Source organism: Mytilus edulis, chromosome 7 (assembly GCF_963676685.1).
Source record: "Mytilus edulis chromosome 7, xbMytEdul2.2, whole genome shotgun sequence".
Classification (NCBI taxonomy): Eukaryota; Metazoa; Mollusca; class Bivalvia; order Mytilida; family Mytilidae; genus Mytilus; species Mytilus edulis.
Window position 1 is genome coordinate 11153994 of NC_092350.1, and position 65018 is coordinate 11219011.

At 31.0% G+C, this 65018-nt stretch overlaps 3 protein-coding genes across 4 annotated transcripts; 2 read left to right on the plus strand and 1 right to left on the minus strand.

The window, feature by feature from the left end:
• The first annotated feature begins 3075 nt into the window (after positions 1-3075).
• Positions 3076-7573, plus strand: LOC139529927 (uncharacterized). Its single transcript, XM_071325908.1, has 3 exons — positions 3076-3430; positions 5021-5203; positions 7308-7573. The coding sequence occupies exons 1-3, from the start codon at positions 3121-3123 to the stop codon at positions 7544-7546; spliced, it is 732 nt and encodes a 243-aa protein (XP_071182009.1). The 5' UTR covers positions 3076-3120; the 3' UTR covers positions 7547-7573.
• Positions 7574-10733: 3160 nt separating this feature from the next.
• On the minus strand, positions 10734-30247 carry LOC139529926 (uncharacterized). Its single transcript, XM_071325907.1, has 7 exons — positions 29683-30247; positions 23775-23903; positions 19240-19390; positions 18222-18440; positions 14211-14397; positions 12195-12747; positions 10734-10811 (listed from the first exon to the last, which is right to left on the minus strand). The coding sequence occupies exons 1-5, from the start codon at positions 30141-30143 to the stop codon at positions 14212-14214; spliced, it is 1146 nt and encodes a 381-aa protein (XP_071182008.1). The 5' UTR covers positions 30144-30247; the 3' UTR covers positions 10734-10811; positions 12195-12747; position 14211.
• Positions 30248-33816: 3569 nt separating this feature from the next.
• Positions 33817-50435, plus strand: LOC139529928 (collectin-12-like). 2 transcript variants are annotated; one of them, XM_071325910.1, is made up of 5 exons: positions 33817-33930; positions 42081-43119; positions 45118-45390; positions 47218-47400; positions 48004-50435. In XM_071325910.1, the coding sequence occupies exons 3-5, from the start codon at positions 45171-45173 to the stop codon at positions 48234-48236; spliced, it is 636 nt and encodes a 211-aa protein (XP_071182011.1). In that variant the 5' UTR covers positions 33817-33930; positions 42081-43119; positions 45118-45170; the 3' UTR covers positions 48237-50435. The 2 variants fall into 2 exon arrangements, with proteins under 2 accessions (XP_071182011.1, XP_071182012.1); XM_071325911.1 differs by lacking the exon at positions 33817-33930 and having other exon boundaries at positions 41395-43119.
• Positions 50436-65018: the final 14583 nt, after the last annotated feature.

A 65018-nucleotide genomic window follows, 5' to 3' on the forward strand; every position in this document is an offset into this window, starting at 1 on the left:
ACCCAATGGCAATATGCATACATGGCATAGCAATTCTTTTTAGAAACAGATACATGTATTCCTTTAACACTATAAATACATTTTGTATATAATTTGATTGGTGAAGTTAACAAATCTTAATAACACACTTGCTTTTACTAATGAGATGATCAAAGTCTTCTAATCATTAACAAACATACTTTGTTTTTATTTCAATTATCTTATGTCTAATTAAGAAGGAAATTTACAATATTTAGCCCCAGGTTATTTATAAATTGTACTCCAGTGTCAGTAAAATAATCTGAAATTAGGGTGGTTATCCAAACAAAAGGTTTAAATCATGCATGTTATTATAAAAATGAATTTTGATCTTAAAAATTAGCTGAACTAATTTTAAAATTATTCTACTTTTTAGGTTTCTTTTTTTAAACATTATAATTAACTATGCTAAAAAAAATTAAAAATCAAAGATTAAAAACAATGAAGCTAACGTGAGTCAGTAAGAAAGCTAAATTTTTGAAAAACAATTAGTTATGAATAAGTTATTATTGCAATGCGATGACATCTTTCATTTATGTTGAAAGTCAAAATTTCAAGATTTTTTTAAATATTTCTAATCTTCATCAAGAGACAGCTTTTAACTTATAATTTAGAAACAATGCTTTGAATGATGCATTTTGTAAAGATCTTAATTTTCACTATAATTACAAATGTTGAGCAACATAATTGTGTTTTACTCATGTTATTTTTTGTTGAAATGTTGAAGTATATAATCGACAGTAATCGAAAAGTAATGTAATTACTTTTGATAAAGTAATCGATTGTAATCGATTACATACTAAAATTTGAGTAATCGATTATTAATCGATTGCACAAAAATCCTTCATGTAATCGATTATTAATCGATTACTTTTGTAAGTCATCGTGCCCATCCCTGCTATGCACTCGTAATTACAAATCGGTAATGACCATCGGTATAAAAGAGGGACGAAATATACCAAAGGGACAGTCAAACTGACAAAGCCATGGCTTTATTATAGTTTCGACAGGTAAGTAACATTAACTACTTGAATTTTCGAGATCTAAGTTAAATTTAGCTAATATTTTTATTATATAAATATAATAATAAAACTAACAATATGATAGCGTCTTTTTAATGAACGGTCATACCATATGAAGAGTTTCGAAGTATTCAAAGTAAATCGTAACAGTTTTAGTTACACCCACCATACGTGTACGGTCGGACCATACGCTTATGGTCTGACCATATGAGTATATACCCATATGGTCATGACCATATACACGTATGGTCCAAATACTCATATGGTCCGAAACATATGTATTTCCCATATGGTTTAACTTGGATGATGGATCGGCTACAAAGTAACAACACTTGGTCAGCACCTCATAAGGAACATTCATGCCATGCTTGGTTTCATTCCATTCAATGGTTCTTTAGGAGAAGTTCAAAATATAAATGATTAACGACGACGATGGACGACGCCGGACGTCGACGGACGACGCCGGACGACGGACGCCAAATGATGAGAAAAGCTCACTTGGCCTTTCGGGCCAGGTAAGCTAAATAAGAAGTATTTGTCTATTTTTTTTAAACACAAACAATTTGTTATGTATTTTAACCTTTTTGTTAGTCGAATCAACGTTTTAAATTCAAAAGCAGTAAACACAATAGCAGATTGTTTTATGAAATATTTATCAGTTTATTTCTAAAAGGTATTGATGTAGATTTTTTACAATGAATAAAAGAGAAGAATTGCGGAGGTAACATATATAAATGAAAATCTTGTTCAATCGTTGACTACAGACACCATTACTGGTGTGCTTCATTAAATGCAACTAAAATACTAGATGTTTAACAATGTCTTACATCTTATGAAGATATTGCACTTAGGGTTTCTAGTAGCAAAAAATAAGTCTTCATTAATGACATCTTCAAAATGCAATAAGAAAATGGATAATGGATGTCCATCTATGTCACAAAATCAACATGGGTATAGCAAAAAAGACAACAACAAAAGATTGAATAAAATTGAAAAGCCTGACTTTCATCTTAACAACAGAACGCGTTATTTCTCTAAATTATATTGCTTCACACGCTAGTGGTAAAGATCTGTCAGATGATATGTAGCTTCAACTACTTTAAAGCCGAAATTTTCGTGGATTTAATTTCAGTTATTTCGTGGGAAGAATATATCCACGAAATTAAAACCTCCACGAAAATTTAACCTATATCTTATATCACTTCTAATTACTGGAAACCTCACTTAGAAACAGAACCACGAAAAGCTAACCAAACAAACATTAATGTTTCTACAGTATATAACGTATTCCAGTCATATGTATTAGGACGGACATTTACCTATAATGCTATAATGTACACGAGCCCTAATTTCTGTGTTATTTGGTTGGTTTCATGAGGGGAGATGTCTCATTGAAAAACATACCTTATTTTCTTATTCTTTTATTGGTAATACGTACATTTGCAGACATGACAATATGACCAACATTTCCTATGACTGTAGCATTCAACAGTATTGTGTATTCAAAACATTTAAAAAGGGGGTTGTTTTTAGGGACTAAATACCTATGAAAGAGTTCAGAAATAATTTCACCTCTTCAAGAATTACATCTCATGTATGTGTCTAGAGTTATAACGTTAGGCATGACGTTAATCATCAAATTAGAGGCAAATCCATTCTGATAAAAGTAACCTTGGAATTGTTTGAACAAACAGGTAGAGAATCTTATTATTAAATTTAAAATGTTTACATGACCAGTTATGTTCCTTTGTTGCAATTGTTGACAGAAGATTGACCGACAATAAAGGCGTAAACCCAAAATTGTACGGAATGCCCCTTTGTATGCTTCAAAATATATAAACTTTAAGTATGCTTCTTGTTTAGATATGTAATATGCAGACGTACATTGGGGATTATAGTTAAAGGGATAACAATCATTGAGAACTGAGGTATGAATAATATATTTACAATCACTTTGCTTAAAAGTTTGTAATTGGAAAATACACAATACATTTGCAAATCAGTCTTATCAAGTTACGACCGTGTCAGTGTCAGTATCATTAGTCGAGTAAAATAGTTTCAATGGAAACACCACATTAACATGGAAGCTGGGTTCTTAAAATGTGTCTGTTTTATAGTTACTAGTTACATGACTTTAATTTCAAAACCTATTGTTGGCGATTGTTTTAAAATGACAGAAAGAAACGAATTGAGAAATAAACATATCAAAGGAAATCTAGTTAAATCTGTGACGACGGAGACTAGTATTGCGTGCTTTAGACAATGTAATAAACTAATTAGATGTTCATCAATATCTTACAACCCACAAAATAAGATCTGTTATATGTACTCGAGGTTAAATACATATTCAGATGGAACCATGGAAGATGGAAGGATGTACTATTTGAAAGGTTAGTTTGTCGATAAAAAATTTTAAATTTTAAAATTTGAAGTTATATATTGTGCCAAAAGTTCTTATTGGTAAAATTAAAGTAATGATAAATTGGACGGACGCCATTCTGATTTGATTGACTTGTACGGTATATCAGTGTCTCAAGCGCATTTGGTGACCTATAGTGGCTTACAACATTTTGACACTTTATGGTTAATATCTCAATTATATCACAGATCAATGTTTTTTTTTATTATTAAAATCGCATTTAATTAATTTTTTAGAGAATTTACACTCCCTAGGGACTGGTTCCTGTAAATACTGAAACTATCCGCTAAGCTTGAATAATAACTTCACATCTAAGTGAGTTAGTGAAGGGAATTGAAGAAGTTTATTGTACGGTTTTCCTGTATATCATTAATTTTGATGTTGTATTGAATTCATGAACATGAAACATACTTTAGTATTTGTACATCAGGATTTAACAATATACATAAATATTAATAAGTGTTATTTACATAAATTAATATGATGGCGATTAATTAACACTTATTTATTTTATTTTCTGCGTCCGATATTTATTTTTGCATTTATCTTCATCAAACACGCTCATATAATAGACATTGATGTATGAGATCTAAACATGAGAACACCTATGTGACCAAAAGAGACCTAAACATGAGAATACCTATGTGACCAAAAGAGACCTAAACATGAGAATACCTATGTGACCAAAAGAGACCTAAACATGAGAATACCTATGTGACTAAAAAAGACCTAAACATGAGAATACCTTTGTGACCAAAAGAGACCTAAACATGAGAATACCTATGTGACCAAAAGAGATCTAAACATGAGAATACCTATGTGACCATAAGAGACTTAAACACATTTCCAATTTATATAAGGCCAACTTTGGCCGAGGGAGTTGGAACCTTATTTTTTTCAATAGTTTATTGATTAAATGGGGAAAAGTTAGAATAACAAAAACACCGAGTAAACACCATTTGTATAGCAGGAGGTAAAGTTTAAGGATAATTCCAAAATATTTTAATTCCTCCTGAGAAGCTCTGTGTGAATGTTGCTGTATATCAATAAAGTTACAAGTCGTCAAGAAGAGAACAGTTTGATCCTATTGGAATACCAATTGTTTGTTGAAATGCACGTCCTCTAAAGGTTATAGATGTGTAGTCGATCAAAGATCTTTAGGATGTCTGTTTCGGAGATCGTTCATTATCAGAGTGTTTATTCTTTTTTTCTTTCTTTTTTTTTATATATATACAGCATGAGAGAGTCAACGCATTATTTCGTAATTATTATGTACATTGAAAGGTTTTAAAATTTATCAGTTTAAATTTTTATCCGAAATACGTTGTAAGAATCATGATATGTCAATGTTTTATACATATATTTGATGAGTCACTTTATAAAACAGACGTAGCTTAGTTGTGGGTCAACAATGGTTATCAACTTAGCAATGTATTTGCCCTTCTTTTTTTTTTTTATTCGAGCGTCGTTGATGTATCTATGAGGAGGTTTTTTTAATTGTATTTTTTACATCATTTTACAGAACAGAATTAAAAAAAATTGGTATATCTAAATATTACAGGTGTTAAAAACTGTCCCACAGAAGAAGGATATACATATAAATCGAGTCTCATGCTGTGCATCAAGTTTTATGATGTTGAAGTAACGTACCAGAATGCTGTTTCTACGTGTCATTCAGAAAATTCATCACTGGTGAGAATAGATAGTCCTGAAGTTCAAAAAGTTGTGTATTCATATTTAACATGTGAGTATTTTTATCATTTTCATGTAAGATAAAGTTTATCTTTTTGTGAATAGTTCAGTAGCAGTAAAATTTATGAAATATAACGGTGATTTGATTTATATCTAAAAAAATATGCTGATTTACACATGTTTTTGTACCAACAATATTCAGCACTGAAACTCGAGAAAAAAGTATGGAAAGGTAAAATTCAAAATAAAGTGGGAGCAATTAAATCAAAAGAACTTACACCGACCAGTTACAATCAAAATAAAACCAATGTTGATAATTTAGCTTATTTCATGAAGTCCACTACTACTAGTACTAAATATGGCGTGTTGGTTTTCTTGTAAGCTTAGTAAGCATTCTATTTAGAATAACTACCCTAAAATTGCATGGCACGTTCATGAACTAGTGACATCGGGCTCATAACGGTCATAACATATTTCTCAATTATAAACGTTTGATTTATATAAATCAATTTACTAGGTTTAGTAAGCAGCTACATCAAAAGCACCTTTTTTGTCAGACAAAGGCGACTTTATCATACTTTCTTCGTGGGCAAAAGTGTAAGCTTTAAATGTAAACATCAAAGTAATTATAAGTTATTAATCAATAATTTCATTTTTATACATGTAAATCAAACATCTAAAAATATGTGATATGCTTATTACCAACTGATAGGGCGGTGCTTACGTTTTACTTTGCATATGGACAGTATATTTAAAGATGTGTGTGATAAAGATGATTGCCGTTATAATTATTACTGATTTCTTATCACCCATCGGTGTCATCTAAGAAATTTACAAAAGAATGACTGGACACCTATAAGTTTATAGATGGACTGGTTTATTATGAGCGAACCGGTTAAACTCCGCTCAGTCAAGTGAAATAAATCGAGTAACACTTATGATGCAACTTTCGACAAGAGAGCATATGATAGTGACGTTATCAACTAAATGTCAACATACAGCCTGTAACAATGAGCAACATGAATTCCAACAGCCATTCACGACCCTAACATGACAAATGTTAAGCAGTTAAAACAAGAAATTAAAATCCTGATAAAACAAACAACAACTTACTATACATATAAAGATAACCACTAAACTCACTTAAAGAAGTATATTTGGAGTCTTGGTGTCATATTTTTGTTATACTGTAAACAATAGAATTTTGGAAATACAGTCATCATAGATACCAGGATTGAAATTTTATATATTTACGCCAGTCGCGTGTTTCGTCTACAAGACTAATCAGTAACGCTTGAAGGAAAGAAAGTGTTATACACTTGAGAAAAATTAGTATTTAATAACCGATGTTTGTGCTGACAAAATATATAGATTATAACATGGCATGTTTCATATCAGACCCATTATCAACTCGATGTCATGGTATCAGCGTCAGAGCCGACAACCTCGAGGTAAGAGTTTGACCATGGGCTGATAAAAAACATGTTAAAAGGTCAAATAAAGTACAAACTTGAACAGCATTGAGGACCAAAAATTCCTAAAAGTTTTGCCAAATACAGCTAAGGTAATATATTCCTGTGGTTTGTTAACAGCTTATTTACAATTATGAACATACCACTGATAACTCAAGTCAACACATAATTGCTGACTACTGGGCTGGCGATACCATCGGGGAATTAAAACTCCACCAGCAGTGGCATCAACCCAGTAGTTATAAATAAACTCATCATAGATACCAGGATTGAAGATTTATATTTACGTCAGACGCGCGGTTCGCCCTCAAAAGACTCATTAGTGACGCTCGAATTGAGTACTACAAAATTCCACCATTTAATTCAGGACAATATTTGAACAGAGAATCCCCCAAAAATTTTTAAGAGCAATGATACGGGGAAAGTTTCAAGTTTTTGGTGGGGTTCGTGTTGCTTAGTCTTAATTGTATATGTTGCGTCTTGTGTACTACTGTTTGTCTTTTTTCTTTTTTTTTAGCCATGGCGTTGTTTATTTTCGAGCTTTATGAGTTTTACTGTGCCTCTGGTATCTTTCGCCCCTCTCCTTGACATTAATTTGCGAAAACTAGAACAACTGTTTAACATATTCCAAAAATTCTTACCCTTGTCAACAAAATAAACTGTATAGACTTTTTGTATGTGCAGATGATGAAAAGTTTACCAACAGTAAAGCCTATATACAAGGCAACAGAAAACAGAACACACCAGAATGGGAATTCGATGATGGAACCCTCATATCATACATGCCATGGAATCTGAACCAAAAACAACCAGAAGCGTACGATCAAATATTCTTATGTTTCAATGTTGTAGACCAGGGCATGTGGCATGACTGCATTGGAACACAATTATTTAGATTTGTTTGTGAAAGGTATTTGTTTTAGTTTGAATATAATAAAGATATCTTGTAACTAGTGTTTAAATATATTCCGCAAAATGTTATACACTTGAGGAAAATTAATATTTAATAACCGATATTTGTGCTGAAAAAATATATAGATTATAACATGGCATTTTTCATATCAGACCCAGGTCATGATATTAGCCTGAGAGCCGACAAGCTCGAGGTATGAGTTTGACCATGGGCTGATAAGAAGTCTGAAACAAAATATAAGGAATTAGAAAAATATATTATCAAAAAATACAAATCAAATAACAAAAGCTATGTTCTTTTGATCATATACTTCAGCAGAACACATGAAGACAAAAAACTTCAAATCTTTGAAAACATGAATTTGTTGTTATTTGATTTGTATTTTTTGATAATTTAATTTACTGATTCCCTATATATTTTTTTATCCAATTTCATGTGATTTTATCTATGTTTAGATAAAACCCTTTTGTGTAAATGAACACATAGATATGTTTAACAATTAAAATCTGGAAAAGTGTAATTATGTAGTTGTTTCTTTCTTCCATTGATAATGACCTTTTGAACGACCATTTAGAATATAATATCACTGCAAGATATATTTTGTCTAAGTGGTACTGACCAAGTGTAAACTTGTATGTGTCTCCATGTATTTGTGAAATTATATGAAAGTTAAGTTTGTTCTATAATAGAATTTGTGGCGTAAAAACATGTATTAATTCAATACATATTTTGGCTTTTATTTTGTTCTTGGAATGGGAAAATTTGCACACAAATGCTGCAGTTACTGGAGAATTTGGTATAACACTTATTTTTCATAAGCAGTGGAAAAGCAGTTTTCGTTTGTGTTTTATATTAAATAACATGAGCTCAAGTCAGTTTAATGCAAAACTTCATAAGCGATAATACTATTATAAAAGATAAGTGTGTTAAAATCGGGAACATTTAGTGAGTTACCTTCTGTGAACTAAATTTAAGTCATTTATAGTGTCCTATGAACAAAGAAACATTGCAAAATAACTTAACCTTTCAGTCACAGAAGTGCTTTCGCCAAATTCGGATGTGGTGTTGCTCCAATAAGGATTGAAACCCAGAGATATGAAAATATCGAATTAGAAAACAGAGCGTGCAATATTTGTACCGGTTTTCTTGAAGACGAAGCGCATGTTTATAAAGTTGTTCCCATTATGACGATTTACAAACCATTTATATTATGTTGCTGAAACTGCTAAAGAAACTTTCAATACTTTGATAACCAAAAGTTAGTGTTTTTATTCTAAGATGAAAATATGATATGTGTGAGTGCCAAATATATAAAAAAGAAGATGTGGTATGATTGCCAATGAGACAACTATCCACAAAAGACCAAAATGACACTGACATTAACAACTATAGGTCACCGTTCGGCCTTCAACAATGAGCAAAGCCCATACCGCATAGTCAGCTATAAAAGGCCCCGATAAGACAATGTAAAACAATTCAAACAAGAAAACTAACGGCCGAATTTATGTAAAAAAATTTAACGAAAAACAAATGTGTAACACACAAACAAACGACAAGCACTGAATTACAGGCTCCTGAACCTGTTATTTAATCTAAAAAGGCGTAGAATTTTTTTATATTGTAAATAGTATTTTATTTATACTGTGTAATGTATTATATCTATGCATTTTAATAGTCTCCTATAATTGAAATTTTGTATAGAATGGCTCTCATATTATATAGTATTGTTTTACAATGTACTAATATTGATTGTAATTGTTGAGACTTTGGTTGTATTGATTATTAAACACAAGTCAATAAAAAATAAACCAATAAATAGGTAAAAAATTTAATTAACTCTACTAAAGAATTGATGTACCACATGCATGGATATGATTCCGATAGTAGATAATGTAGAAACTCCCATTAGTTTCAATTCAAACAATACAATCAAGGTGATTAAAAGCACTGAACGGTAAAGATTGCTTCAAATTATTAGTGGGAAGTAAAATCAAATATTTCATTGGTTGTAGTTGATTAAACAGCTATCCTACACAAAGGAAGATAACTCCATTTTTTTGAGATGAGGTTAACAATGACATAATTTATGTTTTTTAGAACATTTATTAGATTCATGCACCTTGCAAAAGTTGTGTAGTTTTTTGACAAGTGTAACATCATTTTGTTCCTTGAATATTTGAGCATATATTACATCGATAAATTTCTGAAAACGTTCATGGATAGGATGTATAGAATATTATGATCGATGCACTATATGTTGTGTATCAAAAAAAGGTAATGATAAGTCTTGGAATATTTAGATATCAAGTCACACCAAGGATTTGATTTGATTGCATTCCATGCAATCTTTACCTAAAAACAGTTTGTAGAATGAAATCATTAATTTATATTTCAATTAAAATGTCATTTGTTGATTGTAAATTCAAATATTGTTGATCAAATAAAAGGATGAAAACAAACAGGAACTAAAGAAAGCAATTACCTATACCTTGAAAAGATAACAGGATTTTGAAGTTATTTGCCTTTATAGAATAATTCAGAAAATGTTAAATATTGTAAAACATCACAGACTATTGGTGTAGTCTTTGAAAAAAGACATAAAACAATATATAACTGTGTATGACTAAGTTATTATAAAACATATCATCATGTGTACCATTTTATAAAAGTTATATTTACACATGTACATTAACTGAGATGCTGTAAATTGACTTATTTAAATTAAACCTCTTAATGAAGGAGAAATTCCACAGGGATAATCAGAGTTAAGAAATAGAAGAAATATTGACATCACCATAACAAAAACACTCATAAGAAACTACAAAAATAACAATTTTCAAAATACTATGTTAAGAAGAAAAATCTTAGCAACACAGACCACCTCTAGAGACAATAACCATCAAAACCAAGGAGTAAACAAAGACTCATTAAACCAGAGGACCTTTACATCAACAGTTATAAATAATAAACAAGAAGTAATCGTAACAGGATGCTGTTACGAAGTCTCCCAAACAAAGCTCCCATAACTCACAATTCCTATGGTCCCATACTCATCTGATTTGAATTGTTGTCCCATACAAAAATATATATGGTTGAGGGGTGGGGATCTCCACCATTTACAAGTATTCAAATAGGAGGGGTGGTGGTGACCCCAAGGACTTTACCTACATTTCATTTGATTTGTTTTATTGCATACATGACGGAAATTGCATACATGGCCATTGTGTTTAGAAACTATAAATTTTCTGTAAACAGAAAATTGAAAAGCAATGAATCTGAAACATGTCACATGAAGCCTGATAATGTTCAGAAACTTCTGAATTGTAGTTTGAAAAGATTTATTTGTAATATATATGTATAAGTATTTGGTAAACAGTAAGTTAATGAGTAAACAAGAATGTGTCTACAGAACATGGTTGCCCCATCCCCACTATCAAGGATCCGGAAATTTTTTCACCTAATTTCGGTCATTTTCATATAATTTAAATGCTGGTGCCCTTTTCAAAAAAGGATTGTCAAAATCTCATAACTGCAAGAGTATGCTCATACTGGTAGCATAATCAAACTTGTTTCACTGTTGCATCTATAGCATTTACTTCACGATTTATCCTTCCATTTTCCTAAAATCGATCAAGAGCATTTAAGGAAAGGCAACAGCTTAAAAATATTAATAATATGATTTTAATGACTCAAAATGATAATTTTCCCAGTCATTGCTTACGTTTCTTTTGATTCTGAAGTCGAAATTCAAACCGGATGTAATGCGACAATACTAATACGAACAATTCCGGACTCATTTCTGGGATTAGTTTTGTTTATCAAATTCACAGATGATCGGCTTTTTAATATTTTACCTTTAATATTGTGAAAATAGTTGCACTTGCTTTATTTAGCATGAAATCATTTTAAATTTACGATTTAGTGTCTAATCTGAGAAGAGAATTTCAGGCATGCGTATTACATAGTAAACAAAGCACGTGTATTGGTAGTGAAAAAAATACTTTTTTCTACGTAAATTAAATCAAGTTTTAATTTAATCTTAAATCATAATTGACAATTGTCTTAGCTGAAAAGTAATTAAATTATGAAGACAGTTGGTATGGAATTTTAATTTCTTTATTATTAGTTCGGAGCTTGTGATCATTAGCCAATAGCTCCCCGAGGCATTAATATAGTTATTAGGAGGGCCCTCAGGATTATAACACTTTACTGAAGTGACAGTTTAATTACATAAAATCGATAACAAAACAAAAATATGTTCAAAATGGCGATTTTGAAACTCGATCTTAAAGAAATGACTGAAATTATTTCTGTTGAAAAATAAAAGTTGACCTAAATCCCAATGAATCATTTAGGACTTTTGAGTTTCCAAGTCGGTCATGTTTGGCATATATGACCGTTTCCGGTCACTATCATTTTCTATGTTCAATGGATCGTGGAAATAGGGTAAAATCTCGAATTTGGTATTGAAATTAGAAAGATTATGTAATAGGGAACATGTGTGCTAAGTTTCAAGTTGATGGGACTTCAATTTAATCAAAATAACATACCTTGACCAAAAACTATAGCCTGAAGCAGGACAGATGGACAGACGGACTGACGATTGGAAGCACAGACCAGAAAACATAATGTCCATAAATTGGGCATAATAAATGGGCATAAAAATGTTTTGTCGTTCCTGAGAAAAATTCCAAGAAATACCATGGGATGGACAGAGAGGGGCAGATGTAAAGACAGGGATAAAACAGTACACCATTTTTTCTTTAGAGAAAAAATATAATTGAATACAAATATTAAGTATGCCGAGTCTGATGAAGATAAACCATGTGGTTAGATCCTAGTAAACGGTTTTAACCTTCAACCTCTGCCTGACTTTGAATCTCCTCCAGTTAAAAATGTCAACAAAATATTGAGACATGAACAATATGTGCATCCAGCCACACATAAACACAAATGCAAAGAGATGCACAGTTCCATAACAGTATCTCCTGGTGCAACTTTCTTTGGAGCAGATATTCTATTTGAAATTGTTAATTATGAAAGCTGTGTTTTTGAACAGCTAACACATAGAATTTATCTCTGTCTTCATTATGTCATATAATTTCCTATACTTAAAACATGTCCCATGATGTATTGTACTAAACACATGTTGTCTGTTCAGATATAGATCTTTGCGTTCTGTCATTGCTTTTAACTTTTCTTGGTTCAATTCTAAAAACAAACAAAAAAGAACAATCATATGTCAAATACAATAATCTATATCAGATTTTGTTTGTAATTGTTAAACAATGGACAATTAATGCTTTTCCAGGAAATCTACACATATTAAACTAGCCATTACACGTCAAATAGACCATCACACATCAGTGAACGGACCATTGCACTTCAGGGAGACAACAGCACTTCAACATCCCCTTTGTACTTCAGGATACTATATATAAATGTGATTTAAATGTCTTCACTCGATGGCAATGAAGGCACTGCCATTTGAAAAAGTGCTTATTCAAGAGTTTAATGACTATCTTCTTAAAGGTGCAGTATGCTTTGAAATAATAAACAATAATTGCAAGACTGGTTTTGAGGTGAACAGCCATTTTTTAAAACTGATTACCAATATGTTACTTTAGGCTAACTAACCTTGACAACAGGTAGACTTGGGGGTAAAACAAATTAGTTATTGCTGTAGAACCCAGTATAATATTGTTATAATGCTGCTACAATAAAACCATCAGATTAACCAAACCTCTGTGGTCAACATGTGGTCAACAGTCCGGTGGCCATTGACAAGTTACATTAAATTTCGAAAACAATTAAACTCCTTCATAGCTGACCCTTTTTCATTATGTAGGAATATCTTATGAAGGTAGGATAGTTTTTCATTATCAGGTTTAAAGAAAGGAACAATAACCGAATATATGCATGCAGTATACGTAGCTGAATCAATTTAAAGTCAACTAGATCACTGTTGTCAGAATTGCAAAACTAGTATTAGTTTACCCAAGAAAACTATATAACATATTTATCCGTTTCATATACGAAATTTGGAACCTTTAATGACTCAAGCTGCCCTAAAACCCTTATAGATATAGGAAGATGTGGTATGAGTGCCAATGAATCAACTCTTCATCCAAATAACAATTTATAAAAGTTAACCATTATAAGTCAAGGTATGGCCTTCAATATCATGGAAATAGTAACAGTTGGGTAAACCCTGTCTGAAAAATAATGGCAGGAAATCCCTAAGGAATTCAAATTTAACTCTTTTCATTTCAAAATAGCTTATCAAATATTGTTCACTGTATACAACAGCATTGAACATGTAAAACCTGAATTTTAAAGAACAAACTATGAAAAAAATAAGCGTCGCTTCAATAAGTGCATTCAAATTTTCAGAATGTACTTTTAAAATCCTTTTTTAAATCAAGGGCAGATAATTAAACTGAATTTGATGGAACAATTTGTGCTTTTTGGATTTATCTAGAAAATAAGGCATGTGACCCCCAATTTCTATTTGGCATTTCAGAAGTATTTTTTAAAAGGAATAACCTCATTGAATGTTAACCCATTCTATTGTTTAATGTTTCCTAAATAAGCCAAAATTAAGTTTCCCCAATGAAACACATATTTAATAACTGTGACTTTCAATTTTATAAAACCAATAACTTATTTATTACCTCAAACAGTCTGAATCAGTAATTTTTCTATGCCTAACAAAACAGGGATAAGATCATTCCTTCCTTCCTTTGTTAACAAGTTACATTCTTTACTGTATCTCACATCCGCCCACACATTTTTTGTTTTGTCCTTTTCAAGAAGATTGTTAAAGTACTTCTTACTGCTTTGAAGTAATACAAATGTTACCTAAAGACAAAAAGAAATGAATTTAAAATCAACTGCTCCAAAAACTAAAACAGCATTAAACAGATAGCATAAAACAAGGAGATGTGTTATTGCCAATGAAGTGGATGTAAGAAACTATATGCAACAATGCAGCCTTCAACAATGAGAAAATACTCAGAAAAAAACCATATATATCCTATAATCTGCTATGCAATGCCCTAACTATAAAAATTTGAAAGAATTCAATTTATAAAACTAACAGATCAATTTATAACAAATTAATTTAGAAATAACAATTATGACCGACATTATTCTACGACAACCACTGAACTTCAGGCTCCTGACTTGGAACAATGTGAGTGCTCACAAGACTAACATGGTTAGCATTTTTCAATGTTTTGTGGTTAACTTTCACCTTATACACCACTTTGCTTGATGTGTACTGTAAATACCAAATCTGTGACCCTATTATTATTTTATATCAATTGATATAAAAAATTTAAAGCATGATCTGTGGTATACATGGAATAAGAGATTGGATAACTTTAAGACACAATTGATTGTATGTGCTTTCTATACAATTCTTCAACTATTTTATAAGTATTCAATCAGAATATTTCAGAAAATAAAAATGATCAATGCATTATTTTTTCAATTTTCAGTTCAATTCAACAAGCGAAACTGAAAGTTGCATGCCAAATTTTACAACTAGAGGCTCTAAAGAGCCTGTGTCGCTCACCTTGGTCTATGTGAATATTAAACAATGGACACAGATGAATTCATGACAAAATTGTGTTTTGGTGATGGTGATGTGTTTGTAGATCTTACTTTACTAAAAATTCTTGCTGCTTACAATTATCTCTATCTATAACAGTACTTTCTGTGGAAAATGTTATTGAAAATCTTCAAATTTTAAGAAAATTGTTAAAAATTGACTATGAAGGGCAATAACTCCTTAGGGGGTCAATTGACTATTTTGGTCATACTGACTTATTTTTAGTTCTTACTTTGCTGTACATTATTGTTGTTTACAGTTTATCTCTATCTATAATAATATTCAAGATAATAACAAAAAAACAGCAAAATTTCCTCAAAATTACCAATTCAGGGGCAGCAACCTAACAACTGATTATCCGATTCATCTGAAAATTCCAGGGCAGATAGATCGTGACCTGATCAACAATTTAACTTCCTGTCAGATTTGCTATTAATGCTTTGGTTTTTGAGTTATAAGCCAAAAACTGCATTTTACCCCCATGTTCTATTTTTAGCCATGGTGGCCATCTTGGTTTGTTGGCCGAGTTACTGGACACATTTTTTTAACTAGATACCCCAATGATGATTATGGCTAAGTTTGGTTAAATTTGGCCCAATAGTTTCAGAGGAGAAGATTTTTCTAAAAGATTACTAAGATTTACGAAAAATGGTTAAAAATTGACTATAAAGGGCAATAACTCCTAAAGTGGTCAACTGACCATTTTGGTCATGTTGACTTATTTGAAGATCTTACTTTGCTGAACATTATTGCTGTTTACAGTTTATCTGTATCTATAATAATATTCAAGATAATAACCAAAAACAGCAAAATTTCCTTAAAATTACCATTTCAGGGGCAGCAACCCAACAATGAAATGTCCGATTCATCTGAAAATTTCAGGGCAGATAGAACTTGACCTGATGAACAATTTTACCCCATGTCAGATTGCTCTAAATGCCATGTCAGATTGCTCTAAATGCTTTGGTTTTTGAGTTATAAGCCAAAAACTGCATTTTACCCCTATGTTCTACTTTTAGCCATGGCGGCCATCTTGGTTGGTTGGGCGGGTCACCGGACACATTTTTTAAACTAGATACCCCAATGATGATTATGGCCAAGTTTGGTTAAATTTGGCCCAGTAGTTTCAGAGGAGAAGATTTTTCTAAAAGATTACTAAGATTTACGAAAAATGGTTAAAAATTGACTATAAAGGGCAATAACTCCTAAAGTGGTCAACTGACCATTTTGGTCATGTTGACTTATTTGAAGATCTTACTTTGCTGAACATTATTGCTGTTTACAGTTTATCTGTATCTATAATAATATTCAAGATAATAACCAAAAACAGCAAAATTTCCTTAAAATTACCATTTCAGGGGCAGCAACCCAACAATGAAATGTCCGATTCATCTGAAAATTTCAGGGCAGATAGAACTTGACCTGATGAACAATTTTACCCCATGTCAGATTGCTCTAAATGCCATGTCAGATTGCACTAAATGCTTTGGTTTTTGAGTTATAAGCCAAAAACTGCATTTTACCCCTATGTTCTACTTTTAGCCATGGCGGCCATCTTGGTTGGTTGGGCGGGTCACCGGACACATTTTTTAAACTAGATACCCCAATGATGATTATGGCCAAGTTTGGTTAAATTTGGCCCAGTAGTTTCAGAGGAGAAGATTTTTCTAAAAGATTACTAAGATTTACGAAAAATGGTTAAAAATTGACTATAAAGGGCAATAACTCCTAAAGTGGTCAACTGACCATTTTGGTCATGTTGACTTATTTGAAGATCTTACTTTGCTGAACATTATTGCTGTTTACAGTTTATCTGTATCTATAATAATATTCAAGATAATAACCAAAAACAGCAAAATTTCCTTAAAATTACCATTTCAGGGGCAGCAACCCAACAATGAAATGTCCGATTCATCTGAAAATTTCAGGGCAGATAGAACTTGACCTGATGAACAATTTTACCCCATGTCAGATTGCTCTTAATGCCATGTCAGATTGCTCTAAATGCTTTGGTTTTTGAGTTATAAGCCAAAAACTGCATTTTACCCCTATGTTCTACTTTTAGCCATGGCGGCCATCTTGGTTGGTTGGGCGGGTCACCGGACACATTTTTTAAACTAGATACCCCAATGATGATTATGGCCAAGTTTGGTTAAATTTGGCCCAGTAGTTTCAGAGGAGAAGATTTTTCTAAAAGATTACTAAGATTTACGAAAAATGGTTAAAAATTGACTATAAAGGGCAATAACTCCTAAAGTGGTCAACTGACCATTTTGGTCATGTTGACTTATTTGTAGATCTTACTTTGCTGAACATTATTGCTGTTTACAGTTTATCTTTATCTATAATAATATTCAAGATAATTACCAAAAACAGCAAAATTTCCTTAAAATTACCATTTCAGGGGCAGCAACCCAACAACGAAATGTCCGATTCATCTGAAAATTTCAGGGCAGATAGATCTTGACCTGATGAACAATATTACCCCCATGTCAGATTTGCTCTAAATGCTTTGGTGTTTGAGTTATAAGCCAAAAACTGCATTTTACCCCTATGTTCTATTTTTAGCCATGGCGGCCATCTTGGTTGGTTGGCCGGGTCACCGGACACATTTTTTAAACTAGATACCCCAATGATGATTGTGGCCAAGTTTGGTTAAATTTGGCCCAGTAGTTTCAGAGGAGAAGATTTTTGTAAAAGTTAACGACGACGGACGACGGATGACGCCGGACGCCGGACGCCGCCGGACGCCGGACGCCAAGTGATGAGAAAAGCTCACTTGGCCCTTCGGGCCAGGTGAGCTAAAAATCTATGACATAGCCCAGTTCTTGTAACTTGACAAGAACTGTTTAATTGTTTTGTTTTTGGCTTACTATATGGGATTGGTTCTTGTTCATTACTGACCTGCAATGTTTTATTACTTTGTTCTTTGGTCTTGGCTATGGGTAGTTTGCTCATTTGAAATCATACCACATCTGCTTATTTTTATATGTACATGATGTAACACGTGTGTAACTAATTTGGATTTATGACAATTTTCATAAATATATTGATAATGATCAGAACAAACCTTTGTTCCCTGGACAATAAATCCAAATACTCCATTGTAGTCAAAGACAGATGCTTCAGACTGAGTAACAGCTAGCATATCTCCAATATGTTGTCCTTTCAATCTTGTATGTACATGTTCAGCAATACTGTTTGTTTGTCTGCTTTCTAGTCTTATTTTCTTGGCTTCTGATGATGATTCAGAATCCTGGTCTGGTGAATGACTGTACTCCTTTCTTACCTAAAAGTATATTGAAACATGCCACATATAATTAAATCTAAGGTGGCTATATAGACAGCTGTGACAAAAGCCATTAGTATCTTATATTCAATGGATATATTTTTTTCAATTCCATTTAAAGTTTTATTGCACATCTGACTGGCTATATTTTTTAAAAATTTTGATAATCCATGGAAAAATTGTGGTGTAATGTGATCTTAAATCATTCTTAAGAGACTCAGCCGAGCCATAAAAGATTAAAAACATTTCTTTCTTAAATGCAAGACTTCATTCAACTTTTCGAAAACAGGGACTTTTAATTATTTTATAATGGCTATCAAATTGGTTTGCTCTGAATTTTTTTCGTCTACTGAATTATTAAATTTCTAATATAATTACTTTCTGTTTTTAATAAAACAAAATTTATTACATTTATAAAATCGATTATATTCCATATTTTCAGATTTCCAGGAGCTTTTTGAAATAATTTTCAAATACATGTATAAAAACAAGTCCAAAATATATGTTCTATTGTTTATAAGCCTCCACACTAAACACTGCACTTATTTGAATCTTTCACTTTTAGTTTAAAGAGAAATTCCTCATGTATTTTATTCAATAAAATTATTCTTGGAATTAAAAAAAAAGGTTATTACATATGTATAGGAATTTATTTCCAATTTTTTGTTTGCATTGAGAATTATGGACCATTGAGATATAATTAAAATTGAAAGGACTTAACATGTAGAATCAACCAAACACTTTCATCTTTTATTACATGTATTAGATCAGAAAGCTGGATTGTGTAGATAAACCTCACCTCCACAACAGCAATGACTCTTGACACAAGTTTTTGTGTAATAGAACCTGTCCTAGCTGTGTAGTTACTCATTACAGCACCTGGTATTGATGTCACAGTCTGCTCTCCATGATGTAAATAATACCTGCAGCCTGGAGTGTTTGTTGTGTCACTAAAAAATACAAGGTGGTAAATGACATGTACATGTATATTTTTGGATATCAGACCGAAGAACAGATATGATAACAATGATAAATAATTGCTGAAAGAATTTTTTAAATCTTGACCCTACCAAAAGACTGATATGGTTAATGAATAATGAAGATGAGAATTTGTTATCAGAATTGTGCATGTTCATTAAGAAATGTAAAAAGTTTTAATGTGACAGTGGCGGATCCAGAACTTTTCCTAAGGGGGGGCCCGCTGACTGACCTAAGGGGGGCCCGCTCCAGTAATGTTTCAATGATTCCCTATATAATCAACCAAATTTTTCCCACGAAACAGGGCCCACCTGGATCCGCCTAAATGTGATTTATCTCCTTTTACTACTTGTAATTTGAACTCTAATTTTCTCTATAGTGAGTTCTAGAGCACCATCCCTTGATGAATCTTGCACAGTAGCAATGTCAACACTTGCTGATGTGCATTACTCCTAAGGAGAATCACTATTGAAGTATTTCATAATATCTGTTGGTAGTTCTGAAAAAAACTCCCCTTGCTGACCTCTGCATTGTTGTGATGTAAAAGTCGCTCCCTGCTGTGCACTATATATAGTCATGAGGAGAACTACTACAAAATGAGAAACTATATTTCTGGTTCTATTTTTATTTTTTTTATTAAATTGGCATCATTACACTCAATGCTTCATACTGTTATTATATCCTACATTGCTCATATTATCACTTTATTACTTTGTGTTTTATGTTGTGTGAAATTTACTAAAACCTTGTTTAAAAATAATCATTGTATTATGATCAATGTTTATGCATCTTGTCCAAAAAGGGCCCATGATTAATAAAATAAAATAATGTCTAACGTCTAATGTCTATATAAAACTTTCTTGCTACTGAGAAGAAAATTACTACTAGTATGATGTGGCCATATGGTCTATCGGTATACACTGCTACCTATTAGCAGGAACATATATATTAACGTTACTGTTCCCAGCTGCTATTAGTAAAATCTAACATGAAAATAGATAAACTAAATAAGCTATTGGAAAGTACTGAAAAAAATCAGTTTTGTAGGCCCTAAAAAAAGATGTTAAAACCCTTTTTGGGAAGAAGTTTTTAAAGCTTGGACAGGTTTACAAAATAAATTCATACCAAACCAGATGCTACCCAGGGCGCATTTTTATACGAACACAGTGGTCCAACCCAACAGTTGGGGTAAGTATGGACCCAACATTCAAGCTTGATACAGCTCTGAATTTGGATTGTGATTAAGTAGTTAACACATCATAGGTTTCTGACACAGAATGAATGTGGTCTAATGAACTTAAAAAATACACTTTGCTGTTGAATATAAATCCCCTCAAAAAAAATATTTGTAGAATTCTTTTTAATTTCTGAAATCTGAAATGAGAAAAATTTTGCTTATTTTGGCCCCTTTTTGTCCCCAAATTCTTCACATTTGGGACCATAACCCCCAAAATCAATCCAAACCTTCTATCTGTGGTATTAAAGATTGATGGAACAATTTCAGAGCAATTGAAATACTTATACGCAAGTTGATATTCTGAAAGTAGAAAAATGCTTGCTTTGGGCCCCTTTTGGGCCCCTAATTCAAACACAGTAGGGACCATCATCCCCAAAATTAATCCCAACCATCCTTTTGAGGTATTGAACCTTTTTATAAAATTTCATAGAGATCCATTCACTTAAACTTAAGTTATTGTCTGGACACCAAATGTGTCTTCAGACGAAGATGCAGACGACGACGCAGACAACATCATACCGTTATACAAATTTTGCGGTCATATAAAAATGAAGACGACTTTGTATCAGATTCGCTCTGGAATAATGAAAACATAAAAATCAGAACAACATCTATTTTCTATAAAGACTGGATAGATAAAGAGATCTTTTTGATAAATGATTTATTAAACAATGAGGGAAAACTAATGACTTTTTAACAATTCCAAAACATTTATAAAATTAAGTCAAACTTTTTTACTTATAATGGGGTCATTTCATCAATAAAATCACATAAAAAGAATGTAAAGAACTATACATCCATTAACAATCGTAAAAGACAAGGACCAATTATGCCGATTAATATAAGAATTTTTTTTTATCTAGAAAAGACTCGAAAGATATGTATAATGCTTAATTTGAAAAAGCAGTACTAAACTTAGATGTGAAGAAAAATTGTCTTTAACTCTCAACAAAAATTTTGATTGGAAAACTGTGCATAATATGTCTTTTTACACTACAAAAAGCTCAAAACTTTGCTTGTTCCAATATAGAATAATACACAGAATATAGGGCACAAATAAATTTTTATTTAAAATTAAAATAAAACAAAGCGATAAATGTACTTTCTGCAATGAAGAAACCGAAGATATTAAACACATATTTTGGTCATGCCATAAAATAGTAGATCTCTGGATAAGACTCATGGACTTGATTTATAACCAAACACAGATAATTATTCCATTTAACATAGATATAATTTTATTCGGAAACTAATAAATAATAAAATAAAAAATAAAAAATTTAACTCTACTTTTAACAAAATTCTTCATTTATAGAACAAAACTGTGTGAAAATCAAGTAAATTTTTCAGGGCTGAAAAACTATCTAAAAGAAAATCTTATACTAGAAAAGAATATATTTTTTAAAACAAAACCTCTTCACATAGCCAACCTCTACTAAGACCCCTGGCTTCCATTACTAGAATAATGTACATTTAAAAAACTTAGCATTACCCTATGTAATGTTATTGTGTATATTGTTTTAGCTTTCTCCACACCACCATATATATGTTTTATATAATATACTGTTATATGTTGTTTATTGTTTTTTGTTCTTGTTTTGTGCCAAAAATAGCACGTACATTGTTTAATATCTGTTTTGTGTTTGTATGTATTATTTACAATGGAAAACCAACTTTGCCAAATTTATTTAATGTTGTATCTTAAGAAAAAAACACTGCTGCCAATTTCCAAATTTCAAGTATTTTCTTTTTGTCTTTTTTCTTATAGTTTTTGTTTTTTGTTTTTGTTTTGCAACTGTTTTTTATTGCTTTATTATTTTCTCTTCTCTTCCCACTTTCTCTCTTAAATAAAATTCTCTCTTTATTGATCAATATTGAAATAATGGATACACAAAATATATTGTATACATATTATAATTTCGAATACTAACAATTACTAACAAATTTTCTAAATAAACAATCTCATGTTTAACAAGGCCGGGATAAGGTACCGTTACTTTTTGTATCAAACTAACAAATGTAAAAAAAAAATCAAAAATGTATATATAATACCTTAACAAAAAAAAGAAAATAGGTGTCCTACAAATAATTACTTCTGAAAGTATGTGATCATGAGGTTATTTATGCAATTACACATTTGGCAAATACAAAAGGTGCATTACTCATAGTAGAAGCACCAAATTCATATTGTTCAATAAAATGAGGCATAAGATACATGTTAATACCATTGGTAAATTAAAACTCACAATTGAGGGTGGAAATGGTAAATGTGAGATGCCAATCAATTTAAACATCTCTCAGTAGTTCATCCAATTAACTCCCATAGCATAATCAGATTGACCAGCAAAATATGTGTTGAATCTTTTTTAATGTTATATATTAATGACACCCATTGACATTATATAAAAAGAAAATATTGTTCATATTCCCCAATATTAAACATTTTAGAAAACCCCGTATTTTTCTGATGTAGTCTGTATAGTTTCGGTTTGTGCCCTTTGAACTTAAGGGCGCTTAACTATGGCAACAGAATACGCATGCTCAAAAATCCTTTCTGTGATTGGACAAAATGTTGTCATGGTGGGTGATTTGGTTGTGTTTGAAAAAACGTCTCGTTAATTATATCGTGATGGAGAGCAAGTGAAAAACTATAAATATTTGAACTAGATCTTACAAAGATTTATATTTTTATTAAAATAATTGTTTCTCCAATAGCTCTTTGCATCCGTGACAGCTGTTTATTCGGGACAATTATATGATTTTTAATGTAAACTTTGTTGTACCAACATACATGACTTTTAGAACACACCTATGCATGTGAGATCTCCGCGGGGTTTTGGTGAATGTAAACAGAAAGATATGAGGACCGAGAATACTGAGCACAAACAGAGAAAACGTTATTTAAATGGTATCTTTGTGCTTCTGAAGGTTATCAAAATGATAGTTTTAAACATATACGTCGGATATCTTTTTTAAAGATAGTTCTTGTTTCATATATCTTTCACTCTCCTTAAAACCTTGCAATTTTACATGCTCTGGAATTTTTTTTTTAACAGCTTACATGTACATTGTACATGCGAATGGTATAAATAATACAAAAATTAATCCATTGTACTTACAAAATTTTGAGATCAAATATCCTTACAAATGCCATGAACAGATCTTTGAACATTCTCTCTGATGGATTGCCTAAATTGTCCATTACAAACAGCAACTGATCGGAAAAAACTTTCAGTTTTGCAAAAATTCTGTAAGGAAATTGAATGAAAGTAATTATTGGTGTACACTATATTAAATAATTTGCTTATAATCAAACATATGATGTGGTTCATACGGTTTCTCATTTTATATATAGATTAAACATTTTCATGTTTGAATGGTTTTACAGTAAGTCATATTTGGGACCTTTTATAGCTTTCTGTTCTTTGTGAGCCAAGGCTCCCTGTTAAAGACAATACTTTGACCTATAATGGTTTTTCTTTTATAAATTGTGACTTGGATTGAGAGTTGTCTCATTGGCACTCATACCACATCTTCTTAAACATTGTATATTTATACATTTTAGTGTTTCATAAGTATATTCATGTATGCATGAATATTCACATCCAATCTTTTATGGTAATATTCTTCATACAGTATTCACCTCAAAAGCTAACAAAACCTTTAAACAGACTTGTTAAGAAGGGATATAGTTACAATATATATGTTAGCGGCAATAAGTGAAATTAGGCATTAAGCTTAAATCCTAGGCAATAAGCTAACGCCTAGGCAGTAAGTCTTTTGCCTAAATGATGTTAGGCATTAGTCTTAAATCCTAGGATTTAAGCTTAAATCCTGAAAAATGTGAGCAGGCATTAAGCTTAATGCCTAAAATGTAAATGCGAGTAAATAAAAGACATTTATTCATTTAAATTAAAATATTTTTGTTACATAATAATATTATGATAACTGTGGCCTGTTTATCGACACTGTCCTAAGATTAGTCCTATAAGATATTCTTAGGACAGAAAATATGATATAGTTAGGATCGACTTACGACATTTCTTAGCATTCTGCACATCGAAAGCTATCTGAGGATTTCATTAGCTGGGATGTCCTAAGTATTGGCGTAAAAGAAAATAGCAAATGAAAAAAATGAAATATTGTATCAAATTCAACCAAAAACATTACTTCACACACCGATTATATATATAATTAATTATTAGAAAATAATTACTAGTTTTAAATGAAAGGTTATAAATATTTTTTATATTATAATTGTAGATCTAAACTCTTTGAAACAAAATATAAGTAAAAAATATAACTACGTTTTATATTAGAATTGAACAAAATAATTGTAAATAGTAAAAATTAAATATATAATCGGTAAAATCATGTTATGCTTTGAGGGACCTGAATTCGAAGCGTCATGGTTTCATACTTAAAAGTTCATAGGAAAATCTCGTGCATCTTCATATAAATACTGAATACTTCAACTATTTTATTTTATTACTGCAAATAACATACGTTTGAGAATGAAAAGAAGAAAAAAAATCAAATTTCACCGATTTTAACAATGCAAAAGTACAGGACCCAGTGTCATCCTAAATATAAAAAAGAAGATGTGGCATGATTACCAATATGACAAATATCCACAGGAGACCAGAAATAAATTAACAAATAAAATATGTTATTTATATTAAAATGCATCAAATAATAATTTAGAAATATAAAAACTTGATAGAAATTTGTGTTAAAAAATCATTTTGTTATCACAAATTGTCGAACTATTAACAAAGACAATTTACTTATCCAATAAAAAAAAATAGAAAATGGTGTGATAAAAAAAAATCCAATCTTAATTTGGTCTACTTTTGACAAGTTCAAACCAGCTCGACTAATGAAGTGTACAAATTTTCAAATAAATATAATTATAATTATTCTATAGAATCTCCCCCCTTTTTCAATTGGATAAAATTACTTTTTTTTAAGTCTTTTTGATACTTATTTATACCACACAAACACGAATGTATGAGTTTATTCTGTTTTTCAAAATAACTAAATAAACTTACTAATTTTGAAGATCTGTCAAATGAATGTATATTTATAAATGTAGAATTAGAAATATAATAAAAAAACGACTCTTTATCAAGAATAAATCACCCAATATGCATAAATTCCAGAGTTTACTTATTGCCTAAAATTATCTTCGGCAATAGGATGAATAATCATCATCAGATTTCAGGCAATAAGCTTAATGCCTGAAAATTTCAGGCAATAACTTAATGCCTAGGCGTTAGCTTATTGCCTAGTATTTAAGCTTAATGCCTAATTTTACTTATTGCCGCTAACATATATATACTGTTGTAAGGTCATTAAAGATTGTATATTTTGGCTTTAATATTGATTCACTTATAGCTTATAGGGTTTTTGCATTAGAATTAAACACATTTATTCTTTTAAAAATCAGCTGTTGGCACGGGTTATGTTCCTCTTTTTTTGAGTAAATAAAAATTACTTGTACAAGTAGTACATGTACCCCTGACTGATAATTGGGAGTTTAGTATGAATGGTATGATGTCCATTATAGCTGAACTAGTATACATGTTTGTTAAGGGCCAGTTGAAGGACAGCTGGGTGGGGGAGTTTCTTGCTGCATTGAAGACCAATTGGTGGCCTTCGGTAGTCGTCTGCTGTATGGTCGGGTTGTTGTCTCTTTGACACATTCCCCATTTTTCGTTCTCAATTTTATGAATCTTTTGTTTTGGAAAAGTATTGTTTAAACAATTTTGGTGAAATGCAAGAACAGATTTTTTTATCTGTGGTGTTTTGCTTTTGTATATTCTTCAAATGTAGACAATTTTTATACTTAGATCTTTCATTATTTCAAAAGAGAAAAATATTTTTCTCCTGCCAAAAAAGTTGTTCATTCATTCAGCCACACATGTGCATACACAATGCAGGATTCAACATATTGGCTATGGAACAACATTGTCCATACTTTGTGAAAACATGTGGTCTGTGGCATATTTCCAGAAATATATTTTATTTATAAAGTTTTGTGAAAAATCCATGTTATTTGTAGATGGTAAATTATATATATACTTGTAAATTATGTATTATTCTGTTGTGTATTTATGTTATTTTTGTTTACTAAATGGGTCTATAATAGCAACAAACAAACTGAAAAAATAAAAGGAATAAAAACAATTATCCAAAATGGGAGATTAATTGCTGTCTAGTTAAAACAATTGGTTTATTCTTTAAATATAAAACTACATGTAAGTAATCATGGTAATCAGATAATCATGATAATGGTTAATTTTGAAATTCAATAAGATTGTGAATTGTTTATAATCATTTCTTTGATGAAGTGTATTGAACACAAATATTTTAAAATTATGCCTTTGTCAAGAAATTGTATATACATTGTACACATACATGTAATATTATACATTTTTTTGTAAATACAACAAAATCATACTTATGTAATAACTATATGAAATACTGCTTTTTGTAATTATTACAAGATTACATTGGATAACCATGAGGGCCTTCTGGTGTATTGTTGCCTAGATTTGCATTACCTAACATTCATGTTGGAATTGTGACCGATCTATAAACTATGATAAATACATGGACATTATCAAGTGCAAAATAACATAAGATACTCCTAAAAAAAAAATGTTTTTCTTGCACTGCACTATAATTAATATATAAGTAGAATAAAATGAAAAGCAAATGGATGAAAATTATATATATGTCGTGTACAAATTGCGATTTTGTACAGGTTATAACATGTACAAAAAAATTGTATATGTTATAATTTGTACAATGCAAAAATACAAGTTATAACATGTACAAAAGTACCTCATACATGTTTTAACATGTACAAAATATTGCTTAAAAATTGTTTTAACTTGTACAAAATTTGAAAATAAAAAATATGTTTCTATTATTACATTAACCTTAATAATATTTTCATCATTTTTTTTGTTATTGTTAATTTATATTAGTTTGATACCTTTTTGATACCGTTAATGACCAGTTTTAAAAATAGTTTTAATAATTGCTTAATGGTTTAAAAAAGGTCTGTGAACTTAATACCGACACTCAATTTGAAACTGACAAAACAATGTTAGAGACTGATATTATTACTGACAAACACTGAAACTGATGTTGAATTGAATGGTCATGATTAAGCCGACAAGACGAACAAACCATTGTGTTAGAAACAGAAACAATGGTAAAATGTACTTGAATTAATTTAAGTGATGTTAACATGGCTAATGAAGAAAGTTTCAGCATGACCACTGTGTATCATCGCCACCGGTATTGGGTACTAACGAAGCTGAGAGAAAAGAAGAACTAAATTAACAAGTCTAAAATTCCTTTAATTTAGGTCATTTCTAGCGAATTGGTGAGGGTATCGCTTCTTGTACGGAGACCATACTGAACTAGCATAGTCCAAATGAGTTTTGACCATGGTTTTATACAATGGTATGAATGTCTCAGTACCCAAGTATTTAAAAGGTCTTCTGCGAACTTCAAAAATGGAATTGGCCTTATTCACTTGTTCACTTTTTAACCTTTGCTATTACTTCATTTTTCAGGGTGAAAGGAGAAGGTTCACGAAGGGTTAAAATTGGCCCTGATCTTTTTATGTTTTTTAAATTGGGGCAAAAAATTACTAATGTCACATAGAAATACTTGTGATAATACTACTAAGACAAACATATTTTTTCTGGCACTTTCCTTTACTATTTATGGAGCAATGACCCCTTAAATGAGCATAATTTGTATTAAAAGGTCAATTTTGGTACTTTTTGTCCATAATTTTAATTGTTTTTGGCATAATTAACCTTGGCCTCCATCTATGATCCAAAAAGTTTTTATATTGATGAAATCTATATCAAAATTGGAATCTTTTGGTTACAACACATTCTGGATCGTAGGTGGTGGCCAAGGTGTTTCAAAAGCTTTTAGGTCTGAAAAATGCACAAAATCATCATATTTTGACAAAATGTCCAAAATGGGCTTACTTTGGCGAATATCATGTAGTCTTTTGAAAAGAACTGATACATTTAGCATTTATACTTTTGAAATAGACCCATTTACGAACCAAATTGAGACCTTTTTGGTGTTTTATTATAAAGTTGATATTTTAGGCCATTTTGTGCCATTAGTGAACCTTGTCCTTTCAGTACCGTTACTCAAAAAATTTCATTGTATATTCTGCCTACATGTAATTATTTTTTTCAAATTTTGTACAGGTTATAAAACAATTTTTAAGCAATATTTTGTACATGTTATAACATGTACGAGGTACTTTTGTACATGTTATAACTTGTATTTTAGCATTGTACAATATTTTTGTACATGTTATAACCTGTACAAAATTGCAACTTGTACATGACATATACTGACATGTAACTGTGATATACAAATATTAATATAATGTATAACAACAAACCAGAGTATACTTATTTGTATCACTACATTGTACAATATAATACTGTAGCTATAATGATGAGGTTGAATTCCCAGTCATTCATTTATTATCCACGTAAGAACTTGCCTCAGAGTTTTGTTTATATCTGTAAATTAACCTCACTTTTAGGTAAAGAGATAGTGTATGATTTTTTTTCTGAGACAAGTGCTTGTGATCACCATCCACAAGAACTTGCAGTCATCCAATGTTCAGTACTTTAGTACTTTGATTATTTTTTATTTCATAACGACAATGGAATAAATACTTAAAGTATGGCCGACTAATCCTATAGACAACGTGGAAGTATATGTATGACCGTCACCCCTTGAAAGCTTGCATACACATACATTTTACCTAGATCATAAAGATTGGATTTCTAGACACTCTGCTTTGGTTCAAATGAAGAGCAGAATGTCCTGCAGTCCAATCTTTAATTATTATCTAAGTATTGTATGTGGCTGAATGAATACACAACATTTTTTTTAAAATAAACAAAACCATGGACTTCACATACATATGTACATGTATGCAGAGTTGATGTAGAGACTACAACTTACTTCTGACAGGTACTCCTAAGTAATACCAATTGTTCTCCATTGTCTGCCTCTTGTTTCTTCTCCTTTGGCTCTACAAAGTCATGATACAAAGAAGATGTTTCAAATGGTTTGTCTAATACATTGTTCATTTTTAAGGCACCTGAAACCTCAATATCATTAATAAATTCGCTATCTATCACCATGTCTTTCCATGTGTTTAATGCAAACTGAAAACATTTGTGTTTTGTTTTATATTCTTGATCCGGAGATTCAAAATGGTTTTTCATATATTCGATAAGTTTGAAATTTTGCTCCATTAATTCGAGATATCCGATAATGAAAACAGAACGTGGATCGTCATTATATTTCAGTGTAACGCTGAGTTTGTTACACACTTCATATGCTGACCAAGCACTTGTTGTTTCAGGTATATTTTCAGGATTTTCGCATGAGGATCTCACTCGAGAAAGTTCGGATGACATATCTCCGTATTTTAAATGTTTCCCCCCCTCCAGACCGTAAAAGGGGGTTGAACAAAAATTTCTTCGCTAAGCTGTCAGGGAAATTTGAGTAGAAGGGAAAGAAACTAACGTATCCTTATGAATATTTTTCCTGTATATGCATCCTGTTTAGGAGCACCATTATTAGATATGACTTATTAGTGGACATTTGTCACACTGTTTAACAGATTTGAAAATTGATTCTAACTACATACTATTGAATTTTTTTTGTGAGTCAGTTTTTTTTTTGCGCACATTTGTATAATTTAGTTTTTCGACGCTATCAATTATCATCGTGTAATGTGTTTTCGTACTAATAACAATTTTCACTGCTTACGGTTTTTACTGTTGAGTTTTTAATTAGGTGTTTACTCAGATTTAAAAAGCATGTCCTGTAGATTGATTTTAGCGGCGTTTTGCATTTGCGCCGATCTGCATTTCATTTGCGCCGATTTTTTCTTTCATTTGCGCCGATTTTTTCTTTCATTTGCGCCGATTTCTGTTTTCATTTGCGCCGATTTTTTTACAGGTAAATTACAGGTTAATTACAGGTGAATAGATATAAGAAGATGTGGTATGAGTGCAAATGAGACAACTCTCCATCCAAGTCAGGTTTTTTGTTATATTTATCATTATAGACCTCTTCCGTCATCCAGTTGTACACTATATTTACATACTTTAAAATCAAGAAGTAAAACCCTTAGATAAAAACACTCTGGTGTATACTAAAATGACTTTTTAAAATCTATTTACAGCATTCAAATCCATAAAAACGGAAGACATTAAAATCATAAATCTGTTCTTGCTGAGTATTTATAGGCAACATATCTAATATGTTCCTTTCATGTGATTTCGTCTCTTCTATATTTGTTGTAATTGTCAATAACGTAATCCATCTTTTCTTTGTCTTGCTAACGTACTTATGTGTGTGGCCGTCGATGGTTAAAAAAATTGACTCCTCGGCTCGTTGCAGTGTGCAATATGTCCATCAATTACAGCAAAGTTCAGAACAATATGAATCAAAATTAACTAAAACCTATGTTTATAAACAGATTTTACCAATACACCTACACGGTATAGTACATGTACAAGTATTAACTTACCTGTTAATCCAATTAGGAGCAAATAAAAAATCGGCGCAAATGAAAAAATTAAATCGGCGCAAATGAAAGAATGAAAATTTAAAAAATCGGCGCAAATGTCATACGCCCGATTTTAGGTATCTAGTTTTTTTGTCAATGATTTCTACGATTTTTTACTGTTTCCGATTACTTTGCGATTTTTGTATGTCAAAAAAACGGCGTCATATGTTTTCGTATGAAATAAAAATTGGATCAGTACACGGACAGGAAATGACTACAAAATATACATCTTTTCCTTCTAAATTTGACACTAGCCTATTGGGAAAAACTGGATTCAGAATAATTTAGTTTGCCGCATCTGCTTGGTCATTGTGATTATGTTTTCAAAATATTGTGTGAATTGATCTTGTATATATTATGTAAATATTATGTGAGTATTAATAGTATGTATGATTTGCGAAAAAAAAAAGATTTGCTAAATTTGAAAAAATAATTCAAATTCTTTAAAAAGAGTAAGTAAATTTAACTAATGGAAAATTATTATATAATATGTGAGTTTACGTAAAGAAAAGTAATTTTGTTTTAATTAATGAATTATTATAGGTCTGTAAGATAGGACACAAATGCTTTTTAAACAACTTTTGAGATTAGTTAGAGCAATAATAATCAACAAAGTAAATTAAATGAGTAAATTATAAGGTGAAGTTCAAATTCCTTTTACTTAATGGGCAAACGTTGATTTGCAAAATCCTTTTGTATAAGTGAATACTGAGCAGAGGTTAGAAAAACGCCATATAAAAAAATAAGGAATGATTGAAAATATAAGTAAATAAAAAATTATAAAATGAATAAATGTATTGAGAAGAAAGAAAAACAAGGAAGACAAATAATGTTACAGTAATGGTCGTTGATAAATAATGAATTCGAAAGTACAAAGATTCGTACATGAAAATATGAAATAGAACATTGAAGAATTTAAAATGTAATATTATTTGGAAGTTAACGTTCAGGCGGTTAATATTCATTAAACTGTGAAGGATAAAAAGAAATGCCTCTGTTTAGATGAAAACCATAAAATAATGCCTCAAATCTTAACTTACAAAAGATATAAATACATAAATTAAACATCCGTATAAAAAAGTTAAATAAATGTGAAAGTTTGGCATTGTGTTTTGCAGCGATTATTTTAATTTTAAGTTGAAATTAATATGTAAATTTCCCTTTAAGAGAAATAAAGGTTGTTAGAGTCGTAAGAATTTTTGGGTATTCATGACACCATAAAAATTAGTGCTATGTATGGATTCGCCAGTGTGTATAAATGCGTTTTGAGACAAAATTCTGTACATTTTCACGAAGCATGCTGCTTTGGTTTATTACCACGTGTTCAGATATATTGTCAACTTTTGCTACTCAAATTTTATACATGAAAATATATTATATCTAGCTATTCATAATCATATGTATCTTTTTACATCATTTAAAAATTTGCTGTTTTTAGCATTAATATATTTGTTAATTTCGTATGTGTTTTTAAAAAATTCATTTCTAAAAACTGCATAAGCGTCTATGCCTTTTTGTTTATAATTTGATATATGAGTACTTTTATGAACTGAATATATTAAGACAGTTAGGAAGAGATTTATATCATTATACATAGGATCATGTATTTTATAGCCCAGTACTAGTCCAAATAATTATGACGTCTGGCAAGGCTATTTTATTTTTTTTCTGGGACGCCTTCGTCCCAGAAAAAAAAATAAAATAGCCTTGCCCTCGTCCCAGAAAAAAAAAATAAAATAGCCTTGCCAGACGTCATCATTATTTGGACTAGCCCAGTACTAAAGTTTTCATGAATAATTTTGGACAACACTAGCTTTAATCGCTGCGCTAAGGCATAGGCCATAAGCTTAATATCTACATTTAATAAAGTGATTGGCCTATAGTTATCTAATGATAATGGATCATTTTTTTTTATATAATAAGGAAATAACACCTATTTTTTGGAGTGTTGTCATTTCTTCTTTTTCATAGCATGTATTAAATACTTTTACTGCGGATTCTTTTATGTATGACCAAAAGGTACGATAAAATTCTACACTTAAACCATCTAGTCCAGGGGATTTATTTAGTTTCATATTAAATATAGCATTTGTACATTCTTCTACTGTTAGGTTGCCCCCCAATAGTTCACTCTCAGTATTGGATAGTGAGTGATCTATCTTTGTTTCACTTATATAATTTTTTATTTCATGAGGATCTGGTTCAGTACTTTAATATAAATTTTGGTAATAGTTTTTCCCAAGAATAAGAATATCGGATGCATCTGTAACTATGTTACCTTGATCATTTTTGAGGGCAGAAATAGTTTTCTTAGTTTGTCTTGATTTTTCAAGACCCAAAAAATATTTTGTGTTTTTTCCCCTTCTTCTGCCCATCTGACTCGGGATCTGATTTGTGCACCTCTAGTTTCTTTTATATATAAATTTTGTAAATTGTTTTCTACATTATTTATTTCTATTTTAAAATGTTCAGAATTACTTGATTTTTCGTATAAGAATTTTAACTTATTTTCTAAATGTTTAATTTCATTTTTACTTTCAGCAGCCTTTTGTTTGCAGTATGTAATGGTTGCCTCCCTTACTTCAGTTTTGAGAATGTCCCAAGTAACTCGAGGATCGTTATTTTTGGTGAGTATTATTTCTTTATGGGTGTCAATTAATTTAATTATTATTTCTTTGTATTTTGTACCATTCAGTATGCTGTTATTTATCTTAAAGAATCCTTGCCTTTATTTTGAGCTTTAAGTCTTATTTGTAAAGAAATCGCTTGATGATCTGTATGAGATATAAGTGCAGGTCTTATGTCTGCAGATATTATGTGAGGTCTTTTATCTGGGCTTATTAGAAAGAAAAAAATCAATTCTGCTTGCAACACTTTTATTGTTTTTTCTTCTCCATGTAAACTGGCTGGTGTTTTGATTTAGTTCTCTCCAAATATCAATAAGTTTATTTTTTTTATTAGTTGCTTTAAACTGTTGACAGGTTTATTTTGATTATTAGAGCTAATACTTTTTCTATCATATGAAGTTAAACTTTCATTCATGTCACCGCCCATTGTTAATATTCCTAAGCGGTTATTATTAATGATATTGTTTACTTTTTTGAAAAATGTGTTTCTCATTCGACGAATGTTAGGAGCATACACATTCAGTAGTGTAAAGATATTACCATCAAGTTCTATATTAATGAGTATTATTCTTCCATCATTATCTCTAATTTCATTTATAGTTTTATGTTTTATGTTCTCTTTGATAAGAATTGATACACCTCTCGATTGTGAATTTCCGAAACTATGGTACAGTTTGCCTTTTATCTCATTGTTTATAACATTTTCGTTTTTTTTTTAATAAAATGTGATTCTTGTATAAATAAAATATTAAACTTTTGATTTTTGCACCATAGGTTTAATCTTTCTCTGTTTTCTTTTTGCCCTAAGCCTTGACAGTTTAGGGAACATATATTTAGTTTTTCACTCATAATAGACATAATTCATTTCTATATTACACATGTTCTCAGAATTTACAATAGAGACAAAAGGCTGAGCTTAAATTGTAACACAACACATGGTTATTTGGAATAGCGGTTTATTAAAGCCCGTCTGGACCAGTGTCCATAACGGACGGTCTCCTCTATACAGTCAAATACATAAGTATATATACAGAATATAAACAGTGTCAAGGTTTCTATTAATTGGGAGAGATCCGTTTGCGCCAAAAATGCGTCCTTTTGCGCCACAACTTTTTTACTCCAATGCTACGTTTGCGCCACCTCTTTTAAAATTACATGGTATCATTTGCGCCAAAAATAAAACATACGATTGCGCCAATTAGAAGAAAAATGACTTCACCCCTCCTTTATTCAGACATGGAACCGGTAGTTTACACGTCAAATGTTTCCTTTTCTGAAACATACTTTCTTCTTACTACTGCTGCATGGGTTCTTCTTAATTTAATGTATGTAGACTAGTAGCTTGTAACTTCACTTTATTGTCCAAAAAGACAAACATTGAAGGATAAAATGCATAAAACAGTTCATGATAATTCCTGTGGAATGCTTCTGCTCCATTACTGGTACGTCTTGTGGAAGATCGAGTTTCAGCCCATACGGATGGTTGGAACAAAGCACTGGGTCATCAACATATGTAGCTAAAACATAATCAGCAAAATCTTCTATTTTCTTCTCTTTTTGCATATCTTGTGTTAAATATTCAGCAAAGCAATAAGATTTCTTTTCTCTTTGTACATGGACTGTCTGATGAATTTAAAGTAATTTCTTTCAAGATGCTCATGTTCATGGTGAAATATCTCCGAACATATGATACTTTTAAGACAAAAAATAAGAACATATAATATTTATGATAGATATGTGTACAGGTAAATTGGCGCAAATGAGTTACGAATATTGGCGCAATTGATACATTTGGAAAACAAAATTTGGCGCAAATGATACCCCTGAAAAACAGTAATTGGCGCAAAAGGATTGTTGCCTATTAATTTGACCATTATAGTCTTAAATCAAAAGATACAGGGATGAATATCTATTAAGTTGACTCTAATTGACATGTTTTGACCAACCTGGAAATTGATGTTTGAAGAATACATGTATGTCCAGTGTCAATAACTAATTGTAATGGCTATATGTAACCACCTGGTCTGCATGTAAACATGTTATATGCAACCCTGAGGTCAATTGAACAACCTTTTACAAGGTCATGTTTTTCTTAATAGACATGATAGATATTCCCCTGTATTTATTTTATTCAATTTAATAAACATTTTGAGAATATATAATCATAAATATAAATATAACTATATATAATATATATTTATATATATATTTTAAGCCCATCATATTGTCACAAAATAATAGATAAGTTGATGTCATATTGTTAATACACAAACTTATAATTTTTACATACACATATAAATTATACACATATAAATTATACAAATTGGGGTATATTTCTAAATAACATAGTGTCATGCGTTTAAAACCAACATTAATAACAATCAATAGTATGTTGTATGAGATAGTCATACATGTATACTTTATATTCCAATAAGGAAGAAAATTCAATCTTATCATTGTTACATTTATTTTTATTTTCAGGTTGAGTCTATTGCATAGAAGAGATTTTTGCAACAATTGTAATTTGTTTTTAAATATCATGTGAAAAACAAGGAAGAAGAGCTCAAGAAGATGAAATGATTGTGCAATGCATATGTGTGACGTACATTTGTTGGAATTTAACAGACATAATAGTCTTGGATTTGTGATAGTGATTGGATTATGTCTGCGTGAAAATGTGATTCTAGAATTTTTCTGATCTAATCTGAATGTCTTTTCATAAAGAACTGCTTATGTATCATAACATTTTTTTGGCATAAGAAAATTGTTACAGATTTCGTTAACAAAACATTTGATAGCTTTGATCCAGTTTTTGATATGACATATAATTGGTGGATGATGTATGGAAATTTGTTTGTCATAAAGTGAATCGTGGATTTTTAAAAAGATAATGCTATTCAGTATCAAAAATAAATTATATTTATATCTATAATTTTGTATTACTCTTTCATGGGAATATGTATAATCTACTATTATACCATAACTGTTTTTTTGTTTATTTTTTATAATATAGATAAAAACAACAAAAGTGACAAAAATAACATACATAAATTTACATACGCACATAATTAATTAAAAGATGTTTGGGTGTTATTTACACAACATAAGGGGGGATATAAAAAACAGTTTATGTTTCTTTAATTTAAACTACATGTACATTGCCTGAATTTGTATCGTCATCAATTGAGTTAATGCCCTTTTGGTTTTTGAATAGGGACAGATCGTTCATGTACTTCATCAGTTGGTGTTGTTGCTGGACGCTTTTCATTACGAAAATCTGGTGTACCTGCGCTAAATTGAAACATCGTTGTCTGTATGTTTGACTGTTTACCTTTAGCGTCTCCTGTTTTTTTCCTTTGTTTTGTTGACTTCTTTTTTTTTCTTTCTGGGGTTTTCGACTTCCTCCAAAATATCATTGACTTTGATATCAAAGGAAAAAGTAGATTTGGTTTTTTTCTTTGAGGCCTTTCCAAGCACACTTGATACCTCTTGTGTATTGGCATTTGTTGATGTTGATCGGGGAGTTGCTACATTTATACTTTCTTCTGGTTGATCATCAATTGACTCTGTATTTGATTCATCACTTTCAGTGTCACTTTCGGAAGAGCAGCTGCTTTTTTATCATTATCGTGAGGCATGCTTTTAGCATCAAAACTAGGACAGTCTGCCTGCTTATGACCAGGAAGCTTGCATTGCTGACAGACCCAATCGTTCTTACAGTTGCGAAATCTGTGACCATTTTGTAAGTATTTGTTACATACTAGAGTGTCATTTGAAGATGGTATTTGGTCTTTGTGAAAGACCATAGCTCTGTATTTTCCTATTTTGATTATTCTTGGTAGGGGTTTTTCTAAAGGATCACAAAAAAGAATGCGATCTCCAGTTTGACAGTTTGTCAGTAACCCGTCTACACGAAGTCGTTCTCTATTTAGTTTATGAACACTACATTTGCCTTCACTTTCGATAGCTCTCAAGATCTGACCGTTGTCAGCAGAGCAAGGTACATCCTTTACTCTGACACGTAGGTAGAGGTGTGTTGAGTATTCGCTTGATTTTGGGTTGGCACTATAAACATTAATGAGCTTGTGTCTATATCAGAGTCTGGATAGATACGCCACATACCCCTAACTCGCTGTAGACCTTTTAGATGGCTTTTTGGTATACACGAGTCAATGGAATTGAAAGCTCAAGGTGTGTAAGATATTGATCTGGACTTGGTTTCACGTCGCCAAAGAGGTTAGTTTCCAGAATAAATACTGGTTTTACAGAACTGAGTGTTTCGTGAGAATTGACATGAGGTCCACCAGTCAGATAGTCTTTTGGTATAATACCTGCTTTGACTGCATCGGTGTAAGCTTTGGATTGGTTTGTGTTATGACTGATGTCATTGTCATTTTGTTGACTTGCGGTAGCCATGTTGAATTTGTTGTAAAAGATTTTACAACGTTTTTTGTTTGTCTAGATTACAAATTAAATTTGAATATTCACACAGTATACGTACATCACTACACTTTCATAAGTTTGGTTTGTCGAAAAAAGTCTTTAGAAATCTTGTAATTACGATTATATCGAAGTTTTTGTAAGAGCTTAACATTTTCCGTGGATTAGCTTGAGGCCGCTTACGTTTTTTACGCTTTGGAAAAATCTAAAAGTATGACATCTATTTGGTTACCATATCCCAATGATTTTGCAAGATCTTGTATGCTGATAATAAGTTGGGTCTCACAAGACCTTTTACTTCTAAACCCATGTTGACTATCATTTAATATGTTATTAATTGTAAGATGTTTCCTTATGTTGCTTGTTAAAATGTGTTCTAGAATTTTCTTTTTTAAATATTGGTACAACATTAGCCTGCTTCTAATTATTTGGGATTTTACCAGTATCAATAGATTTTTGGAAAAAGAATGTCAAAAATGGAGACAATTTTTCTGCAAAATTATGTAAAAAGTATGCTGGCAGATTATCAGGCCCAGTGGCTTTGTGTGGATTAAAGTTTTGAAGTAACTTTAATAAGCCATTATTACTAATAAATATGTCTGGCATAGTGGGGTGGGGACTTGTACCTTTATTTGGCATAGAGGATGTATCTTCGGTAGTAAAAGCCTTTTTAAATTGGGCAGCAGTCCTTTTGCGCCAATTACTGTTTTTTCAGGGGTATCATTTGCGCCAAATTTTGTTTTCCAAATGTATCAATTGCGCCAATATTCAGAACTCATATGCGCCAATATACCTGTACACATATCTATCACAAATATTAATGATTGGTATATATTTATTCTTATGTTTGGCTTAAAAAGAATCATATGTTCAGAAAATAAAAATTATTACTTTGCTGAATATTTAAAATAAAGATATGCCAATGCATTTCATCCTTCAATGTTTGTTTTATAAATTGAAGTTACAAGCTTACACTACATTACATTAAATTGGGAAGTAATCATGTAGCAGCAGTAAGAAGAAGATATGTTTCAGTAAAGGAAACATTTTCCGTGTAAACTGCCGGTTCCAAGTCCGAAAAAAAGGAGTAGGGAAGACATTTTCTGCTAAGTGGCACAATCATATGTTTTATTTTTGGCGCAAATGATACCATGTAATTTTAAAACATGTGGCGCAAACGTAGCATTGGAGGAAAAAAGTTGTGGCGCAAAAGGACGCACTTTCGGCGCAAACGGATCTCGCCCTTAAATTGTTCATTTAGGATATTAGCTTGTGTATTCGGTTCACTATATAATAAACCATTCTTTCCTCTTAATGGTGACACTCCAGATGTTTCTGTTTTTTTTTGCTTTTTATAAATTGCCAGAAAGATTTAGGTTTTTCTTCTAACTGGGGGATAATTATTTCTTGCATGTACGTGCTCTGGGCTCTTCTTATTTCTCTTTGAGCGGTAGCTTTTAACTTTTTGTATTTATCTTTATGTTCTTGTTTACCAGTTTTTTTTAGCTTTGTTGTAAGCTTTACGTTGTTTTTTTTTACATAAATTGTCTATATCCCTATTTGCCCAAGGGTTGGTGTACTTAGATTTAGTTATTTTTCGTGGTACATTATCATCTGTCAATATTTAAATTTTCATTAGCCTGAGATATAAGTTCAGATATAAAATGATATGTTATGTCTTTTATCTTTTTAATATCAACCTTTTTCCATAAATAAATTTTATGTTGTGATTGTTTAGATCTTTGGGGCTTGCAGATTGCATCCACTAATACAATATCATGGTCAGATATATCTGGTATAGATTTTATTTTTGTTATCAATGCAGGTTGGTTTGTGCAGAAAAGGTCAAGGATATTATCTTTCCTAGTTGGAAAATCAACCATTTGTTCAATGCCTAAGTTGTTCAGCTTATCTATAAACGCTTCATTCAGCTCCTTAGTGTACATTGAGCTGATATATTTTGCTCCGGCCATTTTATGTCAGGAAGGTTAAAGTCACAACCAAGCCAGAAGGTGGAATTTTTAAATTTTAGCTTAAGTTCATTAATTTCAATGATCATTTGTTTAAAATAGTCTATATCATTTTTATTTGGTGGTCTGTATGCAGAAATAATAACTAAGGATTTGGTATCAGTTATATTAATTTGGGCAGCAGTAAGTTCTACATTTTTTGCTTTTATATACTTCTTGTACAGCAAAGTGCTGATGAATTTCCAAACTTTTCGTACATAGATGGACTTATATTTACACATCCAATATGACACCATTTATCGCAATTATCAAAAACAATAGTATCACTGTCTCAGAACGTCATTATACCTGTTAAGGGGGTTCGCGGGTCTAAATCATTTATATAGGATTTTTCTATATTTTTCTATAATTGAACTTTATCTTATAGTTAATAGAAAAATAAAATAAAAAAGTGGGGTCACCGTTCATTTGCGCTCACAATCTGCCTTCGAAAGAAGCATAGATTTTTGTAAAGGCGTTTTTTTCTGTTGAGGTAATAGGAGAAATAAAGGTAATATCGAAATAAAAAAAAAGAAATTTATTACAGAAATCGATAAAATTTTACAATAATTTAGTTTAAGTACAGCTTATATGGAAATTATATTAAAAAAGATAGGTCACCGATGAGTTGAAAAAGATATTTCAATTTTAGAGCAAAAAAATGGCATTTTTCCACCAAAGGGAGATAATTTGGAACTTTTTCAATGATGTATACATTTTGAAAGTCATCTGGGGCCAACACGAATTGATTGTTTTTAATGATTTTGTACCATATGATAAAGTAACAACTACAAAAGGAAATAAATAAAATTTGTAATGAAAAACAAATGTTTGATTTTTTTCTGAAATTGTTGTACCCTCGAGCCTCCTTAAACAAATTAACACCATTGAAAGAAAATTAAATAGAATCTATCTTTAAAATAAAAGCTTTAAAAAAATCTTGACCTATGAATAGCGCTTTGAAATATAAGTATTTAAATCATTTTACTTAAAACAATAAAATGAATGAAAAATTGATAATGCTTAATAAACTAATAAATAAAATTGCGGGAGCAATTGTTTTCGAACAACAGGGATATATAATGATGGAAAATTGTATGTTGGAAAAGGAAAATAAAATAAAGTAAACTTAGATAAATAAACTAACAAATAAATAAAATTGGATTAAATCGCATTGTTAAAGCTCCAAGACAAAGTAGGTGACGTAAGATTAAGTTAGAAATAGTTTCGTCCTTTTATAAATAATATAGTTTATCTCATTTCTAGAGTTCTTTTGATCATAGCTATTAATCTGACGTTGAGAAATAAATTAAATAAACTGTCATCTTTTAAAAGAATAAAAATGTTTGTAATTCGCCATAGGAAAATAACCCTTAAGTGTTTCCAATGTCCACTTAATAATTCTACAAGTAAGTAAAGATTTTGATCATCCTTTACTTGCTTTTACGTAACTGAATAAAATATATGTCAATCATGTAAATCTATAACATAAAAAGAGAATAGTTGACCAATAAAAAGTAACTTTATAAAATTCAAAATTGACGGTTAAATTTCATGATAAGTGAATAAAATAATTCCAATCAGCATGTGATGTTGGGGTTAAAAGGGAAAGACCGCAACCTCCCAACATCACATATCACACTTCAATGTAGATTGCTGTTTGGAATAAATAATTAAAATACATTGTATTTTATTCACCAGCGCCAGGTCTCGAAAGAACAAGTGTCCGAGATGAGGGACACGCCAGACGAAGGCATAACATAGACCTGAACATGAGCGAGATAGTATTCCCGAGATTCTTAAGAAGATGTTAGAATCCCCAATGCGAACATTTGATTTAAAATCCGTAATGGAGTGAAAGCGAAATTAGTCCCCAGTGAAAGATGACAGTTCCCCGATATTTAAAAATGATATTACCGTTTTGGAGGGAAAGGGGAGACAACCTGACAGAGCAGCGATTCTTCCCCATTTTCCTGCATTACATGAGTACAATAACAGATTGACCAGTATAGCGATGCACAATTTTTACCCAGTGGAATACCGACTCTGCAAAAAACTATTTCTCTATCAAGTGACACTTATCATGATGCTCCTAGTACGGGGAGCGCCGAATGGGACTCTTGTGGTTTTGTACTCGAAATTCAATTTTGTACGGACAAAAATGAGTTTTGTTCAACAAAAATGAGTTCAGTTTAACAAAATTTGTAGCATACTACAAATTTAAACTTTGTCATACAAAATTATCTTTGAGTTGACAAAAGTTAGTTTTGTCGTGACGAAATTCATTTTTGTAACACAGACTTTACTTTTGTTACCTAATTTGAAAATAGGGCGACAAAAGTCAATTTTGTATGCAAATTAGTTTAGTTTGAATTCTGTGAACTAATTTGCATAAAAAACTGAGATTTTGTCACAAAGTTCAATTTTGTGTTTATTTTTGTTTAGAAGTTCAGAAGTGAAAATTGAACACAAAAGTGAATTTTGTGTCACTAGAGTCAATTTTGTATTTGCATACCTATTTGTCATGAAAAAAAAAAATGAATCACCGTGAAAATTGAAGTTCTCATAAAACAAGTCTGTATCTCATAGTTTTGTAAGACAAAAATTATTTTGTTATGACAGAATTGAATTTTGTACAAAACCACAAGAGTCCCATTCGGCGCCCCGTACCTAGCTAGTACATGTCTATAGTTTGATGATATCACAATCCAGGAAAACAGGAAGAGAATAAAGCTAAAAGGTAATTTTAAGACGGATATTTCATAAAGTCCAACAAACTCGTGATGGCTCCTGTAAAACGTTCGAAGAATGAACACTTTGAATTTCTTTTTTTTTGTATTGCCGTATGATTCTTACAACTTCCTTCGTTACCTCATTTTTGCGAGCCAAGGGTTTCATGACGAACTGGTCCATGAGAGGAGTCAAATCGTGATCGTATGTACTAATCTGTGTCTTTACTGCTTAAATGTACACATTGTTACGATCCTGATGAACTTTATAGATATTTGTTCAGTCATTCAGACATGTATATTAATAATGTAATCTGTGAAATTATCGTCAAGAACAAAAAAAATGCACTTGCGGTCTTAGTGCGAGATGCCGTTTAACAGTTTCTATTATACAAAGGTTTGAATCACGCTTTTCTACGTATATTCACTTTTGACCTAAGTATGATTCACATGTTGTAAAGACGCACATTGGCATTTAAAAGTAAGATCAAAATTTGGTCGACCGGAAACAGAATAATTTATACGGTCAAGGTGACATGTGATGCTGCGAACAGGTTAATTTCTGAATTAGCTCGTTCAAAACTCAATTCATCTTGTCGTTCTATAGCTAGTACACATCAAGGTTCATATTAATATAACATTAACATGTTTTCGTTCTTAATATCCATTTTAATTTGCCTTTGGACGTTAAACATTCATCCTTTAATCACATTGTATTGTTTTTTTAGCATATTCAGTAAAGTTTGTCACAAAGTAAAATTGTTAGTGCTTTTACACAAAACATATGTTTATATAAGATTCGTGTGTATGTAAAATGACGGTTTAATAACTGTTTAATGGTTTATAAAAATAAGAAGATGTGGTATAATTGCCAATCATCAGACATTTTTCCACCAGCAACAAAAAGACATCTATAGACGTTACAATTTTATGCCACCGTACGACCTTTAATAATAAGCAAAACCCGTACATCATAGTCGGGTATAAAATGCTAAATGTAAAACAATTCAAGCAGCTTGATTTGTGTAAACAAACACTAAACAAAAAAATTTCAAATATGATATACCCCAGCAAACAACAACCACTGACTTACAGGATCATGGCTTGGGACAGAATCATACATAATGAAGTGGGATGAAACTAATTTGTTGGTGCCATAGACTTCCCATAAACTTGGACCTAGGTGTAACAAAACAACATAAGATAAACTTATACTAGTAGTACCAGTTGGAAAGGGCTTAACTCATCAAATCGATACAAGAAACCTAACAGACACACATGCCCGATGTGCAAGGGCATTTATACATCCCCACAGCATAAAAGACACTGTAGTGGCGGATCCCGGGGAGGGGGAGGGGGGTCAGTGCATTTAAATGGGGACATATGATTGCAGATCTGAGAGTACTCGAAGTTACTGACAGATAGCTATATATAGTGCAAAGCCAATCACAACTAATAAAACATTTGAACAGCTAAAATATCATTTAGTACACAACCAATCTCCAATCGATTCAGTTTAAAGACGTCATTAACAGTCATAAACAACCATGCCAATGTGCAGATACATTATAGAGCCATGAATGAGCATATGTATATGTAAAAGTAATGTTTAATTTAAAATTTGATATACTTTGATTTTTCTTGTTGTTCAAATATTGGAAAGGAAGTAAATATTGAAATTAGAGACCATTTTTTGCAGTAATATTTAGTTTGATTTTTTTCTTTGTTAGAATATTGAAAAAAAATAGATTTTGAGCTTGGAGACCTTTTTTTTTATTGTGCATACAGGATTACAGTGTAAATAACAATCAATGATAAATGCTGCCAATATTAAATTAACAATCAAACTACATTAACCCTTGTTTAGACAATAGAAAATTCAATACAAGAACAAATCATTACAATTAACTCCATTATGATAAAGTCGTCATATATTTCGAATCAAATAATTATATTCAAAGCAAAAGTAAAGATGAAACGAATTTCCACGAAATATTTTTGTTTTATAGTGACTATTTTCATTACTTTAATTCCTAAAAGTATAAATGGAGATTTTAAGAAAATGACCGAAAGAAAAGAACTACGGAATCAACATTTACAAGGCAATCTAGTTAAATCTATGACGACAGAGACCAGTATAGATTGCTTTCGACAATGTAATAATCTTACACCATGTTCCTCAATGTCGTACAACCAACACAATAAGATTTGTTATATGTACTCTAGGTTTAATACATATTCAGATGGTACTTTGGACAATGGAAGGATGTATTATTTGAAAGGTTAGTAGAAAACGTACCGATATGTTTGGTAATATATTAAGAACTCTGTTAACATTTTGGATATCGTGTCTAATATAGAAAAAAAAGATGTGGTATAATTGCCAATGAAACAACTCTCCACAACAGACCAAAATGACACATAAATTAACAATTATAGGTCACCATACGACCTTCAACAATGAACAAAGTCCATACCGCATAGTCAGCTATAAAAGGCCCCGAAATAAAACTGTTTCATAAAAACATTTTATTGAAATCAAATATGTTAATAAAGGTTTTGAATTTGCCGGTACTTTCAAGGACCATTCTGTTAAAGAACAAATTTGATCCTGGCTATTTTGATAATACTGAACTCCTTCTTACTTGTTATGTTTACAAACTACTCACCAAAGAAGCTCGAATAAAACAAAAACTAATAATGTCATACAAAGTAAGTAGTTGAAGAACATTGAATGTCATCTTTCGTTTAAAATAAGATTAAAGTATTCAATATCTATCGTTCAATCTCCTTTCAAGTGATAGTTTATTATGATAATATCAAAAATAATGATGTATGACTTTTAAGCATCGATGATGCACAGCAGCTCATTTATAGATATAATACATTATGGAGAGGGCTTATCTATGCTTTGTCTGTTACCTAATCAACTTAATGTATATGAATAAAATACTGTTTAAACTAAAAATAAAATTAAAAAATGCTGAACTCCGAGGAAAAATAAAAAAGGAAAATCCTTAATCAAATGGCAATCTCAAAAGCTCAATCACATCAAACGAACGAACAACTGTCATATTCTGATTTGGCAAAGACCTATCTTATGTAGAAAATGGTCGATTTGAACCTGGTTTTATAGCTAGCCAAACCTCTCACCTGTATGACAGTCGCATTAAATTCCATCATATTGACAACGATGCGTGAACAAAACAAACAGACACAATAGGTAAAAATGTCAAAAATAGGGGAACATCTGTCAACCTTATGTTCACATCTTTTAAAATCACTATAAAAAAATACAAATGTAACAAAGAAGCATAAAAAGGCAAACATCAAATTAACTACAATCCCCTTCCCTTTCATGAATGTGACCTACCGGATTTATTATCACATAAGCAACACGACGGGTGCCACATGTGGAGCAGGATCTGCTTACCCTTTCGGAGCTATTGAGATCACCCCTAGTTTTTTGTGGGGTTCCTGTTGCTTATTCTTTAGTTTTCTATGTTGTGTTATATGTACTATTGTTTGTCTGTTTGTCTTTTTTCATTTTTAGCCATGGGATGGTCAGTTTATTTTTGATTTATGAGATTGACTGTCCCTATGGTATCTTTCGTTCCTCTTTTAAACTACCTCGTTGGTTTTTTTTTTATAAATTTTTCGATTTTATTTACATACGTAATATACATTGAATGATACTTCGACAAAACGGAGATTTAGTAAACAAACTTCAAATTGAAAATGTGACTACATTATAAGTCATCTACATATTTTACCCCCCAAAAAAGAAGCGATACGTGATGTTAACAGGCATTTAAATAATCAATACGTTGATGAATTTAGCAAATATTGTGACACACTAATATTCTTTCTCAAGAAGGCAAACCTGATCTAAAACGGATTTTGCATGGTTCTTTTTTGGTAAAGAGCTCGTCACCTGCCCTGACGGAATTGTTTTCTCCAAAACGATTTGTAAAATTTGAACACCGGTATACTTCTGTTGCTTTTATTTGATACTTCCAAATTTTGTAGCTTTGGAAGTTGCTATTGCAGTCAACTCAAGAAAATTAATTCGGACGCATTCATTTGATAGCGTTTTTATTTATTTACAGATGTAAACAACTGTCTGACAGAAGAAGGATATTCATACAAATCGAGTGTCATGCTGTGTATTAAGTTGTATGATGTTAAGGTAACATACCATAAGGCTGTTTCAACATGTCATTCAGAAAATGCATCACTGGTCAGAATAGACAGTCAGGAAAAACAAAATGTTTTGTATTCTTTTTTAGTAGGTACGTATTGTGTTTCTGGAATATATAATATGCAGTGTTGGGTAATCAGTTCAGAAAGTTTTCATAGTTTCATATGATTTATCAAAGGTATGACGTTTATCAAAATGGATAATACTTATTTTTGTTAGCATGCGAATGTTCCCTACATAACCTACATTAGGTATGCTTTAGAAAAAATTTCGGAGAGAGAAAAAATAAAACAAAAAAATATATTTTGATAGAATGTCAAACCAAAATATGAACTACGTTATCTCGTTGACGAACCGCGCGCCTTGGGAAACTGATTATTTAGATGGGTATTTACATCAAAGTCGATGCAACAATTATAAGGCGATTCGTCTATTAAATAAGGGGGAGAACGTCAAGTGAAGGAAGAACACGACATATGCTGCTTAAATATTAAAGTCTGATGTTTGTCGTTTTGTTTTATGATGTACAACTTTTATTTTGTTATTACATTTAAATATAACTCAGTAAACCAAATTTTGAAATAAGTTTATATTTTAGGATAATGATTTGGTACATATGATGCGTTTCTACATATTTAAGACTAAATTACTCTTAGTCAATATCATACCTGTAATAGGTTGTATGTATTTGTAGTTGATGAACATTTCACCGCAGGTCATATATACTTGCAAGGGAACAGAATCCCGAATACATCAGAATGGGAATTTGATGATGGAACCCCTATAACATACCTACCGTGGAATCGAGGACAACCAGATTCCAATCATCAAATGTATTTATGCTCATTTGCTCAAGACCAGGGAATGTGGCATGACTGCATCGGGACACAGTTATTCGGATTTGTTTGTGAACGTAATTTGTTCTAGTTCGACATTTAACTTTAACTGATCATAGTAAGGACCTTCTAACTTTATAAAAGCGTGATAAAAAATAAACTTGAATCAATAAATTCCATCAAATTACAAAATCAAAGACAATAACAGTACCTATCAATTCTCAATATACAGGTGTTTGCATGTACATACTTTATGTAAATATTTGAAGTAACTTTCAATCGAAGATGACAAAACTACACCTATACGATCATTTTTTTCCCATCAATTATATTAATCTTTTTAACTTTATGAAAAATACATTTTGAGATACTGTTTTGTTCTCATTCATAAACCTTCGTAAATCCTTTATAAATATAGCACACACATCTAAAAACTTCAGTTTTTGCTCGGATACATAGTACGACTTGTAAATACAAAAATCTATAATTGTCAAGAAATAATTAAAACCGTTATACCCTTGATCTGATATTTTGTATCCAAATACTATATGTTTTGCTAATATCTTGTTTTGAAAATTCATTTTTGCTAGAGGATAATGTACTTTCTCCCAAAAATCTTTCAAAAATGAACATGTAATAAAGAAATGCAAATAATCTTCTTCTTTTGTTTTACAAAAATTGCATTTATCGTTCTCAGATATTTTCCACTTTAATAGTAGCTGCTTTGTAGAAATAATATATTGAAGCAGTTTCCATCTGAAAATATTTAACTTATTTTCCTTTAAAATTTTAAATATAAAATCATTATTATCATACGATCTTTATTGAATAAAGACAACAGCCTAATTTTATATTCTGGATATTTCATAAAACTTTTGTACCACATTTATATCATATCATAATTCAAAGTGTATTCTTAATTTTGGAAAAGTGAAATATTATTTTGGAACTGTTACAATAAATCGCATTCGTGATTAATAGTGTATGTTTAGAAATAGAAATTATTATCCCCTTCGAATATAGTTGTGATTTCTAACATTGTGATTTTTTCTGTCATGTGACAGTTTTTCAAATTCGCCCTTGTGTGTTTTTTTATAATAAAGATTTCAATTAACCAGGATCGTGAAATTATTGATGTGTCAGGTTTTGTTCATGTTATCTTTAATGTTAAATATTCAATATTTTTATTTACTTCCAAATAGAGTCGGTCAATAAATTATTATAATTGTGCACTTTTTATAAAAAACAAACTCTATGACTTGCAATGACGTAGAATTACGAAGACCACATACCAAGAGGATATTATATATGGATTTGTCTGAAAAGCAAAACAAATTGAGCCAGGTCATGAAAACAGACAATACATTACTTGATTACGTAACATAATTAATATGTACAAATTGATTATTAAGTAGAAACAGACAAAACTTACTATCATCATGTCAGACTGAATCAAGATTTGTATAATGTGGTCAATAAATCTACAAACGCTACAGAAACATGCAGTATGGCACGTAATGATAAATCAGGAAACAATTAGTCTATTGCCAGTACTTGACAGGAACAGTGTTTCTCAAAGCTCTTCTATATATCAAGTGGGCATTGGAAGTTGTGCACTGCTGTCGTTTTATTAGTCAAATTAAATTTAAATGTATATTTTCTTCCTAAATAATGTCAGTACGTATGCTCTATGATGTGATATACCGTTCTTTAAAACATAGTAAATATGTAAATTGTTTTCGTTCTATCTGTTGTACTAATGTTCTAATGACAATGAAATACATGTTGTGACTGTAACACAATTTCTGACGTTAACACATGAGCGATATTTTGTAAGTACAGTGACCCATCTATGTATTTAAGATCAGACTTTATACGAGCATTTATGCATTTGTTTTTTATCGAATTAGTCCTCATACAGACAAATAAACATGTTCAATACTCATAGAGTGGTCATGTTGATATGTACAGTTTTTCTGCCATATTAAATAATTAACTAATATATGATATTCAATTTCGGTTACAAATGTTTCACACCTTACCGAACTTTGTATGTACCTTGATGTATAATAAATTGTGTAATAATATTTTGAAACTTAAAATGACATTAACTTTTTTTTTTTTTTTTTTTTTTTATTCAACAATACATTGCTTGCTGTTAACAATTTACTTCACTAGTCCAGCATTCTACTGAAGGGTATCTTTATTTTAACAAGAAATCCAGGATTTCTCTCTGTTTAACAATAAAACATTACAATTTATCTAATCTATATTATAAATATTTCATTTTCAACCGTAAATAAATAAGTATATATGAAATTTTAATTTATCAAATGACATTAACTTGATTAAAAAGTCAAAACTATGGTTCGTGTTTTATTGCAATTCAAAACGGAAATATTTCACATCCTTTTTAATTTAAAACCCTTTTCCATTTCCTCCGTTATTAAATAGCAGTTCGCTAACGATAAGACTAATATTGATAAAAGTCTGATTATTCTTCCCTTGTTCTTTATATTTGCTAGATAAATGGTAGCCATGAGCATTGCTTAAGTGCTTGGAATCGTAAACAGAAATATTGCCGAAAAGTGTATTTAGCCATAGAACAAACAGTTCAAATACAACTTCGGGTACCTGCATAAGGAAAAATGTCTAGATTGAATCAAATAACACGAATAGTTTAATAAGTGGTATAGACGGGCTGTTTCTGTTTTACTCTGGTATAAATCATCGATCAGCTATATTCGACCCTTCAAGTTTTGGACCAATACAGCCTAAATCAAATTTTAACCAAGGACAATACAGAAACAGCCAGTGCATTACACTTTAATACAGTACTTTGTTTATTTCTACAGTTATAGCAATAGAAAATGGTTGAGTTATTTGCGTGTGTTATAATTAGAACGAAAATAAGGGACATTAGGAATGCGTTAATAAGACAGAAAGGAATGATAACACAGAGACAATGATCAAAGGACATTCCAACAACAGGCAAAACCAGATATACATTATGAGGAACAGTACCGGCCGTATATCACGTATAAGCGAGTTTGATGAATATCAGTTAAATGTTTAAAGACATGAAGTTTTTCACTTTGAAAACATAATTTGTACTTCAAACTTTCAAAAGAGGGTTTACCCTTCTATAAAATCGCAAGCTGATGCCCTAGAATAACTATAGAATTGAAATTCCTGACAGCATTTTGCCATCCACAATTGATAATTCTGTTGTTTTGTAAGTAACAATCTTCATTGAATTATAAATACAAATTCCTAAAACATCTGTGAGAGCTTCGTAAAAATACTTTCTAATGCTATAATAATTTTGACTGTTTAAAAACAATGAGGAATGCTAAATTAAAAAAATAGTATAGTACCATATATATATCTATAAACTGTTAAGTTTCAGTCTCATTCCTCCTGCAATAGTTGTAGAATGCTTTACTGTTCGACTATACCCTTTACAGAAGTGTTCCTCATTTCAAAAGTCAGAAGCGGTTTTCTGGTTTTAAATTCATTAAGAACACTCAACAAAATGCTTGAAAGTCAACGATGCATAAAGTCCGTTGAAGAGGTATAGAACCAGAAAAGAAGCTATAAAATATAAGCGGACAATTTTTTGGTAACAAAAACCCTCTCGGATTCAATCAAAATGTTCTTTGAAACTGACTTATTGATATATCTTTTTCTATGCTTCTTTGTTAAATATTTGTTTGTTTTTGTTCTGATTGAGATTGCTAGACGGTGATGATTGCTGTATCCCACATTTGACTATTGTACCTATTATGTCTGTTTTGTTTCACGCATCGTCATGAATATAATAGAATACAAGTGAGAGGTTTAGCGCAATAAAACCAGGTTAAAACTACCATTTTCTACATTTGAAAATGCCTGTTCCAAGACAGGAATATGACAGTTGTCCATTCATTTGATGTGTTTTATCATTTGATTTAGCCATTTGATTAGGGACTTTCCGTTTTGAACTTTCCTCTGAGTTCAGTATTTTTGTAAATTCACTTTTTAAGATGTTTGTATTTAATATTTTTGGTACGTTTGGAGGACATGTACATGTGTATTTCAAAATAAAAATCGTCATTCCCATTGATGCCAACACTGCTCACCTTTTTGCCGGGCTGTTTCGTTATTCATACAATGCATGATGCTTTAGAAGAATAACAAGCAGCTAGTATTAATCGTCAACTGCACGTTCTGCTACGTACAGTGTATAGATGTTGTTATCTGCCTAAAAATATCTAAGTTTGGTGACTACGTTGATATATATCATATATCCCATATCGCTTTCAATAAAGGATACCAGATACAATAAAACCTACTTCATATCTTGACTACCATCTTGCAAATAACAAAATCCACCATCTTATACATAAGAAAAACGGATGTACCAAGTTGTGAATATAACGGTTGTTATTAATTCTTTCGATGTGTTTTAAGCTTTTGATTTTGCTATTGGCTTAGAGGCTTTCCTGATATAATTTTCCTCCGAGTTCGTCATTTTTGTTCATTCACATATTTTTGAGAGTCGGTTCAAAACAAAACAAAGAGATGATGTCAGATCATTTCGTTGTGTGAATGTATACATTTGTTTTGAAATACATGGGATATTGTCCACAAAGACAACTCTTAATTTAAAAAAAACAACAAATGGCGTGTACTTTAACGGTTGCCGTGAAAAGTTCGAACAAGCTCTCTTATAAGATAGTCATGCAGCCGTTGGAATTTTGAAACAGAATAAACGAATACTAATATCGCGCATAACTGTTTGCCCTGGTAATATTATAATAAGTGACCTATTAACAAAAACCTAAGTATTATCTCCTTTTGAGGAAAATATCTCTACAGTACCGTTTCCTGTAAAGACTTACTTTATAATTAACGTTTAACAAAATTACACTTAAAAATGTCGTCCAGATAGAAATTATCTAGATATAATTGCATGTAAACATTTATTGGCATTTAAACAAATACCTCCGATTATCACCGCATTCAAATCTAACATTCAATGATACACACATTACACAAAGTTTTAAACGGAAAAACAGATAACTTAAATGTACATTTTATTTGAAGATAGATCAATTCTTTACTTTCAATTGCAATCCAAACTGTTTGACGCAATCTCAAATTATTGAACACTACACTAATTTTATTGTGATATAAATGGGTTGATACCGCTGCTGTTACTCCCTGTTGGCATTATTAGGTCAGTAGTAATTGGTTAGTAACTGGTATGATTTGTAACATTCATTTGCTCAAATACCCAATTATTATCATTGAATTGAAGTTCAAACGTCCGAAGCATACCACTTAATAAAGTATTATTTACAATGTTTTATCCGAAATATTCCAATGTAACGGAACGTATATATCATCGGATGCAACAATACCTTTAAAATCTTTTTACGAAACTTGAGCCAAACCCGCCGATTTTCATTCATTTTGAAAACCGAAGTATACTGTATTCTGTCATTATTTCCACCCTAATAATTTGTGTATTGGATTACTTTGAAAGATAATCAATTAGGAAACAATTTAGTAGACACTAAATTAATAACTAGCTTTCAGTATACTCTTCACTGATATATTTCTAACATGCTTATAAAAGCCAAGAGTATTATGTAATTATTTTTAAATTTCAACACTGTTTTTCGGTAGGTTCTGTTATATTTTACAGAATATGTTATTTGATCAAAGAGTTGTCAGTTTTTTTTCTTCTAATTATTAAATTTGATTGTCCTATTATATTCTTCAAATTTTTTAAAAACCAATTTGGACAGACTCTTGGGCAGAACAAATGTTGATCATATTAATAATTTTTCTCACGGGTTTTTCGACGAGGACAACGTTCATTGTCGAGGCAAACGTAAAAGTATGCAATTGGTCGATTCATGAAAGTAAAATGATTACAAATGACACACGCCTTTATTTGCCTTTATCAGTTTTCGAACACATGGCCGTAGCCATTACTATTTTCTAAGCAACTAAGTCTTTATCTTTATCTTATTTGATAAATGAGAGATGCTAGCAAAGACAAATTTAAACCATCCATATAACTTTTCTAGTATAGATATAGAATATTCACTGATATTTGTTAAATTTCATACTGGCACAAAGACAACAATACCATTGTTTATATATTCATTTATATCAGACTGATTACTAGTACTTTCCGTATAAAAAATCAGAGTTGTCTCGCATTTAGCAGTTTATTTAGTTTTTTTGTTAACGTGGAAAGTTCTAAATTATTCTGTTTTCCAGTACAAGTCTCAAGGAAAAGTAATGTTGCACGGCTGCAAAACAGTATTGCTCAGAGTAGGTCAACCATTTTATTCATTTAAGTAAAACTAATTATCAAAAGTAGTTTGAGGATTTTTGTAAGTATAAGTCCAATGATTAGTCATAATTTGCAATACAAATAAAGACAACAGTAGTATTCCGCTATTCAATAGTTATCAATCTATTCATCGTTAAATAATTCAGGGTAACTAACCAAAAACCAAGAGGAGCACTTCAAGTATAAGAAGAAAGCAACAAAATAATACAAACACTAAGCTACTACAAAAACAAACGCCAAAAATACGAAGAAACGGACTATTTGATAACAACTTTTATTTTTCTGACTTGCTACATGACATATTATGGATAAATGGTGATTTAAGGTAGCACATTACAAAATGTTTCTTACTTCCAATCACTAACCTTTAAAAGGCTGTAACTTTCTTATGAGTGCATAAAAAATAATAAAAGAGGTATACATAGATAGATAAAAGATTAATCTTTTAAATGAATGCAATATTTTTGTTATGCAATTATTATGTAATCAATTATTGTGTAATTAATGGCAAAATCTCGGTCAGTTCACTTGAATGAATTTAGCTCTATCATCTCTTTAACTATATAGAAAAATTTAACGAAATCTTAATCAACACATCATGGGCTTCAAAAGAGTGTCTCAAATTGTCCCTATGGTATTCCATTCTCTCATAAATCTCTAATTAGTGTAAGCATCCTTACCACATACAAGAAGATAATGTTTAATTAGGTGTAAAATTTGTGCTATACATTCTATCTGAAATCTGAGACACCCTTTTGTAGATAATGGCCATAGTAACAACATATAATAAAATCAATCCTCTAGGAATACCAATGCAGAAGCTAATTTCAATCACAAGTGGAAATTTGGTGAAAATATTTTTGACACAGTTTACATTATAATTGGTTACATAATTGTTGCATAATACTAGCATCGCATTTATTTGAAAGAGTAATCTGTAGGCTATCCATAACTACCACTTTTATAAATTTTCAAGCATTTTAAAGAAAGTTACAGCATTTTAAAACTTAGGAGTTGGAGTTATAATTCTTTGTATTATGCTACCTTAAACCTGGTTTCAATGTTTGAAATAACATTAAGAGTCAACTTTACGTGACAGAAGTACAGTACAAATACACGAATGAACACTCAGGACTGATAAATACATACATAGATAATGTTATATTGCATTTCTACATGTAAAACATGATGACCGTTTGATTAAACAAAATATCAGACCTATAGATCTCATCAAGTGCAACAAAATACTAGAAATTAACTACATGACAATAGAATTGACCATGTTGACCATTTGACGGCAGCTCATGCTATCTCCGTTTGCAAAGACACGTTTCAAATTTCCGAATTGTGGTCATCGTTTGTTGTTTGTTGGCATAAATGTGTTTATATTTTTGAATTTGTATGTCATTATAGGGGTTGAAGTAGTATTACATTCATTTATATCATTTATCATTTTCGTTGACACAAAGTCGATTGCATACCATACTTAGTTTTAATTTGAATAAAAAAAGCTTCTACTTTGGCTACATACGAGAGTCCAGCAAAGTATACACATCAAACATTCGACTTCATGACTAGTCATCGTTTCACAACAAAGGAGACCAATGCTCTGTGATATGTACTTACTAGGCATTGTCAATATGGCGGGACAAACACAATAAATTGAATCAATTCATGCAAAGAGACAATTTAAAACTGTATAACGTAACATTAATAATTTGTTCAAATGGATTGTTAAGTAGAAACAGAACAGACAAAACACAATATTAACATGCCATTCGAATTGTTATATATATAAGTAAGTAAATCTATACTTTGAGAGAATTGTTCCAGTATAACACGTAACCATACAAGGAAGTAATTAGTTAGAATCCAGACATGGCCTGATTTATATTGATTTATATCTATGTTGGAATCCTTTCTTTGTCAATTATATTTGGCATTTGGTTGTCATGAAGTGACATTGTATCATACATCTTATTACCAAAACTAACATGGAAAAATATTAATTACATACAAATACTACCAGATGTGCTTTATTAAGAAAGCACAGTAAAATAAAGATCTTGATTTCCATTCATTCTAGTTTAAGATTATTTGATCTAATTCATGATTCGCACTATTTCTATGCACAATGTGGAATATAGAAATAAGTAAACAAGAAGTGAATATTATAGGATAATTGTCACATGAATGGCAATTGTTCTTGAATCTTCTAGTGAGTTAACTTCAGATATTGTCAGAAGAACACTGCTTACCGAATGATTTGTTTAGTTATTGAACTCTCTAATCCCGCCGTTGATGGCTTCTTGTTTGACTAGTTAATAATGAATGGAGATTAAAGAAATGCATTAGTTTCCATCTCAGATATTTCTAATGCAAAGTAGAAATTAATAAAAGATTAAATCAAAATGAAATAGAAATGTCTATGCATTTTCTTTTAGTTATCTTAAGCTTGTTTCAATGACCCGTGTTTTTTTCAATGTCCTTTGGAATGAAAGAAGATTTATTATTTTCTTCATACGTCTGTTGAAACTAAACGTCTTTTTTTTTTTAAGGATTTGAGGGAAATAAACATCAAATATAATTTTGCATTATTTCACCATCCCCTTTTCTCTCCCAACAACACCCATATTTTCAATTTTTGAGGGAAAATAAAATATTCAATTACACATAAGTGACCACCGAATACGATCCTATGTCAACAATTCTTTTGATTTTAAACGTACCTTTATCGGACAAATCCCACTGACATCTCCTGCATGTGTTAATTTTCAGAAAATCAGATATACTAGTGGTATCACGCCACTATTTGGTTGACAAATCAAAAGTGCATAAAATTTATACATATACGTTTTATAGCCAAGTAATGTGACATTCTTCCAGTAGCCTATATCAAATATCACAATTTTGTTTTGTCTCTGCAATTCACATCTCATCATTTTTAAACGTTTATATTGTTCAAGCAAACGCTATTTATATTTTTATTTAATCAATCTGTTTATGTATGGACATTTACCTGAGATAAGGTCAACGTGACCAAAAATACGTCAATTTTGTGATGTTAATCCACTCGTGTGACACGCGCTTATTTTGTTTGTGGTGTCCTGGTGTTCTATTGTAAATTCATTGGAGTTATCGGTTGTTATTGAACTGTTTAAATCTTGTAATGTACTATTGCATTATTCATTTATGTAATAATCTGTGCTGAATGTTCTTGCATTGGTTGTACTGTATTCCTGTCACGTAGTATTGCCAGTTTAGTAGGGTATGTTTAGCCATATCATATCAGTGGAAGGTTTGGCTAGCCGTAAACCAGGTTCAACCAACCATGTTTTCTTAAAATGTCCTGTACCAAGTCGGAAATATGGCAGTTGATATATATAGTCTCTTTCAATGTGTGTTTGCCTTTGTTTTGATGTAGTTCGGTGTTTCTGTTGTTTCTGTTGTTTTCCTCTTCTAGACTCAGTTTTCTTTTATGGCCCATGTATTGTTTTGCCTCATCGAAATATAACTATTGAACATCGGTAGACTACTGTTTAGAACATTTTAACAAGTACTCAAAAGTATGTCCATTAAATTTAACACTGCTAAAATCGTGCAGTTTTCGTCGTATTAAGGAGTAAAAAATGAAAACATCCGTGAACATGTTTTTGAGTTTTTTCGAGGGTCTGAAAGATGACTTATTGTAAAATACCAAGTTAAATATGACTTATAGTAGTAATTTTCTTAATTGAATTCAAGCAATTGAGTGTGTTTTTCAAAGTGTTGAAGAAACGTAATTGTTGATGTTTTGATTATATAACATTCGAATGACATTCAAACAAAACGCAATTTTAACTACTAATTTGTTGTTGAAAAAATAATCATGTATATGATAATTAAATACCTTGCAGGAGATAACAGTCACAATGTTATGTGGTCAGCCTGCCCTTTGTCTCTTTAATTTGTATAAGATAATCCAAAGTTAAGAGGTGCACTTGATTAAATTATAATGTTAAATTATTGAGGTGCACTCTATTATGTTATAATGTCATAATTGTCTGGTTGAGAGGTGCACTCGTTTATCACGGCTGGTAATCTACACACGCAGAACATTTGGTTCTGCAATGAAAACCGTGAGAGGATTTTCCGGTTGTGCTTGAGTGGAGTAATTGTCACCGCTTCAAAAGGTATGTACATTTCTAAATCTCAATTTTCTTATTCAACTGATCAAAATATTGAAAATCAGAGAATGCTATGCTGTGGTAAATACTTTAACGAAGAGAAACATGTATCATTTACTGTTGTACGTAGAGTTAAACTCCTACAAAATCAGTTGCCGCACGAGAAATTGCTTTAAAAAGTGACATTTCAATTTTGAAATGGTTCTATTTACAGACCTACAAGTTCAAATTTAGTTTTTTTTAGGGCAATGGGTATGAATGTTGTTTTTGGAGGAGAGAACGCTGTCCGGTGTTGATAGACGTCTTAATAATTCCAAAAACTACATTTTTTCATTAATCATGCGTGAGAGGATCGGTTCTGATTGTGGACATCGTGAATGCGTGAGGGGAAGGACAAACATTTTTTTAATCTTAGGCTTTGTGACTTTTGTTGACTCAATAAATGTGATCAATGCTGATTAAAAAGCACAGATTTATCCTTATACTTTAATAGATGTAAACTGATCACTGATTCAATGAAATCAAACTATTAATTGTTTGTTCCATGTCAGACAATGCCATTGTTCAAAGGAAAAAGGAAAAGAGGACTAAAATTGACGCTCTACAAATACAAATAGCCATGGAGATACAAGTTATCCCCGCCCTCGAAGCGAACTAAACCCGCTGGGAGTAGTCCTGTCGTCAAATATACGTCACAGAGATCACCACATATATTTAAGAAAAGTATATCGCCGATCAAAACTTCAACACCTATATATATTAGACGTAATCTGTTCACCCAAAATCACAAAATTTTCAAAACAAAAAAGGCAGATATACAGAAATTATTATTCACGAACATCGATGAAAGCCAAGATAATCTCGAGGAAGACCATAAGGAAGAGCATGTATTAGACAACGAAGTCATAGAAGAAGACCACGTAGTAGACCACGTGAAAGACCACATGGAAGACCTTGAGGAAGAATATAAAGTTTTTTAAAGTGCTTCAGATAAACTCTCAGACGTATGGAAAAGGGAAAGATTTTTGAATTTTTTTGTCATTATAAAGAGTGGACGTTTTCCTTTAAACAACATTGCATTCGACCTGTTTTTGGACATTGTTGAGTGGTTTGAAAAGGTCGAATCAAGACGAATGAGATACTCCCCAACATCTCTGCAGTATTTTTGGTTATCGTTGACAAATTTTTTGTTTTTATTCTTCGTGAAACATATTATTAAACCTTGGTTCCCACAATTTATTTCATAATTCAATCTAATAATTTTTTCTAATGAACAATGTAGCCTAATTTAGGTAAGTTTCAACGACTCATAGCTTGAATATAAAGATATAATTTGTACTTCCCCTCACGCATTCACGATGTCCTCAATCAGAACCGATCCCCTCACGTATGACTTAATAAAAAAAAAGTAGTTTTTGGAATTATTAAGACATCTATCAACACCGGACAGCGTTCTTTCCTCCAAAAACAACATTCATACCCATTGCCCTAAATAAAACTAAATTTGAACTTGTAGGTCTGTAAATAGAACCATTTCAAAATTGAAATGTCACTTTTTTAAGCAATTTCTCGTGCGGCAACTGATTTTGTAGGAGTTCAACTCTACGTACAACAGTAAATGATACATGTTTCTCTTCGTTAAAGTATTTACCACAGCATAGCATTCTTTGATTTTCAATATTTTGATCAGTTGAGTAAGAAAATTCAGATTTAGAAATGTACATACCTTTTAAAGCGGTGACAATTACTCCACTCAAGCACAACCGGAAAATCCTCTCACGGTTTTCATTGCAGAACCAAATGTTCTGCGTGTGTAGATTACCAGCCGTGTTTATATTATAATGTTTTATGAATATTATTAATTACTGCATGTACATGTAATACTACATTACAGAAAGATTTTTCTTTTTCATTCATTGTCATCTAAAAGAATAATAAGTATTATTATACTATTTTTCTGGTAAAACAGTGCATTTTTTCGGCCTCCCGCTTCCCGGACAGTTGGTTTTTAATGTAAAAGGGAATCATCAATTTGCATCCTGGGCAACTGAAGAAATTGTAAACAGGAAATTTTTTGAATAAACAAGTATCTATTTAAAAAAATAAATAAATTAAAAAAACAAACTCAAATTATAAGTGCAGCTTTTGTTTTTTAAGTGATCGAGACAGAGGTTTCGCTTATTCCAGGAAGACAAGCATATTAAAAATTTTGATCATTATAGAACTGAGATTAAAAGAACCACTCATTGGAAACACACCAGCAATCAACCGATCGGGAAACTGATAAGTTGGGTAAAAAAATATCACCAAAGATATCAGGATCAAAATTATGTACCCCAGAAGAGAAATATTAATCATTTAAGCATCTTTACATGTGAAAAACCATTGACATCGAAATGACTGTTTTGTGCTTATTCTACAACATCAATGATATATCAATATATCTTCTGTTTATGTGGTTCATAAATGTTTCTCGTTTCTCGTTTTTTTTATAAATTAGACCGTTGGTTTCCCCGTTTGAATGGTTTTAAACTAGCTATTTTCGGGGCCCTTCATAGCTTGCTGTTCGGTGTGAGCCAAGGCTCTGTGTTGAAGACCGTACCTTGACCTATAATGCTTTTCTTAAAAAAAAATACTCGGAAGGAGAGTTGTCTCTTCCAATGAACTAAAGATTCTTAAAAAAAACCCAAAGCATCACATTATTAAATATCTTGATCTTGATCAAAATTGCTTTGCATTGCTTGCTTAAAAAAAGGTTTAATATAACTTTTTTTCAAAATTGAATACAATATGTACTAGTTTTACAAAAGTTTTTTTTATTTTAGTTAAGGTATAAAGATCAAAAGTAGACTTTGGTATCTTTGTACACCATCAATATACCTGTACGTGAATGTATATGAACCAACCTATTTGAACTGCTTATCTTTTACTGCTTTTCATATGAATTAAATCATAATCATATGAAAATAAGAAAAGATTGACAAGGAGAGACCAACAGTTGACTCCAATTTGAATGCCGACAACCTGCAACAAAAATGTACATCTACAGTCAACACATTTGTTTGTTATCATTTCATTATCAATATTTCTCCTGTGAAAATCAAAATGAGATTTGTTCAAAAGTAAACATCAAATTTCAAAGACAATTTTCAATATCGAAAATGCATGTTAAAGTTAAGCAACAATACCAACCGTAAAATTAAATTCAGTTAACCTATAAGTTGCATTTCTGTAAATATTGACAATGCAATTGCCCATAGGAACTCATTTTTAATTCAACACAAATCGCACGGGTCTCGATAAGGGTTGTAACAGTGTTGTTTCAATGACTTTCAAATATATGAGTCTTAAGAAAAAAAAACACCAACCAGAAACTTTATAGATATCGGATCGCCTTGAAATGAAAATGCTTTACAGACAGAAGTAACTATATGCAGTAACGGTATTAAGTCTCTTCAAACTCATCAAATAGACCACACATTAATTCCTTATTTGAACATAAAAAGGGACTGACGAAGCAATCTTAAAAGTCCAAAGATTTGTCTTTCAGTACGACGAGATTTAGTTTTTTGTACATGTGTCTTATTAATTTATATGAATGTATTTTAACACTTGCATGTATATTTATAAAGTAAAATGTTCCCAATTACGAAGAAAACTATAAGGGAGTGAAACAAAGAGATATTGTTTCTTGTTACATGAAAAGAAAAGTTTGCAGTGAACACACACAATTATTCATTGTGGTTAAAATTAACAAAAGCCTTATGTAAAACTAAAAATCAAATTTCAAAAATAAGTTTACAAAGTTGAATGTGCGTGTAATCATTCAGCAACAATGTTGTTCTTAATTAAGTTTAGTTAACATTATTATCTTTTCTTTAAGATAGGTTAACAGGATTGACTCTATAAATTTAATGAGATTTGTTTTTGTACTTCAGAGAATTCTGTTGTTTACGCTACCATTACTTTAGTCCCAGTAAATCAGTAAATGAGTCTTCAATCGTCTTGTGTGTCCCTCGTGATAAATACGATTAACAAGTTTCTAAATTATTTACCGTTTTTGTTTTGACTCTTAAATAAAACAACAAGAAGGAGAGAGTGACGAAATCAAAGTTACAATTAATGTCCAGTAAAGCAGTAAATGAGTTTGCAATTACCTGGTGTTTTCATCGTGATGAATACGATACATAAGTCTCTAAACTATTAACCGTTCTTGTTTTGTCTCTTTTATAACAATAAAAGAGAATAAATCAATGTTGCATTTAATGTTCAATAAAAACAGAAAATACAATGTATAAAAAGAAAACAAATAAAAGACTAACTACAAAATACATGTTAACTGTCACATCTTCACGTGGTTTATTTTTGTGTTTCATTCAAGTTTAATTGTTTATCTAATTATTGTTTTTTCAATACTCTTCGTTTATACTGACCCCATATCTCAACGCAACACAACATAAATAAAGTGCCTTTAGTCCCGTTTTACAAAGCATTAATTACCGAAGATATACTATATGCGACCCTAAGACCTTAAATAATCTTTGAATGATTAGTGAAGAATATCTGTAGGTTTTAAATTGTTTTATTAACTAAAAATACATTCAAGGATAGTATTTTGATTTACACAACAGTTCAGAATTATTCCAGTCGATTTCTTCATTTGTTTATGACAAAACAAATCTTAATCGGCGAATAGAATATAGTGTTACCACGAGAAACATCATTTCTTTCAAAATGCAAACAATGATTTAAAATGCTTTGATTAGTTGAAATCGTTCGCTTGGTAACTGTCATCTTGGAAAACACATGGTAAATAAACATAAACAATGGAAGTAGGTTGTTGGAATGTATCAGATTTATTAGAAAGAGCTTGACGATGAAAGTAACAAGAAACAATTCTAGTCGCCTAATTTTTCTTGTTTTTATAAAAGCCAGCACAAATTGATTGATATATGTTACTATAGTATTTTCTATAGTTTACTGTTCAAGTTTTAAAGGTTAAAATTTAAAATCTAGTCAGTCTTAACTATCTTTATAATATATTGACATTGCTTCGCTGCATATAGTCCGCTAAGAAACCATTACCTGACAAATGATAAGAATTAATAGTTTTTCGTGTAGTTACTTATCTCTGACGCAAAATTCAGTACAATTGCAGCAGCTGCCATCTTTATCTTAAGCAAACTATTTTGTGACCTATAGTTGTTAATTCATGTCATTTTGGTCTCTTGTGGAGAGTTGTCTCATTGGCAATCATACCACATCTTTTTTTTTATATTCATTTTCTTTGATCCAATATTTAGAAATTTAGAACACGTAGCATTTTATGCTAGACTGTAACTTTTAGTTATAATACATTTATCCTAAATATGACGTTCAAAAGAGCATTAGCATGCACCAAGTATCCTAAGCTGGTAAAAAAACATTATTATTATAAGGTTCTAAAAGTTACATGACATTATCTATCTAACCAGAAATACAATTTACTTCAAAAATGGATAAGTTTTAATAAAGTGATCTCTTATCTAATGAAAAATATAACGCCATCAATTTTAGTCAGAATGCATGTGACGGGCGTTTGCTTAGAAATTAATTAATAATGCGCAGTAGAATATGAATTAATTTTATTTAAAAACATTTGGTTCTGATCTGCAGTTGATAACACCAAGATCAGTTAAATTAGAAGTGTTCATGTCAAAGATTTAATTGATGGGATTTATACTGTGTCATTGTCAAGTTTAGTTCGGTAAAGTACGTTTCACTTATACAATATATGTGTAAAGTTACGTTTGAGCTTCAGTTTTGTAATATACCGGATTTAAGTTTGAGAGACTAAAGACAAGTATAAAATATAAATCAAACGAAGAGCTATCAAATTACATGCTTTTACTTTGGATTCAAACACAAAAATAGGCTTTTGGGAAAGGCTGAAACATAAACTATACTACTAAATGAAATTAAGATATGTCAATATTATTACATCTTACCTACCATAAAAGATTTATCAAAATGTGACCTAATATATAATTTAAACATGTAAATTATGGACAATTGTAAAACATATAAAGGCCCAAAACGAAAGAGCAATTGATCAAATAACCTCCATTGAAAGAAGATGTACTAATTATAATGTTTTTACAACTGTCAATCAGTTTTCATTGATCCAAAATGCATACAAAAATAGCACATAGTAAATGTCGTGTTAAAATGACATATTAACAAAAAATAAATCATATTTGTTATCACCAATTAAGGAGGCTCGAGGGTATAAAAATTTCAGAAAAAAATTAAACATTTGTTTTTCATTACAAATTTTATTTATTACCTTTTGTAGTTGTTACTTTATCCTATGGTA

Coding starts and splice junctions, on each gene's coding strand:
- LOC139529926 (XM_071325907.1), bottom strand. CDS start 30,143: ATGTCATCCGAACTTTCTCGAGTGAGATCCTCATGCGAAAATCCTGAA. Junction 23,904..29,682: donor CTTAGGAGTACCTGTCAGAA/GTAAGTTGTAGT, acceptor ATTTCCTTACAG/AATTTTTGCAAAACTGAAAG. Junction 14,398..18,221: donor TTATTGTCCAGGGAACAAAG/GTTTGTTCTGAT, acceptor TTTTGTCTTTAG/GTAACATTTGTATTACTTCA.
- LOC139529928 (XM_071325910.1), top strand. CDS start 45,171: ATGACCGAAAGAAAAGAACTACGGAATCAACATTTACAAGGCAATCTA. Junction 45,391..47,217: donor AAGGATGTATTATTTGAAAG/GTTAGTAGAAAA, acceptor ATTTATTTACAG/ATGTAAACAACTGTCTGACA. Junction 47,401..48,003: donor TTTGTATTCTTTTTTAGTAG/GTACGTATTGTG, acceptor ATGTATTTGTAG/TTGATGAACATTTCACCGCA.
- LOC139529927 (XM_071325908.1), top strand. CDS start 3,121: ATGGAAGCTGGGTTCTTAAAATGTGTCTGTTTTATAGTTACTAGTTAC. Junction 3,431..5,020: donor AAGGATGTACTATTTGAAAG/GTTAGTTTGTCG, acceptor TAAATATTACAG/GTGTTAAAAACTGTCCCACA. Junction 5,204..7,307: donor TGTGTATTCATATTTAACAT/GTGAGTATTTTT, acceptor TTGTATGTGCAG/ATGATGAAAAGTTTACCAAC.